Below are 72,089 nucleotides of genomic sequence, written 5' to 3' on the forward strand. Positions count from 1 at the left end.
GAACTTTTCTTTTGATAGAACAGTTTTCATACACTCTTTTTGTAGAATCTGCAAGTAGACATTTTGACGACTTTGAGGCCTGTGATGGAAAAGGAAACGTCTTCACATAAAAACTAGACAGAAGCATTCTCAGAAACTAGTCTGTGATGTTTGCATTCAACTCACAGAGTTGAACATTCCTTTTGTCAGAGTAGTTTTGAAACAATCTTTCTGTAGATTCTGAAAGTGGATATATGGACCGCTTAGGGGAATTCGATGCAAAAGGCAATATCGTTACATAAAATGTACATATAAGCATTCTCACAAACTTCTTTTTATGTGTGCATTCACCTCACAGAGAGGAATCTTTCTCCTGACAGAACCGTTCTGAAACTCTCTTCTTTTTGTAGAATCTGCTTGTGGATATTTGGAGCTCTTTGAGGCCTATGGTACAAAAGAAATATCTTCATATGAAAACTAGACAGAAACATTCTCAGAAACTACTTTGTGATGTGGGCGTTCAATGCACAGAGTTGAAACTTTCTTTTGATAGAGCAGGTTTGAAACACACTTTTTGTAGAATCTGAATGTGTCCATTTGGAGCGCTTTGAGGCCTGTTGTGGAAAGGAAATGTCTTCACCTAACAAATAGACAGAATTCTCTGAAACTTCTTTTTGGTGTGTGGATTCAAGTCACAGAGTTCAACATTCCTTTTGACAGAGAAGTTTTGAAACACTCTTTTTGTAGAATCTGCAAAGGGATATTTGGACCGTTTATAGGAATTCGTTGGAAACGGGACTCCCTCACCCAAAAATTAGGCAGAAGCATTCTCACAAACTCCTTTGTGATGTGTGCATTCAACTCACAGAGTTGCTCCATTTCATGGAGCAGTATTGAAACACTCGTTTTGTAGTTAATGCAAGTGGTCATTTGGAGAACTTTGAGGCCTGTGGTAGAAAAGGAAATATATTCACATATAACCTAGAAAAAAGCATTCTCAGACACTACTTTGTGTTGTTTGCATTCAACTCACAGAGTGGAACATTGCTTTTGTTATAGTAGCCATGAAAAACCCTTTATATTTAATCTGCAATTGGACATTTAGACAGCTCCTTGGCATGTGGTGGAAAACGAAATATCTTCACATAAAACCTAAAAAGAAGCATTCTCAGAAACTTCTGTGTGATGTATGCACTCAACTCACAGAGGTGAACATTCTTTTTGTCAGAGCAGTTCTGAAACACTCTTTTTGTAGAATCTGCAATTGGATATTTGGACTGCTTGTAAGAATTCGTTGGAAACGTTAAAACCTCAAATAAAAACTAGACAGAAGGATTCTCTGAAACTTCTTTGTGATTTGTGAATTCAACTCACAGAGCTGGACCTTTCTTTTGATAGAACAGTTTTCAAACTATCTTTTTTTAGAATCTGCAAGTGAACATTTGGAGTGCTTTGAGGCCTGTGGTGGAGAAAGAAATATCTTCACATAAAAATTAGACAGAAGCATTCTCTGAAACTTGTTTGTGGTGTGTGCATTCAACTCACAGAGTTGAACATTCCTTTTTACAGAGAAGTTTGAAACACTGTTTTTGTACAATCTGCAAGTGGATATTTGGATCGCTTTTAGGAATTCGTTGGAAAAGGGACACCCTTAAACAAAAAGTAGACAGAAGCATTCTCACAAACTTCTCTGTGATGTGTGCATTCAACTCACAGAGTTTAACCTTTCTTTTCATAGAGCAGTTCTGAAACTTTCTTTTTGTAGTACATGCACGTGGTCATTTGGAGAGCTTTGAGGCCTGTGGTAGAAAAGGAAATATCTTCACATATAACCTAGAAAAAAGCATTCTCAGAAACTACTTTGTGTTGTTTCCATTCAGCTCACAGAGTGGAAAATTCCTTTTGTTACAGCAGCCATGAAACACTCTTTTTGTATAATCTGCAATTGGACATTTGCAGAGCTGTGTCCTGTGGTTGGAAAGGAAGTATCTTCACATAAAACCTAGAAAGAACCATTCTGAGAAACTAATTTGTGTTGTTTGCATTCAACTCACAGAGTGGAACATTCCTTTTGTTAGAGCAACTGTGAAACACTCATTTTGTATAATCTTCAATTGGCCATTTGGAGAGTTCTGAGGCCTGTGGTGGAACATGAAATATCTTCACATAAAACCTAGAAAGAAGCATTCTCAGAAACTACTTTGTTATGTGTGCATTCAACTCACAGAGTTGAACATTCCTTTTGTTAGAGCAGTTTTGAAACACTCCTTTTGTAGAATCTGCAGCTGGATATTTTGACAGCTTATAGGAATTCGTTGGAAATGGGATATCTTCACACTAAAACTAGACAGAAGGATTCTCAGAAAGTTCTTTGTGATGTGTGCATTAAACTAACAGAATTGAACCTTTCTTTTGATAGAACAGTTTTCAAACACTCTTTTTGTAGGATCTGCAAGAGAACATTTGGATCGCTTAGAGGCCTATGGTTTAAAAGGAAAGATTTTAAATAAAAACTAGACAGAAGCATTCTCTGATACTTCTTTGTGGTGTGTGCATTGAACTTACAAGTTGAACATTCCTTTTACAGAGAAGTTTGAAATACTCTTTTTGCAGAATCTGCAGGTGGATATTTGGACCGCTTATAGGAATTCGTTGGAAACGGTATATCCTCACATACAAACTAAGCAGAAGCATTCTCACAAACTTCTGTGTGATGACTGCATTCAACTCTCAGAGTTAAGCCTTTCTTTTCATGGGCCAGTTTTGAAACACTCTTTTTGTTGAATCTGCAATTGAACATTTTGAGGGCTTTGAGGCCTGTGATGGAAAAGGAAATATCTTCTCATAAAACCTGGAAAGAAGCATTCTCAACAACTACTATGTGATGTTTGCATTCAGCTCACAGAGTTGAACATTCCTTTTGTTAGAGCAGATTTGAAACTCTCTTTGTCTAGAATCTGCAATTGGACATTCTGAGCACTTTGAGGCCTGTGGTGGAAAGGAAATATCTTCACATAAAAACTAGACAGAAGCATTCTCTGAATCTTCTTTGTGGTGTGTGCATTCAACTTACAGAGTTGAAAATTCCTTTTTTCAGAGAAGTTTTGAAACACTGTTTTTGTAGAATCTGCAAGTGAATATTTGGACTGCTTAGAGGAAATCGTTGGAAACGGGACACCCTTACACAAAAAGTAGACAGAAGCATTCTCACAAACTTCTGTGTGATGTGGGCATTCAACTCACAGAGTTTAACATTTCTTTTCAGGGAGCAGTTTTGAAACATTCTTTTTCCAGTATATGCAAGTGTTCATTTGGAGAGCTTTGAGGCCTGTGGGAGAAAAGGATGTATCTTCACATATAACTCAGAAAAATCATTCTCAGAAACTAATTTGTGTTGTTTGTATTCAACTCACGGAGTGGAACATTCCTTTTGTTAGGGGAGCAATGAATCACTCTTTTTGTATAATCTGCATTTGGACATTTGCAGAGCTCTGTGGCCTGTGGTGGAAAACGAAATATCATCACATAAAACCTAGAAAGAAGCATTCTGAGAAACTACTTTTTGTTGTTTGCATTCAAATCATACAGGTGAACATTCCTTTTGTTAGAGCAGTTTTGAAACACTCTTTTTGGAGAGTCTGCAAGTGGATATTTGGACAGCTTATAGGAATTCGTTGGAAACGTGATATCCTCACACAAAAACTAGACAGAAGGATTCTCAGAAACTTCTTTGTGAAGTGTGCGTTGAACTCACAGAGTGGAACCTTTCTTTTGATAGAACAGTTTTGAAACACTGTTTTCCTAGAATCCGCAAGTGGACATTTGTAGCGCTTTGAGGCCTTTGGTGGAAAAGGAAGTATCTTCACATGAAAACTAGACAGAAGCATTCTATTAAACTCCTTTGTGGTGTCTGCATTCAACTCACAGAGTTGAACATTCCTTTTGAAAGAGATGTTTGTAACAGTCTCTTGGTAGAATCTGCAAGTGGCTATTTGGACCGCTTATAGGAATTCATTGGAAACGGGACAACCTCACACAAAAAATAGACAGAAGTATTCTCACAAACTTCTGTGTGATGTGTGCATTAAATTCACCGAATTTAACCTTTTTTTCGTGGAGCAGTTTTGAAACACTCTTTTTGCAGTATATGCATGTGGTCATTTGGAGAGCTTTGAGGCCTGAGGTAGAAAGGGAAATATCTTCACATATAACCTAGAAAGAAGCATTCTAAGAAACTACTTAGTGTTGTTTGCATTCAACTCACAGAGTGGAAGATTCCTTTTGTTAGAGCAGCCATGAAACACTCTTTTTGTTTATTCTGCAATTGGACATTTGGAGAGCTCTGAGGCCCGTGGTGGAAAACGTAATATCTTCACATAAAATCTGGAAAGAAGCATTCTCAGAAACTACTCTGTGATGTGTGCATTCAACTCACAGAGGTGAACATTCCTTTTGTCAGAGCAGTTTTGAAACACTCTTTTTGTAGAATCTGCAAGGGGATATTTGGACAGCTTTTAGGAACTCACTGGAAACGGGAAAACCTCAAAGAAAAACTAGACAGAAGGATTCTCAGAAACTTCTTTGTGATGTGCACACTAAACTAACAGAATTGAACCTTTCTTTTGATAGAACAGATTTCAAGCACTCTTTTTGTAGCATCTGCAAGAGAACATTAGGATCGCTTTGAGGCCTGTGTTCAAAAAGGAAATATCTTCACATATAACCTAGAAAGAAGCTTTCTCAGAAACTGCTTTATGTTGTTTGCATTCAACTCACAGAGTGAAACATTCCTTTTGTTAAAGCAGCCATGAAACACTCTTTTTGTTTAATCTGCAATTGGATATTTGGAGGGCTCTGAGGCCTGTGGTGGAAAACGAAGTATCTTCAAATAAAACATAAAAAGAAGCATTCTCAGAAACTTCTGTGTGATGTATGCATTCAACTCACAGAGGTGAACATTCCTTTTGTTAGAGCAGTTTTGAAACACTCTTTTTGTAGAATCTGCATGTGGATATTTGGACCGCTTATGGGAATTCGTTGAAAACGGGATAACCTCAAATAAAAACTAGACAGAAGGATTCTCACGAAGTTCTTTGTGATTTGTGCATTCAACTCACAGTGTTGAATCTTTCTTTTGATAGAAAAGTTTTCAAACTCTCTTTTTCTAGAATCTGCAAGTGGACATTTGGAGTGCTTTGAGACCTGTGGTGGAAAACGAAATATCTTCACATAAAAACAAGTAAGAAGCATTCTATGAAACCCCTTTGTGGTGTGTGCATTCAACTCACAGAGTTGCACATTCCTTTGACAGAGAAGTTTTGAAACACTATTTTTGTAGAATCTGCAAGTGGATATTTGGACAGCTTATAGGAATTCTTTGGAAACGGGACAAACTCACACAAAAACCAGACAAAAGTATTCTCACAAACTTCTGTGTGATGTGTGCATTAAACTCACAGACTTTAACCTTTTTCATGGAGCAGTTTTGAAACACTCTTTTTGCAGTATATGCAAGGGGTCATTTGGAGAGCTTTGAGGCCTGTGGTAGAAAAGGAAATATCTTCACATATAAACTAGAAAGAAGCATTCTCAGGAACTACTTTGTGTTGTTTGCATTCAACTCACAGAGTGGAACGTTCCTTTTGTTAAAGCAGCCATGAATCACTCTTTTTGTTTACTCTGCAACTGCACATTTGGAGAGGTCTGAGGCCTGTGGTGGAAAATGAAATATCTTCACATAAAACCTAGAAAGAAGCATTCTCAGAAACTACTCTTTGATGTTTACATTCAACTCACAGAGTTGAACATTCCTTTTGTTAGAGCACTTTTGAAACAGTCTTTCTGTAGAATCTGAAAGTGGATATATGTACCACTTAGGGGAATTCGATGGAAAAGGGAATATCTTCACATATAATATACATACAAGCATTCTCACAAACTTCTTTGTGATGTGTGCGTTCACCTCACAGTGGAACTTTTCTTCTAATAGAGCCGTTTTGAAACACTCTTCTTTTTGTAGAATCTGGATGTGGATATTTGGAACGCTTTGAGGCCAATGGTACAAAAGGAAATTATCTTCATATAAAAACTAGATAGAAGCATTCTCAGAAACTGCTTTGTGATGTGTTCTTTCAACTCACAGAGTTGAACCTTTCTTTTGATAGAGCAGTTTTGAAACACTCTTTTTGTAGAATCCGAATGTGGCCATTTGGAGCGCTTTGAGGCCTGTGGTGGAAAAGGAAATATCTTCACATTACAAATAGACAGAAGCATTCTCTGAGACTTCTTTGTGGTGTGTGCATTCAACTCACAGAGTTGAACATTCCTTTTGAAAAAGAAATATTGAAACACTCTTTTTGTAGAATCTGCAAGTGGATATTTGAACCGCTTATAGGAATTTGTTGGAAACAGGGTATCCTCACGCAAAAACTACACAGAAGCATTCACACAAACTTCTGTGTGATGTGTGCATTCAACTCGGAGAGTTGAACCTTTCTTTTGATAGAGCCATTTTGAAACACTCTTTTTCTAGTATCTGCAAGAGGATATTTGGACCACTTTGAGGTCTGTGGTGGAAAAGGAAATATCTTCAAATAACAGCTAGACAGAAGCATTCTCTGAAACTTCTTTGTGGTGTGTGCATTCAGCTCACAGTGTTGAACGTTCCTTTTGCCAGAGAATTTGTAAAACACTGATTTTGGAGGATCTGCAAGTGAATATTTGGACCACTTTGAGGCCTGTGGTGGAAAAGGAAACATCTTCAAGTAACAGCTAGACAGAAGCATTTTCTGAAACTTCTTTGTGGTGTGTGCATTCAGCTCACAGTGTTGAACGTTCCTTTTGCCAGAGAATTTGTAAAACACTGATTTTGGAGGATCTGTAAGTGAATATTTGGACCGCTTTGAGGCCTGTGGTGGAAAAGGAAACATCTTCAAATAACAGCTAGACAGAAGCATTTTCTGAAACTTCTTTGTGGTGTGTGCATTCAGCTCACAGTGTTGAACATTCTTTTTGCCAGAGAAGTTGTGAAACACTCATTTTGGAGGATCTGCAAGTGGATATTTGGACCGCTTTTAGGAAGTCGTTGGAAACGGGACATCCTCACACAAAAAGTAGACAGAAGCATTCTCACAAACTTCTGTGTGATGGGAGCATTCATCTCAGAGAGCTGAACCTTTCTTTTGATAGAACAGTTTTGAAACACTCTTTTTCTAGTATCTGCAACTGGACATTTGGAGCGCTTTGAGGCCTGTGGTGGAAAGGATATATCTTCACATAAAAACTAGAAAGAAGCATTCTCTGAGACTTCTTTGTTGTGTATGCGTTCAACTCACAGATGTGAACATTCCTTTTGACACAGAAGTTTTGAAGCACTCTTTTTGTAGAATCTGCAAGTGGATATTTGGACCGCTTATAGGAATTTGTTGGAAACGGGATATCCTCACAAAAAGTAGACAGAAGTATTCTCACAAACTTCCGTGTGATGTGTGCATTCAACTAACAGAGTTGAACCTTTCTTATCATGGGCAAGTTTTAAAACACTCTTTTTGTGGAATCTACAAGTGGATATATGGACCGATTTGAGGCCTGTGGTGGAAAAGGAAGTATCTTCACATATAATCTAGAAAGAACCATTCTCAGAAACTACTCTGTGATGTTTTCATTCAACTCCCAGAGTTGAACATTCCTTTTGTTAGAACAGTTTTGAAACACTCTTTTTGTGGAATCTGCAATTGGACATTTGGAGAACTGTGAGGGCTGTGGTGGAAAAGAAAATATCTTCACATAAAACACAGAAAAGAGCATTCTGAGAAACTAGCCGTGGTGTTTGCATTCATCTAACAGAGTTGAACATTCCCTTTTGACAGAGAAGTTTTGAAACACTGTATTTGTACATTCGGCTGTTGGATATTAGGACTGCTTATAGGAATTCGTTGCAAATGGGATATCCTCACACAAAAAGTAGACAGAAGTATTCTCACAAACTTCTGTGTGATGTGTGCATTCAACTAACAGAGTTGAACCTTTCTTTTCATGGGCCAGTTTTGAAAAAATCTTTTTGTAGAATCTGCAAGTGGACAATTGGAAGGCTTTGAGGCCTGTGGTGGAAAAGGAAATATCTTCAGATAAAAACTAGGCAAAAGCATTCTCTGAAACTTCTTTGTGGTGTGTGCATTCACCTCACTGAGTTGAACATTTCTTTTAATGGAGCCGTTTTGAAACACACTTTTTGTAGTATACGCAAGTGGACATTTGGAGAGCTTTGAGGCCTGTGGTAGAAAAGCAAGTATCTTCACATATAATATAGAAAGAAGCCTTCTCAGAAACTGCATTTTGATGTTTTCATTCAGCTCAGAGAGTTGAACATTCCTTTTGTTAGAGCAGTTTTTAAACACTGTTTTGTAGAATCTGCAATTGGACATTTGTAGAGCAATTAGGCTTGTGGTGGAGAAGGAAACATCTTCACATAAAACCTTGAAAGAAGCATTCTCAGACACTGCTTTGTGATGTTTGCATTCCACTCACAGAGTTGAATATTCTTTTTGTTAGAGCAGATTTGAAACACTTTTTTGAAGAATCTACATGTGGATATTTCGACCACTTATATGAATCCTTTTGAAACGGGATATCCTCACATGAAAACTTGACAGAAGCACTCTCAAAAACCACTTTGTGATGTGTGCCAACAACTCACAGAGTTGAACCTTTCCTTTGATAGAGCAGTTTTGAAACACTCTTTCTAGAATCCGGAAGTGGACATTTGGAGCGCTTTGAGACCTATGGTGGAAAAGGAAACATCTTCACATAAAAACTAGACAGAAGCATTCTCTGAAGCTTCTCCGTGGTGTGTGCATTCAACTCACAGAGCTGAACATTCCTTTTGACAGAGAAGTTTTGAAACTCTCTTTTTGTAGAATCTGCAAGTGGATATTTGGACCGCTTATAGTTATTCGTTAGATACGGGACACCCTCACACAAAAAACTACATAGAAGCATTCTCAAAAACTTCCCTGTATTATGGGTATTCAATTCACAGAGTTGAACTTTTATTTTCATTTAGCAGTTTTGAAACACTCTTTTTTTAGTATATGCAAGTGGGCATTTGGAGAGATTTGAGATCTGTGGTAGAAAAGGCAATATCTTCACATATAACCTAAAAAGAAGCATTCTCAGAAACCACATTGTGATGTTCGCATTCAACTAACAGAGTTGAACATTCCTTTTGTTAGATCAGTTTTGAAACACTCTGTTTGTAAAATCTGCAACTGGACATTTTGAGAGCTCTGAGGCCTGTGGTGGAAAAGAAAATATATTCACATAAAACCTAGAAAGATGCATTCTCAGAAACCACTTTGTGATGTTTGCATTCAACTCACAGAGTTTAACATTCCTTTTGTTAGAGAAGTTTTGAAACGCTCTTTCTCTATAATCTGCAGGTGAATATTTAGACCTCCTATAGGAATTCATTTGAAACGGCGTATTCTCACATAAAAACTAGGCAGAAGCATTCCCACAAACTTCTGTGTGATGTGTGCATACAACTCACAGAGTTGAAACTTTCTTTTGATAGAGCAGTTTTGAAACACTCTTTGTCTAGAATCTGCAATTGGACATTTTGAGCACTTTGAGGCCTCTGGTGGAAATGGAAATATCTTCACATAAAAACTAGAAAGAAGAATTCTCTGAAACTTCTTTGTGGTGTGTGCATTCAACTCACAGAGTTGAACATTCCTTATGAGAGAGAAATTTTAAAACACTCTTTTTGTAGAATCTGCAAGTGGATATTTGGACCGCTTATAGGAATTCGTTGGTAATGGGATATTCTGACATAAAAAATAGACAGAAGCATTATCATAAATTTCTGTGTGATGTGTGCATTCAACTCACAGAGTTGAACCCTTCTTTTCATGGGCCAGTTTTGAAACACTCTTTTTGTAGAATCTGCAATTGGACATTTTGAGGGCTTTGAGACCTGTGGTTGAAAAGCAAATATCTTCACATAAAAACTAGGCTGAAGCATTCTCTGAAACTTCTTTGTGCTCTCTACATTCAACAAACAGAGTTGAACATTCCTTTTGACAGAGAAGTTTTGTAACACTCTCTTTTAGAATCTGCAAGTAGATATTTGAACCGCTTTCAGGCCTGCGCTGGAAAAGAAAATATTGTCACATAAAACCTATAAAGAAGCATTCTCAGAAACTACTCTGTGATGTTAGCATTCAATTCACAGAGTTGAACATTCCTTTTGTTAGAACAGTTTTGAAACACTCTTTTTCAGAATTCGAGGGAAACGGGAAATCTTCACATAAAATGTAGATAGAAGCATTCTAAGAAGCTTCTTTGTGATGTGTGCATTCAAATCACAAAGTTGAATCTTTCTTCTGATAGAATCGATTTGAAACACTCTTTTTGTAGAATCTGCATGTTGATATTTGGGGCGTTTTGAGGCATATGGTAGAAAAGGAAATATCTTCATATAAAAACTAGAAAGAAGCATTCTCAGAAACTACTTTGTGATATGAGCATTCAACTCACACAGTTGAACCTTTCCTTTCATAGAGCAGTTTTGAAACACTCTTTTTGTAGAATCTGAAAGTGTATATTTGCAGCACTTTGAGGCCTATGGTGGAAAAGGAAATATCTTCACAGAGAAACTACACAGAAGCATTATCAGAAACTTCTTTGTGACGTTTGCATTCAACTCACAGAGTTGAACATTCCTTTTGACAGAGTTGTTTTGGAACACTCTTTTTGTAGAATCTGCAAGTGAATATTGGGTCCGCTTATAGGAGTTCTTTCTAAACGGGATATCCTCACACAAAAACTAGACAGAAACATTCTCACAAACTTCTTTGTGATGCACGCATTCAACTCACATTGTTGAACATTAGGTTTCATGGAGCTGTTTTGAAACAATCTTGTTGTAGTATATGCAACTGGACATTTGGAGAGTTCTGAGGCCAGGGGTGGAAAAGGAAATATCTTCACATAAAACCTAGAAAGAAATATTCTCAGAAAATACTTTGTGTGGTGTTCATTCAAATCACAAAGTTGAACATTCTTTTTGTTAGAGCAGTTTTGAAACACTGTTTTTGTAGAATCTGCAAGTGGATATTTGGACTGCTTACAGGAATTCTTGGGAAACGGGACATCCTCACATAAAAACTGGATAGAAGCATTCTCACAAACTTCTTTGTGATGTGTCCATACGACTATCAGATTTGAACCTTTCTTTTGATAGAGCAGTTTTGAAAGACTCTTTTTCTAGAATCTGCAAGTGGACATTTGGAGCACTTTGAGGCCTGTGGTGGAAAAGGAAACACCTTCACATAAAAAATAGACAGAAGCATTTTCTGAGAATTCTTTGTGGTGTGTGCATTCAACTCACAGATTTGAAAACCCTTTTTGACAGAGAGGTTTTGAAACACACTTTTTGTAGAATCTGCAAGTTGATATTTGGACCGCTTACAGGAATTCATTGGAAACGTGATATAGTCACATTAAAAACAAGACAGAAGGATTCCTACAAACTTCTCTGTGATGTGTGCATTCAACTCACAGAGGTGAACCATTCTTCTCATGGGCCAGTTATGAAACACTCTTTTGTAGAATCGGCAATTGGACATTTGGAGGGCTTTTAGGCCTGTGGTTGAAAAGGAAATATCTTCACATAAAAACTAGGAAGAAGCATTCTCTGAAACTTTTTTGTGGTGCATTCATTGAACTCACAGAGTTCAAATTCCTTTTGAGAGAGAAGTTTTGAAACACTCTATTTGTAGAATCTGCAAGTGGATATTTGGACCTCTCTCAAGCCTGTGGTGGAAAAGAAAATATCTTCACATAAAACCTAGAAAGAAGCATTCTCATAAACTGCTTTGTGATGTTTGCATTCAACTCACAAAGTGAAACATTCCTTTTGTTAGAGCAGTTTTAAACACTCTTTTTGTAGAATGTCGAAGTGGATATTTGGACCGCTTATAGGAATTCGTTGGAAACGAGATATCCTCACATAAAAATTAGACAGAAAAATTCGCACAAACTTATTTGTGACGTGTGCATTTAACTCACATAGTTGAACCTTTCTTTTGATAGAGCAGTTATAAAACTCTCTTTTTCTAGGATCTGCAATTGGACATTTGGAACGCTTTGAGGCCTGTGGTGGAAAAGGAAATATCCTCACATAAAAACTAGGTAGAAGCATTCTTCAAAACTTCTTTTTGGTGTGTGCATTCAAGTCACAGAGTTGAACATTTCTTTTGACAGAGAAGTTTTGAGACACTCTTTTTGTAGAATCTGCAAGTGGATATTTGGACCGCACTCAAGCCTGCGGTGGAAAAGAAAATATCTTCACATAAAACCTATAAAGAAGCTTTCTCAGAAACTACTCTCTAATATTTGCATTCAACTCACAGAGTTGAACATTCCATTTATTAGAGCAGTTTAGAAACACTCTTTTCGTAGAATCTGCAATTGGACATTTGGAGAGCTCTGAGGCCTGAGGTGGAAAAGGAAATATCTTCACATAAAACCTAGAAAGAAGCATTCTCAGAAACTACTTTGTGATGTTTGCATTCAACGCACAGAGTTGAACATTAACTTGGCTAGAGCAGTTTTGAAACACTCTTTTACTAGAATCTACAAGAGGATATTTTGACAGCTTATAGGAATTCGTTGGAAACGGTATAACCTCACAAAAAAACTAGACAGAAGCATTCTCACAAACTTCTTTGTGACGTGGACATTCAACTCCCAGAGTTGAAACTGTTTTTTGATAGAGAAATTTTGAAGCACTGTTTTTCTAGAATCTACAAGGGGACATTTGGAGTGCTTTGAAGCCTGTGGTGGAAAAGGAAATATCTTCACATAAAAACTAGATGGAAGCATTCTTTGAAACTTCTTTTTGTTGTGTACATTCATCTCGCATAGTTGAATATTCCTTTTGGGAGAGAAATTTGGAAACACTATTTTGGTACAAACTGCAAGTGCATATTTTTACCACTTATAGGAATTCGTTGGAAATGGTATATCCTCACGTAAAAAATTATTCAGAAGCATTCTCACAAACTTCTTTGTCATGTGTGCATTCAACTCACAGAGTTGAACAGTTCTGTTGATAGAGCAGTTTAGAAATACTCTTTTTCTGGAATCTGCAAGTGGACATATGGAGTGCTTTGTGGCCTGTGGTGGAAAAGGAAACATCTTCACATAAAAACTAGACAGAAGCATTCTCTGGAGCTTCTTTGTGGTGTGTGCATTCAAATCACAGAGTTGAACATTCCTTCTGACAGAGAAGTTTTGAAACATTCTTTTTATAGAATCTGCAGGTGAATATTTGGACCGATTATAGGAATTCGTTGGAAACCGGACATCCTCACACAAAAATTAGACAGAAGCATTCTAAAAAACTTCTGTGTGATGTTTGCATTCAACTCACAGAGTTGAACATTAATTTGGTTAGAGCACTTTTGAAACACACTTTTTGTAGAATCTGCAAGTGGATATTTGGACAGCTTATAGGAATTCATTGGAAACGGGATATCCTTACAAAAAAACTAGACAGAAGCATTCTCACAAACTTTTTTGTGACGTCAGCATTCAACTCCCAGAGTTGAAATTTTTTTTGGATAGAGAAGTTTTGAAGCACTCTTTTTCTTGAATCTGCAAGGGGACATTTAGGGTGCTTTGAGGCCTGTGGTGAAATAGGAAATATCTTCACATAAAAACTAGACAGAAGCATTATCAGAAACTACTTTGTGATGTGTGCATTCAACTCACAGAATTGAACATTCCTTTTGACAGAAAAGCTTTGAAACACTCTTTCGGTACAATCTGCAAGTGCATATTTGTACCACTTATAGGAATTCTTTGGAAATGGGATATCCTCACATAAAAACTATTAAGAAGCATTCTCACAAACTTCTTTGTGATGTGTGAATTCAACTCACAGAGTTGAACATTTCTGTTGATAGAGCAGTTTTGAAACACTCTTTTTCTGGAATCTGCAAGTGGACATTTGGAGTGCTTTGAGGCCTGGGGTGGAAAAGGAAACATCTTCACATAAAAACTAGACAGAAGCATTCTCTGAATATTCGTTGTGGTGTGTGCATTCAACTCACAGAGTTGAACATTCCTTTTGAAAGAGAAATTTTGAAACACATTTTGTAGAATCAGCAATTGGACATTTGTAGAGCTCTGAGGCCTGAGAAGGAAAAGGAAATATCTTTACATAAAACCTAGAAAGAAGTATTCTCAGAAACTACTTTGTGGCGTTTGCATTCAACTCACAGAGTTGAACGTTAATTTGGTTAGAGCAATTTTGAAACACTGTTTTCGTGGAATCTACAAGAGGATATTTTGACAGCTTATAGGAATTCGTTGGAAACGGGATATCCTCACAAAAAACACTAGACAGAAGCATTCTCAAAAACTTCTTTGTGACGTGGACATTCAACTCCCAGAGTTGAAACTTTTTTTTGATAGAGAAGTTTTGAAGCACTCTTTTTCTAGAATCTACAAAGGGACATTAGGAGCGCTTTGAGGCCTGTGGTGGAAAGGAAATATCTTCACATAAAAACTAGACAGAAGCATTCTCTGAAACTTCTTTTTGTTGTGTGCATTCAACTCGCAGAGTTGAACATTCCTTTTGAGAGAGAAATTTTGAAACACTATTTTGGTAAAATCTGCACGTGCATATTTTTACCACTTATAGGAATTCGTTGGAAATGGTATATCCTCACGTAAAAACTATTCAGAAGCATTTTCACAAACTTTTTTTGTGATGTGTGCATTCAACCCACAGAGTTGAACAGTTGTGTTGTTAGAGCAATTTTGAAATACTCTTTCTCTGGAATCTACAAGTGGACACATGGAGTGCTTTGTGGCCTGTGGTGGAAAAGGAAACATCTTCACATAAAAACTGGACAGAAGCATTCTCTGGAACTTCTTTGTGGTCTGTGCATTCAACTGACAGAGTTGAACATTCCTTCTGACCGAGAAGTTTTGAAACACTCTTTTTGTAGAATCTTCAAGTGAATATTTGTACCGATTATAGGAATTCATTGGAAACAGGACATCCTTACATAAAAACTAGACAGAAGCATTCTCAAAAACTTCTATGTGATGTTTGCATTCAACTCACAGAGTTGAACATTAACTTGGTTAGAGCAGTTTTGAAACACACTTTTCGTAGAATCTGCAAGTGGATATTTGGACAGCTTATAGGAATTTCTTATAAACGGGATATCCTCACAGAAAAACTAGATAGCAGGATTCTCAGAAACTTCTCTGTGATGTGTTCATTCAACTCACAGAGTTGAACCTTCCTTTTGATAGAACAGTTTTGAAATACTCTTTTTCTAGAATCTGCAAGTGAACATTTGGAGCGCTTTGAGGCCTGTGGTGGAAAAGGCATTATCTTCACATAAAAAGTCGACAGAAGTATTCTATGAAACTCCTCTGTGTTGTGTGCATTCAACTCACAGAGTTGAACATTCCTTTTGAGAGAGAAGTTTTGAAACACTCATTTTTTACAATCTGCATGTGGATATTTGGACTGCTTATAGTAATTCTTTGGAAAAGGTACATCCTCACATACAAAATAGACAGAAGCATTCTCACAAACTTCTGTGTGATGTGTGCATTCAACTCTCAGAGTTGAACATTTCTTTTCATCGGCCAGTTTTGAAACAATCTTTTTGTTGAATCTGCAATTGGACATTTGGGGGCTTTGAGGCCTGTGATGGAAAACGAAGTATCTTCACATAAAACATGGAAAAAAGCATTCTCAGCAACTACTCTGTGATGTTCCCATTCAACTTACAGAGTTGAACATTCCTTTTGACAGAGAACTTTTGAAACACTGTTTTTGTAGAATCTGCAAGTGGATATTTGGATTGCTTATAGGAATTCTTTGGAAACGGGACATCCTCACACAAAAACTAGAAAGAAGCATTCTCAGAAACTTCTTTGCGATGTGTGCATACATCTCATAGAGGTGAACTTTTCTTTTGATAGAGCAGTTTTGAAACACTCTCTGTCTAGAATCTGCAAGAGGGCATTTGTACTGCTTTGAGGCCTGTGGTGGAAAAGGAAATATCTTCACAAAAAAACTAGACAGAAGCATTCTCTGATACTATTTGTGGTGTGTGCATTCAACTCATAGAGTTGAACATTCCTTTTGACAGAGAAGTTTTGAAACACTCTTTTTGTAGCATCTGCAAGTGGATATTTGGACCGCTTATAGGAATTCATAGGAAGCGAGATATCCTCCCACAAAAACGAGACAGAAGCATTCTCACAAACTTCTATGTGTTGTGTGCATTCAACTCACAGAGTCTAATCTTCCTCTTTATGGAGCAGTTTTGAAACACTCTTTTTGCAGTATATGATAGTGGTCATTTGGAGACCTTTGAGACCTGTGGTAGAAAAGGAAATATCTTCGCATATAACCTAGAGAGAAGCATTCTCAGAAACTACATTGTGTTGTTTTCGTTCAACTCACAGAGTGGAACGTTCCTTTTGATAGAGCAGCCATGAAACCCTCTTTTTGTATGATCTGCAATTGGACATTTAGAGAGCTCTGTGGCCTGTGGTGGAAAAAGAAATACCTTCACATAAAACCTAGAAAGAAGCATTCTCAGAAACTACATTGTGATGTGTGCATAAAACTCACAGAGGTGAACATTCCTTTTGTCAGAGCAGTTTTGAAACACTCTTTTTGTAGAATCTGCAAGCGGATATTTGGACAGATTATAGGAATTCGTTGGAAACGGGATATCCTCACATAAAAACTAGACGGAAGGATTCTCAGAAACTTCTTTGTCATGCGTGCATTCAACTCACGGAGTTGAACCTTTCTTTTGATAGAACAGTTTTGAAACACTCTTTTTCTAGAATCTGCAAGTGGACATTTGGAGCGCTTTGAGGACTGTGATGGAAAAGGAATTACGTTAATATAACAATTAGAAGCATTCTATGAAACTACTTTGTGGTGTGTGCATTCAACTCACAGAGTTGAACATTCCTTTTGACAGAGACGTTTTGAAACAAACTTTTTGCACAACCTGCAACTGCATATTTGGACCAACTATAGGAATTCGTTGGAAACGGTATATCCTCATATACAAACAAGATTGAAGCATTCTCACAAATTCTCTGTTTTATGTACATTCAGCTCTCAGAGGTGAACTTTTCTTTTCATGGGCCAGTTTTGAAACACTTTTTTTGTAGAATCTGCAAGTGGACATTTTGAGGGCTTTGTGGTCCGTGATTGAAAACGAAATATCTTCACGTAAAACCTGGAAGAAATCATTCTCAGAAACTACTCTGTGATGTTTGCATTCAACTCACAGAGTGGAACATTCTTTTGAGAGAGAAGTTTTGAAACACTCTTTTTGTCGAATCTGAATGTGGCTAGTTAGAGGGCTTTGAGGCCTGTGGTTGAAAAGGAAATAACTTCACATAACAACTAGACAGAAGCATTCTCTGAAACATCTTTGTGGTGTGTGCATTCAACTCACAGAGTTGAAAATTCCTTATGACAGAGGATTTGAAACTCTTTTCTTGTAGAATCTGCAAGTGGATATTTGGACGGTTTATAGCAATTCGATGGAAACGGGATATCCTCACACTAAAGCTACATAGAAGCATTCTCTCAAACGTCATTGTAATGTGCGTATTCAACCCACAGAGTTAAACCATTCTTTTAATGAGCCAGTTTTAAACACTCTTTTCGTAGAATCTTCAAGTGCACATTTGGAGGGCTTTGAGGCCAGTGGTGGAAAAGGAAATATCTTCCATAAAAATTAGACAGAAGCTTTCTCTGAAACTTCTTTGTGGTGTGTGCATTCAAGTCACAGAGTTGAACATTGCTTTTGACAGAGACGTTTTGAAACCGTCTTTTTGTAGACTCTGCAAATGGATATTTGGACCACTTATAGGAATTCATTGGAAACGGGACATCCTCTCACAAAAACTACACAGAAAAATTCTCACAAACTTCTATGTGATGTGTGCATTCAACTCAAAGAGTTGAGTCTTTCTTTTGATAGAGCAGTTTTGAAACACTCTTTTTCTAGAGTCTGCAAGTGGACATTTGGAGCGCTTTGAGGCCTGTGGTGGAAAAGGAAATATCTTTACACAAAAACTAGACAGAAGCATTCTCTGAAACTTCTTTGTGGTGTGTACATTGAACTCACAGATGTGAACATTCGTTTTGACAGAGAAGTTTTGAAACTCTCTTTTTGTAGAATCTGCAAGTGTATATTTGGACTGCATGTAGGAATTCGCTTTAAATGGGACACCCTTACCCAAAAATAGACAGAAGCATTCTCACAAATTTCTGTGTGATGTGTGCATTCAACTCATAGAGTTTAACCTTTCTTTTCATGGAGCACATTTGAAACACTCTTTTTCTAGAATCTGCAAGTGGACATTTGGAGCGCTTTAAGGCTTGTAGTGGAAAAAGAAATATCTTCACATAAAAACTATACAGAAGCATTCTATGAAACTTACTTGTGGTGTGTGCATGCACCTCACAGATTTGAACATTGCTTTTGACAGAGAAGTTTTGAAACACTTTTTTTGTAGAATCTGCAAGTGGATATTTGGACCGCTTATAGCAATTTGTTGGAAACAGGACATCCTCACACAAAAACTACATAGAATGATTCTCACAAACTTCTGTGTGATGTGTGAATTCCACGCAGATAATTGAATCTTTGTTTTGATAGAGCAGTTTTTAAAAACGCTTTTTCTAGAATCTGCAAGTGGACATTGGGAGCGCTTTGAGGCCTGTGGTGTAAAAGGAAATATCTTCACAGAAAAACTAGACCGAAGCATTCTCTGGAACTTCTTTGTGGTGTGTGCATTCATCTCACGGAGTTGAACATTTCTTTTGACAGAGAAGTTTTGAAACACTCTTTTTCTAGAAACTGCAAGTGGATATTTGGGCGGCTTGTAGGAATTCGGTGGAAATGAGACACCCTCACACAAAAACTAGACAGAAGCATTTTCACAAACTTCTGTGTGATGTATGCATTCACCTCACAGAGTTTAACGTTTCTTTTCATGGAGCACTTTTGAAACACTCTTTTTGCAGTATATGCAAGTGGTCATTTGGAGAGCTGTGAGGCCTGTGGCTGAAAAGGAAATATGTGCACATATAACCTAGAAAGAAGCATTCTCAGAAACTACATTGTGTTGTTTGCATTCAACACACAATGGAACATTCCTTTTGTTAAAGCAGCCATGAAACACTCTTTTTGTACAGTCTGCTAATGGACATTTGGAGAGTTCTGAGGCCTATGGTGGAAAAGGAAATATCTTCACAGGAAACCTAGAAAGAAGCATTCTCGGAAACTATTTTGTGATGTGTGCATTCAACTCACGGAGGCGAACATTCCCTTTGTTAGAGCAGTTTTGAAACACCCTTTTTGTAGAATCTGCAAGAGGATATTTGGACAGCTTATAGGAATTCGTTGGAAACGGGATAACCTCAAATAAAAACTAGACAGTAGGATTATCAGAAACTTCATTTTGATGTGTGCATTCAACTCACAGAGTTGAACTTTTCTTTTGATAGAACAGTTTTCATACACTCTTTTTGTAGAATCTGCAAGTAGACATTTTGACGACTTTGAGGCCTGTGATGGAAAAGGAAACGTCTTCACATAAAAACTAGACAGAAGCATTCTCAGAAACTAGTCTGTGATGTTTGCATTCAACTCACAGAGTTGAACATTCCTTTTGTCAGAGTAGTTTTGAAACAATCTTTCTGTAGATTCTGAAAGTGGATATATGGACCGCTTAGGGGAATTCGATGCAAAAGGCAATATCGTTACATAAAATGTACATATAAGCATTCTCACAAACTTCTTTTTATGTGTGCATTCACCTCACAGAGAGGAATCTTTCTCCTGACAGAACCGTTCTGAAACTCTCTTCTTTTTGTAGAATCTGCTTGTGGATATTTGGAGCTCTTTGAGGCCTATGGTACAAAAGAAATATCTTCATATGAAAACTAGACAGAAACATTCTCAGAAACTACTTTGTGATGTGGGCGTTCAATGCACAGAGTTGAAACTTTCTTTTGATAGAGCAGGTTTGAAACACACTTTTTGTAGAATCTGAATGTGTCCATTTGGAGCGCTTTGAGGCCTGTTGTGGAAAGGAAATGTCTTCACCTAACAAATAGACAGAATTCTCTGAAACTTCTTTTTGGTGTGTGGATTCAAGTCACAGAGTTCAACATTCCTTTTGACAGAGAAGTTTTGAAACACTCTTTTTGTAGAATCTGCAAAGGGATATTTGGACCGTTTATAGGAATTCGTTGGAAACGGGACTCCCTCACCCAAAAATTAGGCAGAAGCATTCTCACAAACTCCTTTGTGATGTGTGCATTCAACTCACAGAGTTGCTCCATTTCATGGAGCAGTATTGAAACACTCGTTTTGTAGTTAATGCAAGTGGTCATTTGGAGAACTTTGAGGCCTGTGGTAGAAAAGGAAATATATTCACATATAACCTAGAAAAAAGCATTCTCAGACACTACTTTGTGTTGTTTGCATTCAACTCACAGAGTGGAACATTGCTTTTGTTATAGTAGCCATGAAAAACCCTTTATATTTAATCTGCAATTGGACATTTAGACAGCTCCTTGGCATGTGGTGGAAAACGAAATATCTTCACATAAAACCTAAAAAGAAGCATTCTCAGAAACTTCTGTGTGATGTATGCACTCAACTCACAGAGGTGAACATTCTTTTTGTCAGAGCAGTTCTGAAACACTCTTTTTGTAGAATCTGCAATTGGATATTTGGACTGCTTGTAAGAATTCGTTGGAAACGTTAAAACCTCAAATAAAAACTAGACAGAAGGATTCTCTGAAACTTCTTTGTGATTTGTGAATTCAACTCACAGAGCTGGACCTTTCTTTTGATAGAACAGTTTTCAAACTATCTTTTTTTAGAATCTGCAAGTGAACATTTGGAGTGCTTTGAGGCCTGTGGTGGAGAAAGAAATATCTTCACATAAAAATTAGACAGAAGCATTCTCTGAAACTTGTTTGTGGTGTGTGCATTCAACTCACAGAGTTGAACATTCCTTTTTACAGAGAAGTTTGAAACACTGTTTTTGTACAATCTGCAAGTGGATATTTGGATCGCTTTTAGGAATTCGTTGGAAAAGGGACACCCTTAAACAAAAAGTAGACAGAAGCATTCTCACAAACTTCTCTGTGATGTGTGCATTCAACTCACAGAGTTTAACCTTTCTTTTCATAGAGCAGTTCTGAAACTTTCTTTTTGTAGTACATGCACGTGGTCATTTGGAGAGCTTTGAGGCCTGTGGTAGAAAAGGAAATATCTTCACATATAACCTAGAAAAAAGCATTCTCAGAAACTACTTTGTGTTGTTTCCATTCAGCTCACAGAGTGGAAAATTCCTTTTGTTACAGCAGCCATGAAACACTCTTTTTGTATAATCTGCAATTGGACATTTGCAGAGCTGTGTCCTGTGGTTGGAAAGGAAGTATCTTCACATAAAACCTAGAAAGAACCATTCTGAGAAACTAATTTGTGTTGTTTGCATTCAACTCACAGAGTGGAACATTCCTTTTGTTAGAGCAACTGTGAAACACTCATTTTGTATAATCTTCAATTGGCCATTTGGAGAGTTCTGAGGCCTGTGGTGGAACATGAAATATCTTCACATAAAACCTAGAAAGAAGCATTCTCAGAAACTACTTTGTTATGTGTGCATTCAACTCACAGAGTTGAACATTCCTTTTGTTAGAGCAGTTTTGAAACACTCCTTTTGTAGAATCTGCAGCTGGATATTTTGACAGCTTATAGGAATTCGTTGGAAATGGGATATCTTCACACTAAAACTAGACAGAAGGATTCTCAGAAAGTTCTTTGTGATGTGTGCATTAAACTAACAGAATTGAACCTTTCTTTTGATAGAACAGTTTTCAAACACTCTTTTTGTAGGATCTGCAAGAGAACATTTGGATCGCTTAGAGGCCTATGGTTTAAAAGGAAAGATTTTAAATAAAAACTAGACAGAAGCATTCTCTGATACTTCTTTGTGGTGTGTGCATTGAACTTACAAGTTGAACATTCCTTTTACAGAGAAGTTTGAAATACTCTTTTTGCAGAATCTGCAGGTGGATATTTGGACCGCTTATAGGAATTCGTTGGAAACGGTATATCCTCACATACAAACTAAGCAGAAGCATTCTCACAAACTTCTGTGTGATGACTGCATTCAACTCTCAGAGTTAAGCCTTTCTTTTCATGGGCCAGTTTTGAAACACTCTTTTTGTTGAATCTGCAATTGAACATTTTGAGGGCTTTGAGGCCTGTGATGGAAAAGGAAATATCTTCTCATAAAACCTGGAAAGAAGCATTCTCAACAACTACTATGTGATGTTTGCATTCAGCTCACAGAGTTGAACATTCCTTTTGTTAGAGCAGATTTGAAACTCTCTTTGTCTAGAATCTGCAATTGGACATTCTGAGCACTTTGAGGCCTGTGGTGGAAAGGAAATATCTTCACATAAAAACTAGACAGAAGCATTCTCTGAATCTTCTTTGTGGTGTGTGCATTCAACTTACAGAGTTGAAAATTCCTTTTTTCAGAGAAGTTTTGAAACACTGTTTTTGTAGAATCTGCAAGTGAATATTTGGACTGCTTAGAGGAAATCGTTGGAAACGGGACACCCTTACACAAAAAGTAGACAGAAGCATTCTCACAAACTTCTGTGTGATGTGGGCATTCAACTCACAGAGTTTAACATTTCTTTTCAGGGAGCAGTTTTGAAACATTCTTTTTCCAGTATATGCAAGTGTTCATTTGGAGAGCTTTGAGGCCTGTGGGAGAAAAGGATGTATCTTCACATATAACTCAGAAAAATCATTCTCAGAAACTAATTTGTGTTGTTTGTATTCAACTCACGGAGTGGAACATTCCTTTTGTTAGGGGAGCAATGAATCACTCTTTTTGTATAATCTGCATTTGGACATTTGCAGAGCTCTGTGGCCTGTGGTGGAAAACGAAATATCATCACATAAAACCTAGAAAGAAGCATTCTGAGAAACTACTTTTTGTTGTTTGCATTCAAATCATACAGGTGAACATTCCTTTTGTTAGAGCAGTTTTGAAACACTCTTTTTGGAGAGTCTGCAAGTGGATATTTGGACAGCTTATAGGAATTCGTTGGAAACGTGATATCCTCACACAAAAACTAGACAGAAGGATTCTCAGAAACTTCTTTGTGAAGTGTGCGTTGAACTCACAGAGTGGAACCTTTCTTTTGATAGAACAGTTTTGAAACACTGTTTTCCTAGAATCCGCAAGTGGACATTTGTAGCGCTTTGAGGCCTTTGGTGGAAAAGGAAGTATCTTCACATGAAAACTAGACAGAAGCATTCTATTAAACTCCTTTGTGGTGTCTGCATTCAACTCACAGAGTTGAACATTCCTTTTGAAAGAGATGTTTGTAACAGTCTCTTGGTAGAATCTGCAAGTGGATATTTGGACCGCTTATAGGAATTCATTGGAAACGGGACAACCTCACACAAAAAATAGACAGAAGTATTCTCACAAACTTCTGTGTGATGTGTGCATTAAATTCACCGAATTTAACCTTTTTTTCGTGGAGCAGTTTTGAAACACTCTTTTTGCAGTATATGCATGTGGTCATTTGGAGAGCTTTGAGGCCTGAGGTAGAAAGGGAAATATCTTCACATATAACCTAGAAAGAAGCATTCTAAGAAACTACTTAGTGTTGTTTGCATTCAACTCACAGAGTGGAAGATTCCTTTTGTTAGAGCAGCCATGAAACACTCTTTTTGTTTATTCTGCAATTGGACATTTGGAGAGCTCTGAGGCCCGTGGTGGAAAACGTAATATCTTCACATAAAATCTGGAAAGAAGCATTCTCAGAAACTACTCTGTGATGTGTGCATTCAACTCACAGAGGTGAACATTCCTTTTGTCAGAGCAGTTTTGAAACACTCTTTTTGTAGAATCTGCAAGGGGATATTTGGACAGCTTTTAGGAACTCACTGGAAACGGGAAAACCTCAAAGAAAAACTAGACAGAAGGATTCTCAGAAACTTCTTTGTGATGTGCACACTAAACTAACAGAATTGAACCTTTCTTTTGATAGAACAGATTTCAAGCACTCTTTTTGTAGCATCTGCAAGAGAACATTAGGATCGCTTTGAGGCCTGTGTTCAAAAAGGAAATATCTTCACATATAACCTAGAAAGAAGCTTTCTCAGAAACTGCTTTATGTTGTTTGCATTCAACTCACAGAGTGAAACATTCCTTTTGTTAAAGCAGCCATGAAACACTCTTTTTGTTTAATCTGCAATTGGATATTTGGAGGGCTCTGAGGCCTGTGGTGGAAAACGAAGTATCTTCAAATAAAACATAAAAAGAAGCATTCTCAGAAACTTCTGTGTGATGTATGCATTCAACTCACAGAGGTGAACATTCCTTTTGTTAGAGCAGTTTTGAAACACTCTTTTTGTAGAATCTGCATGTGGATATTTGGACCGCTTATGGGAATTCGTTGAAAACGGGATAACCTCAAATAAAAACTAGACAGAAGGATTCTCACGAAGTTCTTTGTGATTTGTGCATTCAACTCACAGTGTTGAATCTTTCTTTTGATAGAAAAGTTTTCAAACTCTCTTTTTCTAGAATCTGCAAGTGGACATTTGGAGTGCTTTGAGACCTGTGGTGGAAAACGAAATATCTTCACATAAAAACAAGTAAGAAGCATTCTATGAAACCCCTTTGTGGTGTGTGCATTCAACTCACAGAGTTGCACATTCCTTTGACAGAGAAGTTTTGAAACACTATTTTTGTAGAATCTGCAAGTGGATATTTGGACAGCTTATAGGAATTCTTTGGAAACGGGACAAACTCACACAAAAACCAGACAAAAGTATTCTCACAAACTTCTGTGTGATGTGTGCATTAAACTCACAGACTTTAACCTTTTTCATGGAGCAGTTTTGAAACACTCTTTTTGCAGTATATGCAAGGGGTCATTTGGAGAGCTTTGAGGCCTGTGGTAGAAAAGGAAATATCTTCACATATAAACTAGAAAGAAGCATTCTCAGGAACTACTTTGTGTTGTTTGCATTCAACTCACAGAGTGGAACGTTCCTTTTGTTAAAGCAGCCATGAATCACTCTTTTTGTTTACTCTGCAACTGCACATTTGGAGAGGTCTGAGGCCTGTGGTGGAAAATGAAATATCTTCACATAAAACCTAGAAAGAAGCATTCTCAGAAACTACTCTTTGATGTTTACATTCAACTCACAGAGTTGAACATTCCTTTTGTTAGAGCACTTTTGAAACAGTCTTTCTGTAGAATCTGAAAGTGGATATATGTACCACTTAGGGGAATTCGATGGAAAAGGGAATATCTTCACATATAATATACATACAAGCATTCTCACAAACTTCTTTGTGATGTGTGCGTTCACCTCACAGTGGAACTTTTCTTCTAATAGAGCCGTTTTGAAACACTCTTCTTTTTGTAGAATCTGGATGTGGATATTTGGAACGCTTTGAGGCCAATGGTACAAAAGGAAATTATCTTCATATAAAAACTAGATAGAAGCATTCTCAGAAACTGCTTTGTGATGTGTTCTTTCAACTCACAGAGTTGAACCTTTCTTTTGATAGAGCAGTTTTGAAACACTCTTTTTGTAGAATCCGAATGTGGCCATTTGGAGCGCTTTGAGGCCTGTGGTGGAAAAGGAAATATCTTCACATTACAAATAGACAGAAGCATTCTCTGAGACTTCTTTGTGGTGTGTGCATTCAACTCACAGAGTTGAACATTCCTTTTGAAAAAGAAATATTGAAACACTCTTTTTGTAGAATCTGCAAGTGGATATTTGAACCGCTTATAGGAATTTGTTGGAAACAGGGTATCCTCACGCAAAAACTACACAGAAGCATTCACACAAACTTCTGTGTGATGTGTGCATTCAACTCGGAGAGTTGAACCTTTCTTTTGATAGAGCCATTTTGAAACACTCTTTTTCTAGTATCTGCAAGAGGATATTTGGACCACTTTGAGGTCTGTGGTGGAAAAGGAAATATCTTCAAATAACAGCTAGACAGAAGCATTCTCTGAAACTTCTTTGTGGTGTGTGCATTCAGCTCACAGTGTTGAACGTTCCTTTTGCCAGAGAATTTGTAAAACACTGATTTTGGAGGATCTGCAAGTGAATATTTGGACCACTTTGAGGCCTGTGGTGGAAAAGGAAACATCTTCAAGTAACAGCTAGACAGAAGCATTTTCTGAAACTTCTTTGTGGTGTGTGCATTCAGCTCACAGTGTTGAACGTTCCTTTTGCCAGAGAATTTGTAAAACACTGATTTTGGAGGATCTGTAAGTGAATATTTGGACCGCTTTGAGGCCTGTGGTGGAAAAGGAAACATCTTCAAATAACAGCTAGACAGAAGCATTTTCTGAAACTTCTTTGTGGTGTGTGCATTCAGCTCACAGTGTTGAACATTCTTTTTGCCAGAGAAGTTGTGAAACACTCATTTTGGAGGATCTGCAAGTGGATATTTGGACCGCTTTTAGGAAGTCGTTGGAAACGGGACATCCTCACACAAAAAGTAGACAGAAGCATTCTCACAAACTTCTGTGTGATGGGAGCATTCATCTCAGAGAGCTGAACCTTTCTTTTGATAGAACAGTTTTGAAACACTCTTTTTCTAGTATCTGCAACTGGACATTTGGAGCGCTTTGAGGCCTGTGGTGGAAAGGATATATCTTCACATAAAAACTAGAAAGAAGCATTCTCTGAGACTTCTTTGTTGTGTATGCGTTCAACTCACAGATGTGAACATTCCTTTTGACACAGAAGTTTTGAAGCACTCTTTTTGTGGAATCTGCAAGTGGATATTTGGACCGCTTATAGGAATTTGTTGGAAACGGGATATCCTCACAAAAAGTAGACAGAAGTATTCTCACAAACTTCCGTGTGATGTGTGCATTCAACTAACAGAGTTGAACCTTTCTTATCATGGGCAAGTTTTAAAACACTCTTTTTGTGGAATCTACAAGTGGATATATGGACCGATTTGAGGCCTGTGGTGGAAAAGGAAGTATCTTCACATATAATCTAGAAAGAACCATTCTCAGAAACTACTCTGTGATGTTTTCATTCAACTCCCAGAGTTGAACATTCCTTTTGTTAGAACAGTTTTGAAACACTCTTTTTGTGGAATCTGCAATTGGACATTTGGAGAACTGTGAGGGCTGTGGTGGAAAAGAAAATATCTTCACATAAAACACAGAAAAGAGCATTCTGAGAAACTAGCCGTGGTGTTTGCATTCATCTAACAGAGTTGAACATTCCCTTTTGACAGAGAAGTTTTGAAACACTGTATTTGTACATTCGGCTGTTGGATATTAGGACTGCTTATAGGAATTCGTTGCAAATGGGATATCCTCACACAAAAAGTAGACAGAAGTATTCTCACAAACTTCTGTGTGATGTGTGCATTCAACTAACAGAGTTGAACCTTTCTTTTCATGGGCCAGTTTTGAAAAAATCTTTTTGTAGAATCTGCAAGTGGACAATTGGAAGGCTTTGAGGCCTGTGGTGGAAAAGGAAATATCTTCAGATAAAAACTAGGCAAAAGCATTCTCTGAAACTTCTTTGTGGTGTGTGCATTCACCTCACTGAGTTGAACATTTCTTTTAATGGAGCCGTTTTGAAACACACTTTTTGTAGTATACGCAAGTGGACATTTGGAGAGCTTTGAGGCCTGTGGTAGAAAAGCAAGTATCTTCACATATAATATAGAAAGAAGCCTTCTCAGAAACTGCATTTTGATGTTTTCATTCAGCTCAGAGAGTTGAACATTCCTTTTGTTAGAGCAGTTTTTAAACACTGTTTTGTAGAATCTGCAATTGGACATTTGTAGAGCAATTAGGCTTGTGGTGGAGAAGGAAACATCTTCACATAAAACCTTGAAAGAAGCATTCTCAGACACTGCTTTGTGATGTTTGCATTCCACTCACAGAGTTGAATATTCTTTTTGTTAGAGCAGATTTGAAACACTTTTTTGAAGAATCTACATGTGGATATTTCGACCACTTATATGAATCCTTTTGAAACGGGATATCCTCACATGAAAACTTGACAGAAGCACTCTCAAAAACCACTTTGTGATGTGTGCCAACAACTCACAGAGTTGAACCTTTCCTTTGATAGAGCAGTTTTGAAACACTCTTTCTAGAATCCGGAAGTGGACATTTGGAGCGCTTTGAGACCTATGGTGGAAAAGGAAACATCTTCACATAAAAACTAGACAGAAGCATTCTCTGAAGCTTCTCCGTGGTGTGTGCATTCAACTCACAGAGCTGAACATTCCTTTTGACAGAGAAGTTTTGAAACTCTCTTTTTGTAGAATCTGCAAGTGGATATTTGGACCGCTTATAGTTATTCGTTAGATACGGGACACCCTCACACAAAAAACTACATAGAAGCATTCTCAAAAACTTCCCTGTATTATGGGTATTCAATTCACAGAGTTGAACTTTTATTTTCATTTAGCAGTTTTGAAACACTCTTTTTTTAGTATATGCAAGTGGGCATTTGGAGAGATTTGAGATCTGTGGTAGAAAAGGCAATATCTTCACATATAACCTAAAAAGAAGCATTCTCAGAAACCACATTGTGATGTTCGCATTCAACTAACAGAGTTGAACATTCCTTTTGTTAGATCAGTTTTGAAACACTCTGTTTGTAAAATCTGCAACTGGACATTTTGAGAGCTCTGAGGCCTGTGGTGGAAAAGAAAATATATTCACATAAAACCTAGAAAGATGCATTCTCAGAAACCACTTTGTGATGTTTGCATTCAACTCACAGAGTTTAACATTCCTTTTGTTAGAGAAGTTTTGAAACGCTCTTTCTCTATAATCTGCAGGTGAATATTTAGACCTCCTATAGGAATTCATTTGAAACGGCGTATTCTCACATAAAAACTAGGCAGAAGCATTCCCACAAACTTCTGTGTGATGTGTGCATACAACTCACAGAGTTGAAACTTTCTTTTGATAGAGCAGTTTTGAAACACTCTTTGTCTAGAATCTGCAATTGGACATTTTGAGCACTTTGAGGCCTCTGGTGGAAATGGAAATATCTTCACATAAAAACTAGAAAGAAGAATTCTCTGAAACTTCTTTGTGGTGTGTGCATTCAACTCACAGAGTTGAACATTCCTTATGAGAGAGAAATTTTAAAACACTCTTTTTGTAGAATCTGCAAGTGGATATTTGGACCGCTTATAGGAATTCGTTGGTAATGGGATATTCTGACATAAAAAATAGACAGAAGCATTATCATAAATTTCTGTGTGATGTGTGCATTCAACTCACAGAGTTGAACCCTTCTTTTCATGGGCCAGTTTTGAAACACTCTTTTTGTAGAATCTGCAATTGGACATTTTGAGGGCTTTGAGACCTGTGGTTGAAAAGCAAATATCTTCACATAAAAACTAGGCTGAAGCATTCTCTGAAACTTCTTTGTGCTCTCTACATTCAACAAACAGAGTTGAACATTCCTTTTGACAGAGAAGTTTTGTAACACTCTCTTTTAGAATCTGCAAGTAGATATTTGAACCGCTTTCAGGCCTGCGCTGGAAAAGAAAATATTGTCACATAAAACCTATAAAGAAGCATTCTCAGAAACTACTCTGTGATGTTAGCATTCAATTCACAGAGTTGAACATTCCTTTTGTTAGAACAGTTTTGAAACACTCTTTTTCAGAATTCGAGGGAAACGGGAAATCTTCACATAAAATGTAGATAGAAGCATTCTAAGAAGCTTCTTTGTGATGTGTGCATTCAAATCACAAAGTTGAATCTTTCTTCTGATAGAATCGATTTGAAACACTCTTTTTGTAGAATCTGCATGTTGATATTTGGGGCGTTTTGAGGCATATGGTAGAAAAGGAAATATCTTCATATAAAAACTAGAAAGAAGCATTCTCAGAAACTACTTTGTGATATGAGCATTCAACTCACACAGTTGAACCTTTCCTTTCATAGAGCAGTTTTGAAACACTCTTTTTGTAGAATCTGAAAGTGTATATTTGCAGCACTTTGAGGCCTATGGTGGAAAAGGAAATATCTTCACAGAGAAACTACACAGAAGCATTATCAGAAACTTCTTTGTGACGTTTGCATTCAACTCACAGAGTTGAACATTCCTTTTGACAGAGTTGTTTTGGAACACTCTTTTTGTAGAATCTGCAAGTGAATATTGGGTCCGCTTATAGGAGTTCTTTCTAAACGGGATATCCTCACACAAAAACTAGACAGAAACATTCTCACAAACTTCTTTGTGATGCACGCATTCAACTCACATTGTTGAACATTAGGTTTCATGGAGCTGTTTTGAAACAATCTTGTTGTAGTATATGCAACTGGACATTTGGAGAGTTCTGAGGCCAGGGGTGGAAAAGGAAATATCTTCACATAAAACCTAGAAAGAAATATTCTCAGAAAATACTTTGTGTGGTGTTCATTCAAATCACAAAGTTGAACATTCTTTTTGTTAGAGCAGTTTTGAAACACTGTTTTTGTAGAATCTGCAAGTGGATATTTGGACTGCTTACAGGAATTCTTGGGAAACGGGACATCCTCACATAAAAACTGGATAGAAGCATTCTCACAAACTTCTTTGTGATGTGTCCATACGACTATCAGATTTGAACCTTTCTTTTGATAGAGCAGTTTTGAAAGACTCTTTTTCTAGAATCTGCAAGTGGACATTTGGAGCACTTTGAGGCCTGTGGTGGAAAAGGAAACACCTTCACATAAAAAATAGACAGAAGCATTTTCTGAGAATTCTTTGTGGTGTGTGCATTCAACTCACAGATTTGAAAACCCTTTTTGACAGAGAGGTTTTGAAACACACTTTTTGTAGAATCTGCAAGTTGATATTTGGACCGCTTACAGGAATTCATTGGAAACGTGATATAGTCACATTAAAAACAAGACAGAAGGATTCCTACAAACTTCTCTGTGATGTGTGCATTCAACTCACAGAGGTGAACCATTCTTCTCATGGGCCAGTTATGAAACACTCTTTTGTAGAATCGGCAATTGGACATTTGGAGGGCTTTTAGGCCTGTGGTTGAAAAGGAAATATCTTCACATAAAAACTAGGAAGAAGCATTCTCTGAAACTTTTTTGTGGTGCATTCATTGAACTCACAGAGTTCAAATTCCTTTTGAGAGAGAAGTTTTGAAACACTCTATTTGTAGAATCTGCAAGTGGATATTTGGACCTCTCTCAAGCCTGTGGTGGAAAAGAAAATATCTTCACATAAAACCTAGAAAGAAGCATTCTCATAAACTGCTTTGTGATGTTTGCATTCAACTCACAAAGTGAAACATTCCTTTTGTTAGAGCAGTTTTAAACACTCTTTTTGTAGAATGTCGAAGTGGATATTTGGACCGCTTATAGGAATTCGTTGGAAACGAGATATCCTCACATAAAAATTAGACAGAAAAATTCGCACAAACTTATTTGTGACGTGTGCATTTAACTCACATAGTTGAACCTTTCTTTTGATAGAGCAGTTATAAAACTCTCTTTTTCTAGGATCTGCAATTGGACATTTGGAACGCTTTGAGGCCTGTGGTGGAAAAGGAAATATCCTCACATAAAAACTAGGTAGAAGCATTCTTCAAAACTTCTTTTTGGTGTGTGCATTCAAGTCACAGAGTTGAACATTTCTTTTGACAGAGAAGTTTTGAGACACTCTTTTTGTAGAATCTGCAAGTGGATATTTGGACCGCACTCAAGCCTGCGGTGGAAAAGAAAATATCTTCACATAAAACCTATAAAGAAGCTTTCTCAGAAACTACTCTCTAATATTTGCATTCAACTCACAGAGTTGAACATTCCATTTATTAGAGCAGTTTAGAAACACTCTTTTCGTAGAATCTGCAATTGGACATTTGGAGAGCTCTGAGGCCTGAGGTGGAAAAGGAAATATCTTCACATAAAACCTAGAAAGAAGCATTCTCAGAAACTACTTTGTGATGTTTGCATTCAACGCACAGAGTTGAACATTAACTTGGCTAGAGCAGTTTTGAAACACTCTTTTACTAGAATCTACAAGAGGATATTTTGACAGCTTATAGGAATTCGTTGGAAACGGTATAACCTCACAAAAAAACTAGACAGAAGCATTCTCACAAACTTCTTTGTGACGTGGACATTCAACTCCCAGAGTTGAAACTGTTTTTTGATAGAGAAATTTTGAAGCACTGTTTTTCTAGAATCTACAAGGGGACATTTGGAGTGCTTTGAAGCCTGTGGTGGAAAAGGAAATATCTTCACATAAAAACTAGATGGAAGCATTCTTTGAAACTTCTTTTTGTTGTGTACATTCATCTCGCATAGTTGAATATTCCTTTTGGGAGAGAAATTTGGAAACACTATTTTGGTACAAACTGCAAGTGCATATTTTTACCACTTATAGGAATTCGTTGGAAATGGTATATCCTCACGTAAAAAATTATTCAGAAGCATTCTCACAAACTTCTTTGTCATGTGTGCATTCAACTCACAGAGTTGAACAGTTCTGTTGATAGAGCAGTTTAGAAATACTCTTTTTCTGGAATCTGCAAGTGGACATATGGAGTGCTTTGTGGCCTGTGGTGGAAAAGGAAACATCTTCACATAAAAACTAGACAGAAGCATTCTCTGGAGCTTCTTTGTGGTGTGTGCATTCAAATCACAGAGTTGAACATTCCTTCTGACAGAGAAGTTTTGAAACATTCTTTTTATAGAATCTGCAGGTGAATATTTGGACCGATTATAGGAATTCGTTGGAAACCGGACATCCTCACACAAAAATTAGACAGAAGCATTCTAAAAAACTTCTGTGTGATGTTTGCATTCAACTCACAGAGTTGAACATTAATTTGGTTAGAGCACTTTTGAAACACACTTTTTGTAGAATCTGCAAGTGGATATTTGGACAGCTTATAGGAATTCATTGGAAACGGGATATCCTTACAAAAAAACTAGACAGAAGCATTCTCACAAACTTTTTTGTGACGTCAGCATTCAACTCCCAGAGTTGAAATTTTTTTTGGATAGAGAAGTTTTGAAGCACTCTTTTTCTTGAATCTGCAAGGGGACATTTAGGGTGCTTTGAGGCCTGTGGTGAAATAGGAAATATCTTCACATAAAAACTAGACAGAAGCATTATCAGAAACTACTTTGTGATGTGTGCATTCAACTCACAGAATTGAACATTCCTTTTGACAGAAAAGCTTTGAAACACTCTTTCGGTACAATCTGCAAGTGCATATTTGTACCACTTATAGGAATTCTTTGGAAATGGGATATCCTCACATAAAAACTATTAAGAAGCATTCTCACAAACTTCTTTGTGATGTGTGAATTCAACTCACAGAGTTGAACATTTCTGTTGATAGAGCAGTTTTGAAACACTCTTTTTCTGGAATCTGCAAGTGGACATTTGGAGTGCTTTGAGGCCTGGGGTGGAAAAGGAAACATCTTCACATAAAAACTAGACAGAAGCATTCTCTGAATATTCGTTGTGGTGTGTGCATTCAACTCACAGAGTTGAACATTCCTTTTGAAAGAGAAATTTTGAAACACATTTTGTAGAATCAGCAATTGGACATTTGTAGAGCTCTGAGGCCTGAGAAGGAAAAGGAAATATCTTTACATAAAACCTAGAAAGAAGTATTCTCAGAAACTACTTTGTGGTGTTTGCATTCAACTCACAGAGTTGAACGTTAATTTGGTTAGAGCAATTTTGAAACACTGTTTTCGTGGAATCTACAAGAGGATATTTTGACAGCTTATAGGAATTCGTTGGAAACGGGATATCCTCACAAAAAACACTAGACAGAAGCATTCTCAAAAACTTCTTTGTGACGTGGACATTCAACTCCCAGAGTTGAAACTTTTTTTTGATAGAGAAGTTTTGAAGCACTCTTTTTCTAGAATCTACAAAGGGACATTAGGAGCGCTTTGAGGCCTGTGGTGGAAAGGAAATATCTTCACATAAAAACTAGACAGAAGCATTCTCTGAAACTTCTTTTTGTTGTGTGCATTCAACTCGCAGAGTTGAACATTCCTTTTGAGAGAGAAATTTTGAAACACTATTTTGGTAAAATCTGCACGTGCATATTTTTACCACTTATAGGAATTCGTTGGAAATGGTATATCCTCACGTAAAAACTATTCAGAAGCATTTTCACAAACTTTTTTTGTGATGTGTGCATTCAACTCACAGAGTTGAACAGTTGTGTTGTTAGAGCAATTTTGAAATACTCTTTCTCTGGAATCTACAAGTGGACACATGGAGTGCTTTGTGGCCTGTGGTGGAAAAGGAAACATCTTCACATAAAAACTGGACAGAAGCATTCTCTGGAACTTCTTTGTGGTCTGTGCATTCAACTGACAGAGTTGAACATTCCTTCTGACCGAGAAGTTTTGAAACACTCTTTTTGTAGAATCTTCAAGTGAATATTTGTACCGATTATAGGAATTCATTGGAAACAGGACATCCTTACATAAAAACTAGACAGAAGCATTCTCAAAAACTTCTATGTGATGTTTGCATTCAACTCACAGAGTTGAACATTAACTTGGTTAGAGCAGTTTTGAAACACACTTTTCGTAGAATCTGCAAGTGGATATTTGGACAGCTTATAGGAATTTCTTATAAACGGGATATCCTCACAGAAAAACTAGATAGCAGGATTCTCAGAAACTTCTCTGTGATGTGTTCATTCAACTCACAGAGTTGAACCTTCCTTTTGATAGAACAGTTTTGAAATACTCTTTTTCTAGAATCTGCAAGTGAACATTTGGAGCGCTTTGAGGCCTGTGGTGGAAAAGGCATTATCTTCACATAAAAAGTCGACAGAAGTATTCTATGAAACTCCTCTGTGTTGTGTGCATTCAACTCACAGAGTTGAACATTCCTTTTGAGAGAGAAGTTTTGAAACACTCATTTTTTACAATCTGCATGTGGATATTTGGACTGCTTATAGTAATTCTTTGGAAAAGGTACATCCTCACATACAAAATAGACAGAAGCATTCTCACAAACTTCTGTGTGATGTGTGCATTCAACTCTCAGAGTTGAACATTTCTTTTCATCGGCCAGTTTTGAAACAATCTTTTTGTTGAATCTGCAATTGGACATTTGGGGGCTTTGAGGCCTGTGATGGAAAACGAAGTATCTTCACATAAAACATGGAAAAAAGCATTCTCAGCAACTACTCTGTGATGTTCCCATTCAACTTACAGAGTTGAACATTCCTTTTGACAGAGAACTTTTGAAACACTGTTTTTGTAGAATCTGCAAGTGGATATTTGGATTGCTTATAGGAATTCTTTGGAAACGGGACATCCTCACACAAAAACTAGAAAGAAGCATTCTCAGAAACTTCTTTGCGATGTGTGCATACATCTCATAGAGGTGAACTTTTCTTTTGATAGAGCAGTTTTGAAACACTCTCTGTCTAGAATCTGCAAGAGGGCATTTGTACTGCTTTGAGGCCTGTGGTGGAAAAGGAAATATCTTCACAAAAAAACTAGACAGAAGCATTCTCTGATACTATTTGTGGTGTGTGCATTCAACTCATAGAGTTGAACATTCCTTTTGACAGAGAAGTTTTGAAACACTCTTTTTGTAGCATCTGCAAGTGGATATTTGGACCGCTTATAGGAATTCATAGGAAGCGAGATATCCTCCCACAAAAACGAGACAGAAGCATTCTCACAAACTTCTATGTGTTGTGTGCATTCAACTCACAGAGTCTAATCTTCCTCTTTATGGAGCAGTTTTGAAACACTCTTTTTGCAGTATATGATAGTGGTCATTTGGAGACCTTTGAGACCTGTGGTAGAAAAGGAAATATCTTCGCATATAACCTAGAGAGAAGCATTCTCAGAAACTACATTGTGTTGTTTTCGTTCAACTCACAGAGTGGAACGTTCCTTTTGATAGAGCAGCCATGAAACCCTCTTTTTGTATGATCTGCAATTGGACATTTAGAGAGCTCTGTGGCCTGTGGTGGAAAAAGAAATACCTTCACATAAAACCTAGAAAGAAGCATTCTCAGAAACTACATTGTGATGTGTGCATAAAACTCACAGAGGTGAACATTCCTTTTGTCAGAGCAGTTTTGAAACACTCTTTTTGTAGAATCTGCAAGCGGATATTTGGACAGATTATAGGAATTCGTTGGAAACGGGATATCCTCACATAAAAACTAGACGGAAGGATTCTCAGAAACTTCTTTGTCATGCGTGCATTCAACTCACGGAGTTGAACCTTTCTTTTGATAGAACAGTTTTGAAACACTCTTTTTCTAGAATCTGCAAGTGGACATTTGGAGCGCTTTGAGGACTGTGATGGAAAAGGAATTACGTTAATATAACAATTAGAAGCATTCTATGAAACTACTTTGTGGTGTGTGCATTCAACTCACAGAGTTGAACATTCCTTTTGACAGAGACGTTTTGAAACAAACTTTTTGCACAACCTGCAACTGCATATTTGGACCAACTATAGGAATTCGTTGGAAACGGTATATCCTCATATACAAACAAGATTGAAGCATTCTCACAAATTCTCTGTTTTATGTACATTCAGCTCTCAGAGGTGAACTTTTCTTTTCATGGGCCAGTTTTGAAACACTTTTTTTGTAGAATCTGCAAGTGGACATTTTGAGGGCTTTGTGGTCCGTGATTGAAAACGAAATATCTTCACGTAAAACCTGGAAGAAATCATTCTCAGAAACTACTCTGTGATGTTTGCATTCAACTCACAGAGTGGAACATTCTTTTGAGAGAGAAGTTTTGAAACACTCTTTTTGTCGAATCTGAATGTGGCTAGTTAGAGGGCTTTGAGGCCTGTGGTTGAAAAGGAAATAACTTCACATAACAACTAGACAGAAGCATTCTCTGAAACATCTTTGTGGTGTGTGCATTCAACTCACAGAGTTGAAAATTCCTTATGACAGAGGATTTGAAACTCTTTTCTTGTAGAATCTGCAAGTGGATATTTGGACGGTTTATAGCAATTCGATGGAAACGGGATATCCTCACACTAAAGCTACATAGAAGCATTCTCTCAAACGTCATTGTAATGTGCGTATTCAACCCACAGAGTTAAACCATTCTTTTAATGAGCCAGTTTTAAACACTCTTTTCGTAGAATCTTCAAGTGCACATTTGGAGGGCTTTGAGGCCAGTGGTGGAAAAGGAAATATCTTCCATAAAAATTAGACAGAAGCTTTCTCTGAAACTTCTTTGTGGTGTGTGCATTCAAGTCACAGAGTTGAACATTGCTTTTGACAGAGACGTTTTGAAACCGTCTTTTTGTAGACTCTGCAAATGGATATTTGGACCACTTATAGGAATTCATTGGAAACGGGACATCCTCTCACAAAAACTACACAGAAAAATTCTCACAAACTTCTATGTGATGTGTGCATTCAACTCAAAGAGTTGAGTCTTTCTTTTGATAGAGCAGTTTTGAAACACTCTTTTTCTAGAGTCTGCAAGTGGACATTTGGAGCGCTTTGAGGCCTGTGGTGGAAAAGGAAATATCTTTACACAAAAACTAGACAGAAGCATTCTCTGAAACTTCTTTGTGGTGTGTACATTGAACTCACAGATGTGAACATTCGTTTTGACAGAGAAGTTTTGAAACTCTCTTTTTGTAGAATCTGCAAGTGTATATTTGGACTGCATGTAGGAATTCGCTTTAAATGGGACACCCTTACCCAAAAATAGACAGAAGCATTCTCACAAATTTCTGTGTGATGTGTGCATTCAACTCATAGAGTTTAACCTTTCTTTTCATGGAGCACATTTGAAACACTCTTTTTCTAGAATCTGCAAGTGGACATTTGGAGCGCTTTAAGGCTTGTAGTGGAAAAAGAAATATCTTCACATAAAAACTATACAGAAGCATTCTATGAAACTTACTTGTGGTGTGTGCATGCACCTCACAGATTTGAACATTGCTTTTGACAGAGAAGTTTTGAAACACTTTTTTTGTAGAATCTGCAAGTGGATATTTGGACCGCTTATAGCAATTTGTTGGAAACAGGACATCCTCACACAAAAACTACATAGAATGATTCTCACAAACTTCTGTGTGATGTGTGAATTCCACGCAGATAATTGAATCTTTGTTTTGATAGAGCAGTTTTTAAAAACGCTTTTTCTAGAATCTGCAAGTGGACATTGGGAGCGCTTTGAGGCCTGTGGTGTAAAAGGAAATATCTTCACAGAAAAACTAGACCGAAGCATTCTCTGGAACTTCTTTGTGGTGTGTGCATTCATCTCACGGAGTTGAACATTTCTTTTGACAGAGAAGTTTTGAAACACTCTTTTTCTAGAAACTGCAAGTGGATATTTGGGCGGCTTGTAGGAATTCGGTGGAAATGAGACACCCTCACACAAAAACTAGACAGAAGCATTTTCACAAACTTCTGTGTGATGTATGCATTCACCTCACAGAGTTTAACGTTTCTTTTCATGGAGCACTTTTGAAACACTCTTTTTGCAGTATATGCAAGTGGTCATTTGGAGAGCTGTGAGGCCTGTGGCTGAAAAGGAAATATGTGCACATATAACCTAGAAAGAAGCATTCTCAGAAACTACATTGTGTTGTTTGCATTCAACACACAATGGAACATTCCTTTTGTTAAAGCAGCCATGAAACACTCTTTTTGTACAGTCTGCTAATGGACATTTGGAGAGTTCTGAGGCCTATGGTGGAAAAGGAAATATCTTCACAGGAAACCTAGAAAGAAGCATTCTCGGAAACTATTTTGTGATGTGTGCATTCAACTCACGGAGGCGAACATTCCCTTTGTTAGAGCAGTTTTGAAACACCCTTTTTGTAGAATCTGCAAGAGGATATTTGGACAGCTTATAGGAATTCGTTGGAAACGGGATAACCTCAAATAAAAACTAGACAGTAGGATTATCAGAAACTTCATTTTGATGTGTGCATTCAACTCACAGAGTTGAACTTTTCTTTTGATAGAACAGTTTTCATACACTCTTTTTGTAGAATCTGCAAGTAGACATTTTGACGACTTTGAGGCCTGTGATGGAAAAGGAAACGTCTTCACATAAAAACTAGACAGAAGCATTCTCAGAAACTAGTCTGTGATGTTTGCATTCAACTCACAGAGTTGAACATTCCTTTTGTCAGAGTAGTTTTGAAACAATCTTTCTGTAGATTCTGAAAGTGGATATATGGACCGCTTAGGGGAATTCGATGCAAAAGGCAATATCGTTACATAAAATGTACATATAAGCATTCTCACAAACTTCTTTTTATGTGTGCATTCACCTCACAGAGAGGAATCTTTCTCCTGACAGAACCGTTCTGAAACTCTCTTCTTTTTGTAGAATCTGCTTGTGGATATTTGGAGCTCTTTGAGGCCTATGGTACAAAAGAAATATCTTCATATGAAAACTAGACAGAAACATTCTCAGAAACTACTTTGTGATGTGGGCGTTCAATGCACAGAGTTGAAACTTTCTTTTGATAGAGCAGGTTTGAAACACACTTTTTGTAGAATCTGAATGTGTCCATTTGGAGCGCTTTGAGGCCTGTTGTGGAAAGGAAATGTCTTCACCTAACAAATAGACAGAATTCTCTGAAACTTCTTTTTGGTGTGTGGATTCAAGTCACAGAGTTCAACATTCCTTTTGACAGAGAAGTTTTGAAACACTCTTTTTGTAGAATCTGCAAAGGGATATTTGGACCGTTTATAGGAATTCGTTGGAAACGGGACTCCCTCACCCAAAAATTAGGCAGAAGCATTCTCACAAACTCCTTTGTGATGTGTGCATTCAACTCACAGAGTTGCTCCATTTCATGGAGCAGTATTGAAACACTCGTTTTGTAGTTAATGCAAGTGGTCATTTGGAGAACTTTGAGGCCTGTGGTAGAAAAGGAAATATATTCACATATAACCTAGAAAAAAGCATTCTCAGACACTACTTTGTGTTGTTTGCATTCAACTCACAGAGTGGAACATTGCTTTTGTTATAGTAGCCATGAAAAACCCTTTATATTTAATCTGCAATTGGACATTTAGACAGCTCCTTGGCATGTGGTGGAAAACGAAATATCTTCACATAAAACCTAAAAAGAAGCATTCTCAGAAACTTCTGTGTGATGTATGCACTCAACTCACAGAGGTGAACATTCTTTTTGTCAGAGCAGTTCTGAAACACTCTTTTTGTAGAATCTGCAATTGGATATTTGGACTGCTTGTAAGAATTCGTTGGAAACGTTAAAACCTCAAATAAAAACTAGACAGAAGGATTCTCTGAAACTTCTTTGTGATTTGTGAATTCAACTCACAGAGCTGGACCTTTCTTTTGATAGAACAGTTTTCAAACTATCTTTTTTTAGAATCTGCAAGTGAACATTTGGAGTGCTTTGAGGCCTGTGGTGGAGAAAGAAATATCTTCACATAAAAATTAGACAGAAGCATTCTCTGAAACTTGTTTGTGGTGTGTGCATTCAACTCACAGAGTTGAACATTCCTTTTTACAGAGAAGTTTGAAACACTGTTTTTGTACAATCTGCAAGTGGATATTTGGATCGCTTTTAGGAATTCGTTGGAAAAGGGACACCCTTAAACAAAAAGTAGACAGAAGCATTCTCACAAACTTCTCTGTGATGTGTGCATTCAACTCACAGAGTTTAACCTTTCTTTTCATAGAGCAGTTCTGAAACTTTCTTTTTGTAGTACATGCACGTGGTCATTTGGAGAGCTTTGAGGCCTGTGGTAGAAAAGGAAATATCTTCACATATAACCTAGAAAAAAGCATTCTCAGAAACTACTTTGTGTTGTTTCCATTCAGCTCACAGAGTGGAAAATTCCTTTTGTTACAGCAGCCATGAAACACTCTTTTTGTATAATCTGCAATTGGACATTTGCAGAGCTGTGTCCTGTGGTTGAAAAGGAAGTATCTTCACATAAAACCTAGAAAGAACCATTCTGAGAAACTAATTTGTGTTGTTTGCATTCAACTCACAGAGTGGAACATTCCTTTTGTTAGAGCAACTGTGAAACACTCATTTTGTATAATCTTCAATTGGCCATTTGGAGAGTTCTGAGGCCTGTGGTGGAACATGAAATATCTTCACATAAAACCTAGAAAGAAGCATTCTCAGAAACTACTTTGTTATGTGTGCATTCAACTCACAGAGTTGAACATTCCTTTTGTTAGAGCAGTTTTGAAACACTCCTTTTGTAGAATCTGCAGCTGGATATTTTGACAGCTTATAGGAATTCGTTGGAAATGGGATATCTTCACACTAAAACTAGACAGAAGGATTCTCAGAAAGTTCTTTGTGATGTGTGCATTAAACTAACAGAATTGAACCTTTCTTTTGATAGAACAGTTTTCAAACACTCTTTTTGTAGGATCTGCAAGAGAACATTTGGATCGCTTAGAGGCCTATGGTTTAAAAGGAAAGATTTTAAATAAAAACTAGACAGAAGCATTCTCTGATACTTCTTTGTGGTGTGTGCATTGAACTTACAAGTTGAACATTCCTTTTACAGAGAAGTTTGAAATACTCTTTTTGCAGAATCTGCAGGTGGATATTTGGACCGCTTATAGGAATTCGTTGGAAACGGTATATCCTCACATACAAACTAAGCAGAAGCATTCTCACAAACTTCTGTGTGATGACTGCATTCAACTCTCAGAGTTAAGCCTTTCTTTTCATGGGCCAGTTTTGAAACACTCTTTTTGTTGAATCTGCAATTGAACATTTTGAGGGCTTTGAGGCCTGTGATGGAAAAGGAAATATCTTCTCATAAAACCTGGAAAGAAGCATTCTCAACAACTACTATGTGATGTTTGCATTCAGCTCACAGAGTTGAACATTCCTTTTGTTAGAGCAGATTTGAAACTCTCTTTGTCTAGAATCTGCAATTGGACATTCTGAGCACTTTGAGGCCTGTGGTGGAAAGGAAATATCTTCACATAAAAACTAGACAGAAGCATTCTCTGAATCTTCTTTGTGGTGTGTGCATTCAACTTACAGAGTTGAAAATTCCTTTTTTCAGAGAAGTTTTGAAACACTGTTTTTGTAGAATCTGCAAGTGAATATTTGGACTGCTTAGAGGAAATCGTTGGAAACGGGACACCCTTACACAAAAAGTAGACAGAAGCATTCTCACAAACTTCTGTGTGATGTGGGCATTCAACTCACAGAGTTTAACATTTCTTTTCAGGGAGCAGTTTTGAAACATTCTTTTTCCAGTATATGCAAGTGTTCATTTGGAGAGCTTTGAGGCCTGTGGGAGAAAAGGATGTATCTTCACATATAACTCAGAAAAATCATTCTCAGAAACTAATTTGTGTTGTTTGTATTCAACTCACGGAGTGGAACATTCCTTTTGTTAGGGGAGCAATGAATCACTCTTTTTGTATAATCTGCATTTGGACATTTGCAGAGCTCTGTGGCCTGTGGTGGAAAACGAAATATCATCACATAAAACCTAGAAAGAAGCATTCTGAGAAACTACTTTTTGTTGTTTGCATTCAAATCATACAGGTGAACATTCCTTTTGTTAGAGCAGTTTTGAAACACTCTTTTTGGAGAGTCTGCAAGTGGATATTTGGACAGCTTATAGGAATTCGTTGGAAACGTGATATCCTCACACAAAAACTAGACAGAAGGATTCTCAGAAACTTCTTTGTGAAGTGTGCGTTGAACTCACAGAGTGGAACCTTTCTTTTGATAGAACAGTTTTGAAACACTGTTTTCCTAGAATCCGCAAGTGGACATTTGTAGCGCTTTGAGGCCTTTGGTGGAAAAGGAAGTATCTTCACATGAAAACTAGACAGAAGCATTCTATTAAACTCCTTTGTGGTGTCTGCATTCAACTCACAGAGTTGAACATTCCTTTTGAAAGAGATGTTTGTAACAGTCTCTTGGTAGAATCTGCAAGTGGATATTTGGACCGCTTATAGGAATTCATTGGAAACGGGACAACCTCACACAAAAAATAGACAGAAGTATTCTCACAAACTTCTGTGTGATGTGTGCATTAAATTCACCGAATTTATCCTTTTTTTCGTGGAGCAGTTTTGAAACACTCTTTTTGCAGTATATGCATGTGGTCATTTGGAGAGCTTTGAGGCCTGAGGTAGAAAGGGAAATATCTTCACATATAACCTAGAAAGAAGCATTCTAAGAAACTACTTAGTGTTGTTTGCATTCAACTCACAGAGTGGAAGATTCCTTTTGTTAGAGCAGCCATGAAACACTCTTTTTGTTTATTCTGCAATTGGACATTTGGAGAGCTCTGAGGCCCGTGGTGGAAAACGTAATATCTTCACATAAAATCTGGAAAGAAGCATTCTCAGAAACTACTCTGTGATGTGTGCATTCAACTCACAGAGGTGAACATTCCTTTTGTCAGAGCAGTTTTGAAACACTCTTTTTGTAGAATCTGCAAGGGGATATTTGGACAGCTTTTAGGAACTCACTGGAAACGGGAAAACCTCAAAGAAAAACTAGACAGAAGGATTCTCAGAAACTTCTTTGTGATGTGCACACTAAACTAACAGAATTGAACCTTTCTTTTGATAGAACAGATTTCAAGCACTCTTTTTGTAGCATCTGCAAGAGAACATTAGGATCGCTTTGAGGCCTGTGTTCAAAAAGGAAATATCTTCACATATAACCTAGAAAGAAGCTTTCTCAGAAACTGCTTTATGTTGTTTGCATTCAACTCACAGAGTGAAACATTCCTTTTGTTAAAGCAGCCATGAAACACTCTTTTTGTTTAATCTGCAATTGGATATTTGGAGGGCTCTGAGGCCTGTGGTGGAAAACGAAGTATCTTCAAATAAAACATAAAAAGAAGCATTCTCAGAAACTTCTGTGTGATGTATGCATTCAACTCACAGAGGTGAACATTCCTTTTGTTAGAGCAGTTTTGAAACACTCTTTTTGTAGAATCTGCATGTGGATATTTGGACCGCTTATGGGAATTCGTTGAAAACGGGATAACCTCAAATAAAAACTAGACAGAAGGATTCTCACGAAGTTCTTTGTGATTTGTGCATTCAACTCACAGTGTTGAATCTTTCTTTTGATAGAAAAGTTTTCAAACTCTCTTTTTCTAGAATCTGCAAGTGGACATTTGGAGTGCTTTGAGACCTGTGGTGGAAAACGAAATATCTTCACATAAAAACAAGTAAGAAGCATTCTATGAAACCCCTTTGTGGTGTGTGCATTCAACTCACAGAGTTGCACATTCCTTTGACAGAGAAGTTTTGAAACACTATTTTTGTAGAATCTGCAAGTGGATATTTGGACAGCTTATAGGAATTCTTTGGAAACGGGACAAACTCACACAAAAACCAGACAAAAGTATTCTCACAAACTTCTGTGTGATGTGTGCATTAAACTCACAGACTTTAACCTTTTTCATGGAGCAGTTTTGAAACACTCTTTTTGCAGTATATGCAAGGGGTCATTTGGAGAGCTTTGAGGCCTGTGGTAGAAAAGGAAATATCTTCACATATAAACTAGAAAGAAGCATTCTCAGGAACTACTTTGTGTTGTTTGCATTCAACTCACAGAGTGGAACGTTCCTTTTGTTAAAGCAGCCATGAATCACTCTTTTTGTTTACTCTGCAACTGCACATTTGGAGAGGTCTGAGGCCTGTGGTGGAAAATGAAATATCTTCACATAAAACCTAGAAAGAAGCATTCTCAGAAACTACTCTTTGATGTTTACATTCAACTCACAGAGTTGAACATTCCTTTTGTTAGAGCACTTTTGAAACAGTCTTTCTGTAGAATCTGAAAGTGGATATATGTACCACTTAGGGGAATTCGATGGAAAAGGGAATATCTTCACATATAATATACATACAAGCATTCTCACAAACTTCTTTGTGATGTGTGCGTTCACCTCACAGTGGAACTTTTCTTCTAATAGAGCCGTTTTGAAACACTCTTCTTTTTGTAGAATCTGGATGTGGATATTTGGAACGCTTTGAGGCCAATGGTACAAAAGGAAATTATCTTCATATAAAAACTAGATAGAAGCATTCTCAGAAACTGCTTTGTGATGTGTTCTTTCAACTCACAGAGTTGAACCTTTCTTTTGATAGAGCAGTTTTGAAACACTCTTTTTGTAGAATCCGAATGTGGCCATTTGGAGCGCTTTGAGGCCTGTGGTGGAAAAGGAAATATCTTCACATTACAAATAGACAGAAGCATTCTCTGAGACTTCTTTGTGGTGTGTGCATTCAACTCACAGAGTTGAACATTCCTTTTGAAAAAGAAATATTGAAACACTCTTTTTGTAGAATCTGCAAGTGGATATTTGAACCGCTTATAGGAATTTGTTGGAAACAGGGTATCCTCACGCAAAAACTACACAGAAGCATTCACACAAACTTCTGTGTGATGTGTGCATTCAACTCGGAGAGTTGAACCTTTCTTTTGATAGAGCCATTTTGAAACACTCTTTTTCTAGTATCTGCAAGAGGATATTTGGACCACTTTGAGGTCTGTGGTGGAAAAGGAAATATCTTCAAATAACAGCTAGACAGAAGCATTCTCTGAAACTTCTTTGTGGTGTGTGCATTCAGCTCACAGTGTTGAACGTTCCTTTTGCCAGAGAATTTGTAAAACACTGATTTTGGAGGATCTGCAAGTGAATATTTGGACCACTTTGAGGCCTGTGGTGGAAAAGGAAACATCTTCAAGTAACAGCTAGACAGAAGCATTTTCTGAAACTTCTTTGTGGTGTGTGCATTCAGCTCACAGTGTTGAACGTTCCTTTTGCCAGAGAATTTGTAAAACACTGATTTTGGAGGATCTGTAAGTGAATATTTGGACCGCTTTGAGGCCTGTGGTGGAAAAGGAAACATCTTCAAATAACAGCTAGACAGAAGCATTTTCTGAAACTTCTTTGTGGTGTGTGCATTCAGCTCACAGTGTTGAACATTCTTTTTGCCAGAGAAGTTGTGAAACACTCATTTTGGAGGATCTGCAAGTGGATATTTGGACCGCTTTTAGGAAGTCGTTGGAAACGGGACATCCTCACACAAAAAGTAGACAGAAGCATTCTCACAAACTTCTGTGTGATGGGAGCATTCATCTCAGAGAGCTGAACCTTTCTTTTGATAGAACAGTTTTGAAACACTCTTTTTCTAGTATCTGCAACTGGACATTTGGAGCGCTTTGAGGCCTGTGGTGGAAAGGATATATCTTCACATAAAAACTAGAAAGAAGCATTCTCTGAGACTTCTTTGTTGTGTATGCGTTCAACTCACAGATGTGAACATTCCTTTTGACACAGAAGTTTTGAAGCACTCTTTTTGTAGAATCTGCAAGTGGATATTTGGACCGCTTATAGGAATTTGTTGGAAACGGGATATCCTCACAAAAAGTAGACAGAAGTATTCTCACAAACTTCCGTGTGATGTGTGCATTCAACTAACAGAGTTGAACCTTTCTTATCATGGGCAAGTTTTAAAACACTCTTTTTGTGGAATCTACAAGTGGATATATGGACCGATTTGAGGCCTGTGGTGGAAAAGGAAGTATCTTCACATATAATCTAGAAAGAACCATTCTCAGAAACTACTCTGTGATGTTTTCATTCAACTCCCAGAGTTGAACATTCCTTTTGTTAGAACAGTTTTGAAACACTCTTTTTGTGGAATCTGCAATTGGACATTTGGAGAACTGTGAGGGCTGTGGTGGAAAAGAAAATATCTTCACATAAAACACAGAAAAGAGCATTCTGAGAAACTAGCCGTGGTGTTTGCATTCATCTAACAGAGTTGAACATTCCCTTTTGACAGAGAAGTTTTGAAACACTGTATTTGTACATTCGGCTGTTGGATATTAGGACTGCTTATAGGAATTCGTTGCAAATGGGATATCCTCACACAAAAAGTAGACAGAAGTATTCTCACAAACTTCTGTGTGATGTGTGCATTCAACTAACAGAGTTGAACCTTTCTTTTCATGGGCCAGTTTTGAAAAAATCTTTTTGTAGAATCTGCAAGTGGACAATTGGAAGGCTTTGAGGCCTGTGGTGGAAAAGGAAATATCTTCAGATAAAAACTAGGCAAAAGCATTCTCTGAAACTTCTTTGTGGTGTGTGCATTCACCTCACTGAGTTGAACATTTCTTTTAATGGAGCCGTTTTGAAACACACTTTTTGTAGTATACGCAAGTGGACATTTGGAGAGCTTTGAGGCCTGTGGTAGAAAAGCAAGTATCTTCACATATAATATAGAAAGAAGCCTTCTCAGAAACTGCATTTTGATGTTTTCATTCAGCTCAGAGAGTTGAACATTCCTTTTGTTAGAGCAGTTTTTAAACACTGTTTTGTAGAATCTGCAATTGGACATTTGTAGAGCAATTAGGCTTGTGGTGGAGAAGGAAACATCTTCACATAAAACCTTGAAAGAAGCATTCTCAGACACTGCTTTGTGATGTTTGCATTCCACTCACAGAGTTGAATATTCTTTTTGTTAGAGCAGATTTGAAACACTTTTTTGAAGAATCTACATGTGGATATTTCGACCACTTATATGAATCCTTTTGAAACGGGATATCCTCACATGAAAACTTGACAGAAGCACTCTCAAAAACCACTTTGTGATGTGTGCCAACAACTCACAGAGTTGAACCTTTCCTTTGATAGAGCAGTTTTGAAACACTCTTTCTAGAATCCGGAAGTGGACATTTGGAGCGCTTTGAGACCTATGGTGGAAAAGGAAACATCTTCACATAAAAACTAGACAGAAGCATTCTCTGAAGCTTCTCCGTGGTGTGTGCATTCAACTCACAGAGCTGAACATTCCTTTTGACAGAGAAGTTTTGAAACTCTCTTTTTGTAGAATCTGCAAGTGGATATTTGGACCGCTTATAGTTATTCGTTAGATACGGGACACCCTCACACAAAAAACTACATAGAAGCATTCTCAAAAACTTCCCTGTATTATGGGTATTCAATTCACAGAGTTGAACTTTTATTTTCATTTAGCAGTTTTGAAACACTCTTTTTTTAGTATATGCAAGTGGGCATTTGGAGAGATTTGAGATCTGTGGTAGAAAAGGCAATATCTTCACATATAACCTAAAAAGAAGCATTCTCAGAAACCACATTGTGATGTTCGCATTCAACTAACAGAGTTGAACATTCCTTTTGTTAGATCAGTTTTGAAACACTCTGTTTGTAAAATCTGCAACTGGACATTTTGAGAGCTCTGAGGCCTGTGGTGGAAAAGAAAATATATTCACATAAAACCTAGAAAGATGCATTCTCAGAAACCACTTTGTGATGTTTGCATTCAACTCACAGAGTTTAACATTCCTTTTGTTAGAGAAGTTTTGAAACGCTCTTTCTCTATAATCTGCAGGTGAATATTTAGACCTCCTATAGGAATTCATTTGAAACGGCGTATTCTCACATAAAAACTAGGCAGAAGCATTCCCACAAACTTCTGTGTGATGTGTGCATACAACTCACAGAGTTGAAACTTTCTTTTGATAGAGCAGTTTTGAAACACTCTTTGTCTAGAATCTGCAATTGGACATTTTGAGCACTTTGAGGCCTCTGGTGGAAATGGAAATATCTTCACATAAAAACTAGAAAGAAGAATTCTCTGAAACTTCTTTGTGGTGTGTGCATTCAACTCACAGAGTTGAACATTCCTTATGAGAGAGAAATTTTAAAACACTCTTTTTGTAGAATCTGCAAGTGGATATTTGGACCGCTTATAGGAATTCGTTGGTAATGGGATATTCTGACATAAAAAATAGACAGAAGCATTATCATAAATTTCTGTGTGATGTGTGCATTCAACTCACAGAGTTGAACCCTTCTTTTCATGGGCCAGTTTTGAAACACTCTTTTTGTAGAATCTGCAATTGGACATTTTGAGGGCTTTGAGACCTGTGGTTGAAAAGCAAATATCTTCACATAAAAACTAGGCTGAAGCATTCTCTGAAACTTCTTTGTGCTCTCTACATTCAACAAACAGAGTTGAACATTCCTTTTGACAGAGAAGTTTTGTAACACTCTCTTTTAGAATCTGCAAGTAGATATTTGAACCGCTTTCAGGCCTGCGCTGGAAAAGAAAATATTGTCACATAAAACCTATAAAGAAGCATTCTCAGAAACTACTCTGTGATGTTAGCATTCAATTCACAGAGTTGAACATTCCTTTTGTTAGAACAGTTTTGAAACACTCTTTTTCAGAATTCGAGGGAAACGGGAAATCTTCACATAAAATGTAGATAGAAGCATTCTAAGAAGCTTCTTTGTGATGTGTGCATTCAAATCACAAAGTTGAATCTTTCTTCTGATAGAATCGATTTGAAACACTCTTTTTGTAGAATCTGCATGTTGATATTTGGGGCGTTTTGAGGCATATGGTAGAAAAGGAAATATCTTCATATAAAAACTAGAAAGAAGCATTCTCAGAAACTACTTTGTGATATGAGCATTCAACTCACACAGTTGAACCTTTCCTTTCATAGAGCAGTTTTGAAACACTCTTTTTGTAGAATCTGAAAGTGTATATTTGCAGCACTTTGAGGCCTATGGTGGAAAAGGAAATATCTTCACAGAGAAACTACACAGAAGCATTATCAGAAACTTCTTTGTGACGTTTGCATTCAACTCACAGAGTTGAACATTCCTTTTGACAGAGTTGTTTTGGAACACTCTTTTTGTAGAATCTGCAAGTGAATATTGGGTCCGCTTATAGGAGTTCTTTCTAAACGGGATATCCTCACACAAAAACTAGACAGAAACATTCTCACAAACTTCTTTGTGATGCACGCATTCAACTCACATTGTTGAACATTAGGTTTCATGGAGCTGTTTTGAAACAATCTTGTTGTAGTATATGCAACTGGACATTTGGAGAGTTCTGAGGCCAGGGGTGGAAAAGGAAATATCTTCACATAAAACCTAGAAAGAAATATTCTCAGAAAATACTTTGTGTGGTGTTCATTCAAATCACAAAGTTGAACATTCTTTTTGTTAGAGCAGTTTTGAAACACTGTTTTTGTAGAATCTGCAAGTGGATATTTGGACTGCTTACAGGAATTCTTGGGAAACGGGACATCCTCACATAAAAACTGGATAGAAGCATTCTCACAAACTTCTTTGTGATGTGTCCATACGACTATCAGATTTGAACCTTTCTTTTGATAGAGCAGTTTTGAAAGACTCTTTTTCTAGAATCTGCAAGTGGACATTTGGAGCACTTTGAGGCCTGTGGTGGAAAAGGAAACACCTTCACATAAAAAATAGACAGAAGCATTTTCTGAGAATTCTTTGTGGTGTGTGCATTCAACTCACAGATTTGAAAACCCTTTTTGACAGAGAGGTTTTGAAACACACTTTTTGTAGAATCTGCAAGTTGATATTTGGACCGCTTACAGGAATTCATTGGAAACGTGATATAGTCACATTAAAAACAAGACAGAAGGATTCCTACAAACTTCTCTGTGATGTGTGCATTCAACTCACAGAGGTGAACCATTCTTCTCATGGGCCAGTTATGAAACACTCTTTTGTAGAATCGGCAATTGGACATTTGGAGGGCTTTTAGGCCTGTGGTTGAAAAGGAAATATCTTCACATAAAAACTAGGAAGAAGCATTCTCTGAAACTTTTTTGTGGTGCATTCATTGAACTCACAGAGTTCAAATTCCTTTTGAGAGAGAAGTTTTGAAACACTCTATTTGTAGAATCTGCAAGTGGATATTTGGACCTCTCTCAAGCCTGTGGTGGAAAAGAAAATATCTTCACATAAAACCTAGAAAGAAGCATTCTCATAAACTGCTTTGTGATGTTTGCATTCAACTCACAAAGTGAAACATTCCTTTTGTTAGAGCAGTTTTAAACACTCTTTTTGTAGAATGTCGAAGTGGATATTTGGACCGCTTATAGGAATTCGTTGGAAACGAGATATCCTCACATAAAAATTAGACAGAAAAATTCGCACAAACTTATTTGTGACGTGTGCATTTAACTCACATAGTTGAACCTTTCTTTTGATAGAGCAGTTATAAAACTCTCTTTTTCTAGGATCTGCAATTGGACATTTGGAACGCTTTGAGGCCTGTGGTGGAAAAGGAAATATCCTCACATAAAAACTAGGTAGAAGCATTCTTCAAAACTTCTTTTTGGTGTGTGCATTCAAGTCACAGAGTTGAACATTTCTTTTGACAGAGAAGTTTTGAGACACTCTTTTTGTAGAATCTGCAAGTGGATATTTGGACCGCACTCAAGCCTGCGGTGGAAAAGAAAATATCTTCACATAAAACCTATAAAGAAGCTTTCTCAGAAACTACTCTCTAATATTTGCATTCAACTCACAGAGTTGAACATTCCATTTATTAGAGCAGTTTAGAAACACTCTTTTCGTAGAATCTGCAATTGGACATTTGGAGAGCTCTGAGGCCTGAGGTGGAAAAGGAAATATCTTCACATAAAACCTAGAAAGAAGCATTCTCAGAAACTACTTTGTGATGTTTGCATTCAACGCACAGAGTTGAACATTAACTTGGCTAGAGCAGTTTTGAAACACTCTTTTACTAGAATCTACAAGAGGATATTTTGACAGCTTATAGGAATTCGTTGGAAACGGTATAACCTCACAAAAAAACTAGACAGAAGCATTCTCACAAACTTCTTTGTGACGTGGACATTCAACTCCCAGAGTTGAAACTGTTTTTTGATAGAGAAATTTTGAAGCACTGTTTTTCTAGAATCTACAAGGGGACATTTGGAGTGCTTTGAAGCCTGTGGTGGAAAAGGAAATATCTTCACATAAAAACTAGATGGAAGCATTCTTTGAAACTTCTTTTTGTTGTGTACATTCATCTCGCATAGTTGAATATTCCTTTTGGGAGAGAAATTTGGAAACACTATTTTGGTACAAACTGCAAGTGCATATTTTTACCACTTATAGGAATTCGTTGGAAATGGTATATCCTCACGTAAAAAATTATTCAGAAGCATTCTCACAAACTTCTTTGTCATGTGTGCATTCAACTCACAGAGTTGAACAGTTCTGTTGATAGAGCAGTTTAGAAATACTCTTTTTCTGGAATCTGCAAGTGGACATATGGAGTGCTTTGTGGCCTGTGGTGGAAAAGGAAACATCTTCACATAAAAACTAGACAGAAGCATTCTCTGGAGCTTCTTTGTGGTGTGTGCATTCAAATCACAGAGTTGAACATTCCTTCTGACAGAGAAGTTTTGAAACATTCTTTTTATAGAATCTGCAGGTGAATATTTGGACCGATTATAGGAATTCGTTGGAAACCGGACATCCTCACACAAAAATTAGACAGAAGCATTCTAAAAAACTTCTGTGTGATGTTTGCATTCAACTCACAGAGTTGAACATTAATTTGGTTAGAGCACTTTTGAAACACACTTTTTGTAGAATCTGCAAGTGGATATTTGGACAGCTTATAGGAATTCATTGGAAACGGGATATCCTTACAAAAAAACTAGACAGAAGCATTCTCACAAACTTTTTTGTGACGTCAGCATTCAACTCCCAGAGTTGAAATTTTTTTTGGATAGAGAAGTTTTGAAGCACTCTTTTTCTTGAATCTGCAAGGGGACATTTAGGGTGCTTTGAGGCCTGTGGTGAAATAGGAAATATCTTCACATAAAAACTAGACAGAAGCATTATCAGAAACTACTTTGTGATGTGTGCATTCAACTCACAGAATTGAACATTCCTTTTGACAGAAAAGCTTTGAAACACTCTTTCGGTACAATCTGCAAGTGCATATTTGTACCACTTATAGGAATTCTTTGGAAATGGGATATCCTCACATAAAAACTATTAAGAAGCATTCTCACAAACTTCTTTGTGATGTGTGAATTCAACTCACAGAGTTGAACATTTCTGTTGATAGAGCAGTTTTGAAACACTCTTTTTCTGGAATCTGCAAGTGGACATTTGGAGTGCTTTGAGGCCTGGGGTGGAAAAGGAAACATCTTCACATAAAAACTAGACAGAAGCATTCTCTGAATATTCGTTGTGGTGTGTGCATTCAACTCACAGAGTTGAACATTCCTTTTGAAAGAGAAATTTTGAAACACATTTTGTAGAATCAGCAATTGGACATTTGTAGAGCTCTGAGGCCTGAGAAGGAAAAGGAAATATCTTTACATAAAACCTAGAAAGAAGTATTCTCAGAAACTACTTTGTGGTGTTTGCATTCAACTCACAGAGTTGAACGTTAATTTGGTTAGAGCAATTTTGAAACACTGTTTTCGTGGAATCTACAAGAGGATATTTTGACAGCTTATAGGAATTCGTTGGAAACGGGATATCCTCACAAAAAACACTAGACAGAAGCATTCTCAAAAACTTCTTTGTGACGTGGACATTCAACTCCCAGAGTTGAAACTTTTTTTTGATAGAGAAGTTTTGAAGCACTCTTTTTCTAGAATCTACAAAGGGACATTAGGAGCGCTTTGAGGCCTGTGGTGGAAAGGAAATATCTTCACATAAAAACTAGACAGAAGCATTCTCTGAAACTTCTTTTTGTTGTGTGCATTCAACTCGCAGAGTTGAACATTCCTTTTGAGAGAGAAATTTTGAAACACTATTTTGGTAAAATCTGCACGTGCATATTTTTACCACTTATAGGAATTCGTTGGAAATGGTATATCCTCACGTAAAAACTATTCAGAAGCATTTTCACAAACTTTTTTTGTGATGTGTGCATTCAACTCACAGAGTTGAACAGTTGTGTTGTTAGAGCAATTTTGAAATACTCTTTCTCTGGAATCTACAAGTGGACACATGGAGTGCTTTGTGGCCTGTGGTGGAAAAGGAAACATCTTCACATAAAAACTGGACAGAAGCATTCTCTGGAACTTCTTTGTGGTCTGTGCATTCAACTGACAGAGTTGAACATTCCTTCTGACCGAGAAGTTTTGAAACACTCTTTTTGTAGAATCTTCAAGTGAATATTTGTACCGATTATAGGAATTCATTGGAAACAGGACATCCTTACATAAAAACTAGACAGAAGCATTCTCAAAAACTTCTATGTGATGTTTGCATTCAACTCACAGAGTTGAACATTAACTTGGTTAGAGCAGTTTTGAAACACACTTTTCGTAGAATCTGCAAGTGGATATTTGGACAGCTTATAGGAATTTCTTATAAACGGGATATCCTCACAGAAAAACTAGATAGCAGGATTCTCAGAAACTTCTCTGTGATGTGTTCATTCAACTCACAGAGTTGAACCTTCCTTTTGATAGAACAGTTTTGAAATACTCTTTTTCTAGAATCTGCAAGTGAACATTTGGAGCGCTTTGAGGCCTGTGGTGGAAAAGGCATTATCTTCACATAAAAAGTCGACAGAAGTATTCTATGAAACTCCTCTGTGTTGTGTGCATTCAACTCACAGAGTTGAACATTCCTTTTGAGAGAGAAGTTTTGAAACACTCATTTTTTACAATCTGCATGTGGATATTTGGACTGCTTATAGTAATTCTTTGGAAAAGGTACATCCTCACATACAAAATAGACAGAAGCATTCTCACAAACTTCTGTGTGATGTGTGCATTCAACTCTCAGAGTTGAACATTTCTTTTCATCGGCCAGTTTTGAAACAATCTTTTTGTTGAATCTGCAATTGGACATTTGGGGGCTTTGAGGCCTGTGATGGAAAACGAAGTATCTTCACATAAAACATGGAAAAAAGCATTCTCAGCAACTACTCTGTGATGTTCCCATTCAACTTACAGAGTTGAACATTCCTTTTGACAGAGAACTTTTGAAACACTGTTTTTGTAGAATCTGCAAGTGGATATTTGGATTGCTTATAGGAATTCTTTGGAAACGGGACATCCTCACACAAAAACTAGAAAGAAGCATTCTCAGAAACTTCTTTGCGATGTGTGCATACATCTCATAGAGGTGAACTTTTCTTTTGATAGAGCAGTTTTGAAACACTCTCTGTCTAGAATCTGCAAGAGGGCATTTGTACTGCTTTGAGGCCTGTGGTGGAAAAGGAAATATCTTCACAAAAAAACTAGACAGAAGCATTCTCTGATACTATTTGTGGTGTGTGCATTCAACTCATAGAGTTGAACATTCCTTTTGACAGAGAAGTTTTGAAACACTCTTTTTGTAGCATCTGCAAGTGGATATTTGGACCGCTTATAGGAATTCATAGGAAGCGAGATATCCTCCCACAAAAACGAGACAGAAGCATTCTCACAAACTTCTATGTGTTGTGTGCATTCAACTCACAGAGTCTAATCTTCTTCTTTATGGAGCAGTTTTGAAACACTCTTTTTGCAGTATATGATAGTGGTCATTTGGAGACCTTTGAGACCTGTGGTAGAAAAGGAAATATCTTCGCATATAACCTAGAGAGAAGCATTCTCAGAAACTACATTGTGTTGTTTTCGTTCAACTCACAGAGTGGAACGTTCCTTTTGATAGAGCAGCCATGAAACCCTCTTTTTGTATGATCTGCAATTGGACATTTAGAGAGCTCTGTGGCCTGTGGTGGAAAAAGAAATACCTTCACATAAAACCTAGAAAGAAGCATTCTCAGAAACTACATTGTGATGTGTGCATAAAACTCACAGAGGTGAACATTCCTTTTGTCAGAGCAGTTTTGAAACACTCTTTTTGTAGAATCTGCAAGCGGATATTTGGACAGATTATAGGAATTCGTTGGAAACGGGATATCCTCACATAAAAACTAGACGGAAGGATTCTCAGAAACTTCTTTGTCATGCGTGCATTCAACTCACGGAGTTGAACCTTTCTTTTGATAGAACAGTTTTGAAACACTCTTTTTCTAGAATCTGCAAGTGGACATTTGGAGCGCTTTGAGGACTGTGATGGAAAAGGAATTACGTTAATATAACAATTAGAAGCATTCTATGAAACTACTTTGTGGTGTGTGCATTCAACTCACAGAGTTGAACATTCCTTTTGACAGAGACGTTTTGAAACAAACTTTTTGCACAACCTGCAACTGCATATTTGGACCAACTATAGGAATTCGTTGGAAACGGTATATCCTCATATACAAACAAGATTGAAGCATTCTCACAAATTCTCTGTTTTATGTACATTCAGCTCTCAGAGGTGAACTTTTCTTTTCATGGGCCAGTTTTGAAACACTTTTTTTGTAGAATCTGCAAGTGGACATTTTGAGGGCTTTGTGGTCCGTGATTGAAAACGAAATATCTTCACGTAAAACCTGGAAGAAATCATTCTCAGAAACTACTCTGTGATGTTTGCATTCAACTCACAGAGTGGAACATTCTTTTGAGAGAGAAGTTTTGAAACACTCTTTTTGTCGAATCTGAATGTGGCTAGTTAGAGGGCTTTGAGGCCTGTGGTTGAAAAGGAAATAACTTCACATAACAACTAGACAGAAGCATTCTCTGAAACATCTTTGTGGTGTGTGCATTCAACTCACAGAGTTGAAAATTCCTTATGACAGAGGATTTGAAACTCTTTTCTTGTAGAATCTGCAAGTGGATATTTGGACGGTTTATAGCAATTCGATGGAAACGGGATATCCTCACACTAAAGCTACATAGAAGCATTCTCTCAAACGTCATTGTAATGTGCGTATTCAACCCACAGAGTTAAACCATTCTTTTAATGAGCCAGTTTTAAACACTCTTTTCGTAGAATCTTCAAGTGCACATTTGGAGGGCTTTGAGGCCAGTGGTGGAAAAGGAAATATCTTCCATAAAAATTAGACAGAAGCTTTCTCTGAAACTTCTTTGTGGTGTGTGCATTCAAGTCACAGAGTTGAACATTGCTTTTGACAGAGACGTTTTGAAACCGTCTTTTTGTAGACTCTGCAAATGGATATTTGGACCACTTATAGGAATTCATTGGAAACGGGACATCCTCTCACAAAAACTACACAGAAAAATTCTCACAAACTTCTATGTGATGTGTGCATTCAACTCAAAGAGTTGAGTCTTTCTTTTGATAGAGCAGTTTTGAAACACTCTTTTTCTAGAGTCTGCAAGTGGACATTTGGAGCGCTTTGAGGCCTGTGGTGGAAAAGGAAATATCTTTACACAAAAACTAGACAGAAGCATTCTCTGAAACTTCTTTGTGGTGTGTACATTGAACTCACAGATGTGAACATTCGTTTTGACAGAGAAGTTTTGAAACTCTCTTTTTGTAGAATCTGCAAGTGTATATTTGGACTGCATGTAGGAATTCGCTTTAAATGGGACACCCTTACCCAAAAATAGACAGAAGCATTCTCACAAATTTCTGTGTGATGTGTGCATTCAACTCATAGAGTTTAACCTTTCTTTTCATGGAGCACATTTGAAACACTCTTTTTCTAGAATCTGCAAGTGGACATTTGGAGCGCTTTAAGGCTTGTAGTGGAAAAAGAAATATCTTCACATAAAAACTATACAGAAGCATTCTATGAAACTTACTTGTGGTGTGTGCATGCACCTCACAGATTTGAACATTGCTTTTGACAGAGAAGTTTTGAAACACTTTTTTTGTAGAATCTGCAAGTGGATATTTGGACCGCTTATAGCAATTTGTTGGAAACAGGACATCCTCACACAAAAACTACATAGAATGATTCTCACAAACTTCTGTGTGATGTGTGAATTCCACGCAGATAATTGAATCTTTGTTTTGATAGAGCAGTTTTTAAAAACGCTTTTTCTAGAATCTGCAAGTGGACATTGGGAGCGCTTTGAGGCCTGTGGTGTAAAAGGAAATATCTTCACAGAAAAACTAGACCGAAGCATTCTCTGGAACTTCTTTGTGGTGTGTGCATTCATCTCACGGAGTTGAACATTTCTTTTGACAGAGAAGTTTTGAAACACTCTTTTTCTAGAAACTGCAAGTGGATATTTGGGCGGCTTGTAGGAATTCGGTGGAAATGAGACACCCTCACACAAAAACTAGACAGAAGCATTTTCACAAACTTCTGTGTGATGTATGCATTCACCTCACAGAGTTTAACGTTTCTTTTCATGGAGCACTTTTGAAACACTCTTTTTGCAGTATATGCAAGTGGTCATTTGGAGAGCTGTGAGGCCTGTGGCTGAAAAGGAAATATGTGCACATATAACCTAGAAAGAAGCATTCTCAGAAACTACATTGTGTTGTTTGCATTCAACACACAATGGAACATTCCTTTTGTTAAAGCAGCCATGAAACACTCTTTTTGTACAGTCTGCTAATGGACATTTGGAGAGTTCTGAGGCCTATGGTGGAAAAGGAAATATCTTCACAGGAAACCTAGAAAGAAGCATTCTCGGAAACTATTTTGTGATGTGTGCATTCAACTCACGGAGGCGAACATTCCCTTTGTTAGAGCAGTTTTGAAACACCCTTTTTGTAGAATCTGCAAGAGGATATTTGGACAGCTTATAGGAATTCGTTGGAAACGGGATAACCTCAAATAAAAACTAGACAGTAGGATTATCAGAAACTTCATTTTGATGTGTGCATTCAACTCACAGAGTTGAACTTTTCTTTTGATAGAACAGTTTTCATACACTCTTTTTGTAGAATCTGCAAGTAGACATTTTGACGACTTTGAGGCCTGTGATGGAAAAGGAAACGTCTTCACATAAAAACTAGACAGAAGCATTCTCAGAAACTAGTCTGTGATGTTTGCATTCAACTCACAGAGTTGAACATTCCTTTTGTCAGAGTAGTTTTGAAACAATCTTTCTGTAGATTCTGAAAGTGGATATATGGACCGCTTAGGGGAATTCGATGCAAAAGGCAATATCGTTACATAAAATGTACATATAAGCATTCTCACAAACTTCTTTTTATGTGTGCATTCACCTCACAGAGAGGAATCTTTCTCCTGACAGAACCGTTCTGAAACTCTCTTCTTTTTGTAGAATCTGCTTGTGGATATTTGGAGCTCTTTGAGGCCTATGGTACAAAAGAAATATCTTCATATGAAAACTAGACAGAAACATTCTCAGAAACTACTTTGTGATGTGGGCGTTCAATGCACAGAGTTGAAACTTTCTTTTGATAGAGCAGGTTTGAAACACACTTTTTGTAGAATCTGAATGTGTCCATTTGGAGCGCTTTGAGGCCTGTTGTGGAAAGGAAATGTCTTCACCTAACAAATAGACAGAATTCTCTGAAACTTCTTTTTGGTGTGTGGATTCAAGTCACAGAGTTCAACATTCCTTTTGACAGAGAAGTTTTGAAACACTCTTTTTGTAGAATCTGCAAAGGGATATTTGGACCGTTTATAGGAATTCGTTGGAAACGGGACTCCCTCACCCAAAAATTAGGCAGAAGCATTCTCACAAACTCCTTTGTGATGTGTGCATTCAACTCACAGAGTTGCTCCATTTCATGGAGCAGTATTGAAACACTCGTTTTGTAGTTAATGCAAGTGGTCATTTGGAGAACTTTGAGGCCTGTGGTAGAAAAGGAAATATATTCACATATAACCTAGAAAAAAGCATTCTCAGACACTACTTTGTGTTGTTTGCATTCAACTCACAGAGTGGAACATTGCTTTTGTTATAGTAGCCATGAAAAACCCTTTATATTTAATCTGCAATTGGACATTTAGACAGCTCCTTGGCATGTGGTGGAAAACGAAATATCTTCACATAAAACCTAAAAAGAAGCATTCTCAGAAACTTCTGTGTGATGTATGCACTCAACTCACAGAGGTGAACATTCTTTTTGTCAGAGCAGTTCTGAAACACTCTTTTTGTAGAATCTGCAATTGGATATTTGGACTGCTTGTAAGAATTCGTTGGAAACGTTAAAACCTCAAATAAAAACTAGACAGAAGGATTCTCTGAAACTTCTTTGTGATTTGTGAATTCAACTCACAGAGCTGGACCTTTCTTTTGATAGAACAGTTTTCAAACTATCTTTTTTTAGAATCTGCAAGTGAACATTTGGAGTGCTTTGAGGCCTGTGGTGGAGAAAGAAATATCTTCACATAAAAATTAGACAGAAGCATTCTCTGAAACTTGTTTGTGGTGTGTGCATTCAACTCACAGAGTTGAACATTCCTTTTTACAGAGAAGTTTGAAACACTGTTTTTGTACAATCTGCAAGTGGATATTTGGATCGCTTTTAGGAATTCGTTGGAAAAGGGACACCCTTAAACAAAAAGTAGACAGAAGCATTCTCACAAACTTCTCTGTGATGTGTGCATTCAACTCACAGAGTTTAACCTTTCTTTTCATAGAGCAGTTCTGAAACTTTCTTTTTGTAGTACATGCACGTGGTCATTTGGAGAGCTTTGAGGCCTGTGGTAGAAAAGGAAATATCTTCACATATAACCTAGAAAAAAGCATTCTCAGAAACTACTTTGTGTTGTTTCCATTCAGCTCACAGAGTGGAAAATTCCTTTTGTTACAGCAGCCATGAAACACTCTTTTTGTATAATCTGCAATTGGACATTTGCAGAGCTGTGTCCTGTGGTTGGAAAGGAAGTATCTTCACATAAAACCTAGAAAGAACCATTCTGAGAAACTAATTTGTGTTGTTTGCATTCAACTCACAGAGTGGAACATTCCTTTTGTTAGAGCAACTGTGAAACACTCATTTTGTATAATCTTCAATTGGCCATTTGGAGAGTTCTGAGGCCTGTGGTGGAACATGAAATATCTTCACATAAAACCTAGAAAGAAGCATTCTCAGAAACTACTTTGTTATGTGTGCATTCAACTCACAGAGTTGAACATTCCTTTTGTTAGAGCAGTTTTGAAACACTCCTTTTGTAGAATCTGCAGCTGGATATTTTGACAGCTTATAGGAATTCGTTGGAAATGGGATATCTTCACACTAAAACTAGACAGAAGGATTCTCAGAAAGTTCTTTGTGATGTGTGCATTAAACTAACAGAATTGAACCTTTCTTTTGATAGAACAGTTTTCAAACACTCTTTTTGTAGGATCTGCAAGAGAACATTTGGATCGCTTAGAGGCCTATGGTTTAAAAGGAAAGATTTTAAATAAAAACTAGACAGAAGCATTCTCTGATACTTCTTTGTGGTGTGTGCATTGAACTTACAAGTTGAACATTCCTTTTACAGAGAAGTTTGAAATACTCTTTTTGCAGAATCTGCAGGTGGATATTTGGACCGCTTATAGGAATTCGTTGGAAACGGTATATCCTCACATACAAACTAAGCAGAAGCATTCTCACAAACTTCTGTGTGATGACTGCATTCAACTCTCAGAGTTAAGCCTTTCTTTTCATGGGCCAGTTTTGAAACACTCTTTTTGTTGAATCTGCAATTGAACATTTTGAGGGCTTTGAGGCCTGTGATGGAAAAGGAAATATCTTCTCATAAAACCTGGAAAGAAGCATTCTCAACAACTACTATGTGATGTTTGCATTCAGCTCACAGAGTTGAACATTCCTTTTGTTAGAGCAGATTTGAAACTCTCTTTGTCTAGAATCTGCAATTGGACATTCTGAGCACTTTGAGGCCTGTGGTGGAAAGGAAATATCTTCACATAAAAACTAGACAGAAGCATTCCCTGAATCTTCTTTGTGGTGTGTGCATTCAACTTACAGAGTTGAAAATTCCTTTTTTCAGAGAAGTTTTGAAACACTGTTTTTGTAGAATCTGCAAGTGAATATTTGGACTGCTTAGAGGAAATCGTTGGAAACGGGACACCCTTACACAAAAAGTAGACAGAAGCATTCTCACAAACTTCTGTGTGATGTGGGCATTCAACTCACAGAGTTTAACATTTCTTTTCAGGGAGCAGTTTTGAAACATTCTTTTTCCAGTATATGCAAGTGTTCATTTGGAGAGCTTTGAGGCCTGTGGGAGAAAAGGATGTATCTTCACATATAACTCAGAAAAATCATTCTCAGAAACTAATTTGTGTTGTTTGTATTCAACTCACGGAGTGGAACATTCCTTTTGTTAGGGGAGCAATGAATCACTCTTTTTGTATAATCTGCATTTGGACATTTGCAGAGCTCTGTGGCCTGTGGTGGAAAACGAAATATCATCACATAAAACCTAGAAAGAAGCATTCTGAGAAACTACTTTTTGTTGTTTGCATTCAAATCATACAGGTGAACATTCCTTTTGTTAGAGCAGTTTTGAAACACTCTTTTTGGAGAGTCTGCAAGTGGATATTTGGACAGCTTATAGGAATTCGTTGGAAACGTGATATCCTCACACAAAAACTAGACAGAAGGATTCTCAGAAACTTCTTTGTGAAGTGTGCGTTGAACTCACAGAGTGGAACCTTTCTTTTGATAGAACAGTTTTGAAACACTGTTTTCCTAGAATCCGCAAGTGGACATTTGTAGCGCTTTGAGGCCTTTGGTGGAAAAGGAAGTATCTTCACATGAAAACTAGACAGAAGCATTCTATTAAACTCCTTTGTGGTGTCTGCATTCAACTCACAGAGTTGAACATTCCTTTTGAAAGAGATGTTTGTAACAGTCTCTTGGTAGAATCTGCAAGTGGATATTTGGACCGCTTATAGGAATTCATTGGAAACGGGACAACCTCACACAAAAAATAGACAGAAGTATTCTCACAAACTTCTGTGTGATGTGTGCATTAAATTCACCGAATTTAACCTTTTTTTCGTGGAGCAGTTTTGAAACACTCTTTTTGCAGTATATGCATGTGGTCATTTGGAGAGCTTTGAGGCCTGAGGTAGAAAGGGAAATATCTTCACATATAACCTAGAAAGAAGCATTCTAAGAAACTACTTAGTGTTGTTTGCATTCAACTCACAGAGTGGAAGATTCCTTTTGTTAGAGCAGCCATGAAACACTCTTTTTGTTTATTCTGCAATTGGACATTTGGAGAGCTCTGAGGCCCGTGGTGGAAAACGTAATATCTTCACATAAAATCTGGAAAGAAGCATTCTCAGAAACTACTCTGTGATGTGTGCATTCAACTCACAGAGGTGAACATTCCTTTTGTCAGAGCAGTTTTGAAACACTCTTTTTGTAGAATCTGCAAGGGGATATTTGGACAGCTTTTAGGAACTCACTGGAAACGGGAAAACCTCAAAGAAAAACTAGACAGAAGGATTCTCAGAAACTTCTTTGTGATGTGCACACTAAACTAACAGAATTGAACCTTTCTTTTGATAGAACAGATTTCAAGCACTCTTTTTGTAGCATCTGCAAGAGAACATTAGGATCGCTTTGAGGCCTGTGTTCAAAAAGGAAATATCTTCACATATAACCTAGAAAGAAGCTTTCTCAGAAACTGCTTTATGTTGTTTGCATTCAACTCACAGAGTGAAACATTCCTTTTGTTAAAGCAGCCATGAAACACTCTTTTTGTTTAATCTGCAATTGGATATTTGGAGGGCTCTGAGGCCTGTGGTGGAAAACGAAGTATCTTCAAATAAAACATAAAAAGAAGCATTCTCAGAAACTTCTGTGTGATGTATGCATTCAACTCACAGAGGTGAACATTCCTTTTGTTAGAGCAGTTTTGAAACACTCTTTTTGTAGAATCTGCATGTGGATATTTGGACCGCTTATGGGAATTCGTTGAAAACGGGATAACCTCAAATAAAAACTAGACAGAAGGATTCTCACGAAGTTCTTTGTGATTTGTGCATTCAACTCACAGTGTTGAATCTTTCTTTTGATAGAAAAGTTTTCAAACTCTCTTTTTCTAGAATCTGCAAGTGGACATTTGGAGTGCTTTGAGACCTGTGGTGGAAAACGAAATATCTTCACATAAAAACAAGTAAGAAGCATTCTATGAAACCCCTTTGTGGTGTGTGCATTCAACTCACAGAGTTGCACATTCCTTTGACAGAGAAGTTTTGAAACACTATTTTTGTAGAATCTGCAAGTGGATATTTGGACAGCTTATAGGAATTCTTTGGAAACGGGACAAACTCACACAAAAACCAGACAAAAGTATTCTCACAAACTTCTGTGTGATGTGTGCATTAAACTCACAGACTTTAACCTTTTTCATGGAGCAGTTTTGAAACACTCTTTTTGCAGTATATGCAAGGGGTCATTTGGAGAGCTTTGAGGCCTGTGGTAGAAAAGGAAATATCTTCACATATAAACTAGAAAGAAGCATTCTCAGGAACTACTTTGTGTTGTTTGCATTCAACTCACAGAGTGGAACGTTCCTTTTGTTAAAGCAGCCATGAATCACTCTTTTTGTTTACTCTGCAACTGCACATTTGGAGAGGTCTGAGGCCTGTGGTGGAAAATGAAATATCTTCACATAAAACCTAGAAAGAAGCATTCTCAGAAACTACTCTTTGATGTTTACATTCAACTCACAGAGTTGAACATTCCTTTTGTTAGAGCACTTTTGAAACAGTCTTTCTGTAGAATCTGAAAGTGGATATATGTACCACTTAGGGGAATTCGATGGAAAAGGGAATATCTTCACATATAATATACATACAAGCATTCTCACAAACTTCTTTGTGATGTGTGCGTTCACCTCACAGTGGAACTTTTCTTCTAATAGAGCCGTTTTGAAACACTCTTCTTTTTGTAGAATCTGGATGTGGATATTTGGAACGCTTTGAGGCCAATGGTACAAAAGGAAATTATCTTCATATAAAAACTAGATAGAAGCATTCTCAGAAACTGCTTTGTGATGTGTTCTTTCAACTCACAGAGTTGAACCTTTTTTTTGATAGAGCAGTTTTGAAACACTCTTTTTGTAGAATCCGAATGTGGCCATTTGGAGCGCTTTGAGGCCTGTGGTGGAAAAGGAAATATCTTCACATTACAAATAGACAGAAGCATTCTCTGAGACTTCTTTGTGGTGTGTGCATTCAACTCACAGAGTTGAACATTCCTTTTGAAAAAGAAATATTGAAACACTCTTTTTGTAGAATCTGCAAGTGGATATTTGAACCGCTTATAGGAATTTGTTGGAAACAGGGTATCCTCACGCAAAAACTACACAGAAGCATTCACACAAACTTCTGTGTGATGTGTGCATTCAACTCGGAGAGTTGAACCTTTCTTTTGATAGAGCCATTTTGAAACACTCTTTTTCTAGTATCTGCAAGAGGATATTTGGACCACTTTGAGGTCTGTGGTGGAAAAGGAAATATCTTCAAATAACAGCTAGACAGAAGCATTCTCTGAAACTTCTTTGTGGTGTGTGCATTCAGCTCACAGTGTTGAACGTTCCTTTTGCCAGAGAATTTGTAAAACACTGATTTTGGAGGATCTGCAAGTGAATATTTGGACCACTTTGAGGCCTGTGGTGGAAAAGGAAACATCTTCAAGTAACAGCTAGACAGAAGCATTTTCTGAAACTTCTTTGTGGTGTGTGCATTCAGCTCACAGTGTTGAACGTTCCTTTTGCCAGAGAATTTGTAAAACACTGATTTTGGAGGATCTGTAAGTGAATATTTGGACCGCTTTGAGGCCTGTGGTGGAAAAGGAAACATCTTCAAATAACAGCTAGACAGAAGCATTTTCTGAAACTTCTTTGTGGTGTGTGCATTCAGCTCACAGTGTTGAACATTCTTTTTGCCAGAGAAGTTGTGAAACACTCATTTTGGAGGATCTGCAAGTGGATATTTGGACCGCTTTTAGGAAGTCGTTGGAAACGGGACATCCTCACACAAAAAGTAGACAGAAGCATTCTCACAAACTTCTGTGTGATGGGAGCATTCATCTCAGAGAGCTGAACCTTTCTTTTGATAGAACAGTTTTGAAACACTCTTTTTCTAGTATCTGCAACTGGACATTTGGAGCGCTTTGAGGCCTGTGGTGGAAAGGATATATCTTCACATAAAAACTAGAAAGAAGCATTCTCTGAGACTTCTTTGTTGTGTATGCGTTCAACTCACAGATGTGAACATTCCTTTTGACACAGAAGTTTTGAAGCACTCTTTTTGTAGAATCTGCAAGTGGATATTTGGACCGCTTATAGGAATTTGTTGGAAACGGGATATCCTCACAAAAAGTAGACAGAAGTATTCTCACAAACTTCCGTGTGATGTGTGCATTCAACTAACAGAGTTGAACCTTTCTTATCATGGGCAAGTTTTAAAACACTCTTTTTGTGGAATCTACAAGTGGATATATGGACCGATTTGAGGCCTGTGGTGGAAAAGGAAGTATCTTCACATATAATCTAGAAAGAACCATTCTCAGAAACTACTCTGTGATGTTTTCATTCAACTCCCAGAGTTGAACATTCCTTTTGTTAGAACAGTTTTGAAACACTCTTTTTGTGGAATCTGCAATTGGACATTTGGAGAACTGTGAGGGCTGTGGTGGAAAAGAAAATATCTTCACATAAAACACAGAAAAGAGCATTCTGAGAAACTAGCCGTGGTGTTTGCATTCATCTAACAGAGTTGAACATTCCCTTTTGACAGAGAAGTTTTGAAACACTGTATTTGTACATTCGGCTGTTGGATATTAGGACTGCTTATAGGAATTCGTTGCAAATGGGATATCCTCACACAAAAAGTAGACAGAAGTATTCTCACAAACTTCTGTGTGATGTGTGCATTCAACTAACAGAGTTGAACCTTTCTTTTCATGGGCCAGTTTTGAAAAAATCTTTTTGTAGAATCTGCAAGTGGACAATTGGAAGGCTTTGAGGCCTGTGGTGGAAAAGGAAATATCTTCAGATAAAAACTAGGCAAAAGCATTCTCTGAAACTTCTTTGTGGTGTGTGCATTCACCTCACTGAGTTGAACATTTCTTTTAATGGAGCCGTTTTGAAACACACTTTTTGTAGTATACGCAAGTGGACATTTGGAGAGCTTTGAGGCCTGTGGTAGAAAAGCAAGTATCTTCACATATAATATAGAAAGAAGCCTTCTCAGAAACTGCATTTTGATGTTTTCATTCAGCTCAGAGAGTTGAACATTCCTTTTGTTAGAGCAGTTTTTAAACACTGTTTTGTAGAATCTGCAATTGGACATTTGTAGAGCAATTAGGCTTGTGGTGGAGAAGGAAACATCTTCACATAAAACCTTGAAAGAAGCATTCTCAGACACTGCTTTGTGATGTTTGCATTCCACTCACAGAGTTGAATATTCTTTTTGTTAGAGCAGATTTGAAACACTTTTTTGAAGAATCTACATGTGGATATTTCGACCACTTATATGAATCCTTTTGAAACGGGATATCCTCACATGAAAACTTGACAGAAGCACTCTCAAAAACCACTTTGTGATGTGTGCCAACAACTCACAGAGTTGAACCTTTCCTTTGATAGAGCAGTTTTGAAACACTCTTTCTAGAATCCGGAAGTGGACATTTGGAGCGCTTTGAGACCTATGGTGGAAAAGGAAACATCTTCACATAAAAACTAGACAGAAGCATTCTCTGAAGCTTCTCCGTGGTGTGTGCATTCAACTCACAGAGCTGAACATTCCTTTTGACAGAGAAGTTTTGAAACTCTCTTTTTGTAGAATCTGCAAGTGGATATTTGGACCGCTTATAGTTATTCGTTAGATACGGGACACCCTCACACAAAAAACTACATAGAAGCATTCTCAAAAACTTCCCTGTATTATGGGTATTCAATTCACAGAGTTGAACTTTTATTTTCATTTAGCAGTTTTGAAACACTCTTTTTTTAGTATATGCAAGTGGGCATTTGGAGAGATTTGAGATCTGTGGTAGAAAAGGCAATATCTTCACATATAACCTAAAAAGAAGCATTCTCAGAAACCACATTGTGATGTTCGCATTCAACTAACAGAGTTGAACATTCCTTTTGTTAGATCAGTTTTGAAACACTCTGTTTGTAAAATCTGCAACTGGACATTTTGAGAGCTCTGAGGCCTGTGGTGGAAAAGAAAATATATTCACATAAAACCTAGAAAGATGCATTCTCAGAAACCACTTTGTGATGTTTGCATTCAACTCACAGAGTTTAACATTCCTTTTGTTAGAGAAGTTTTGAAACGCTCTTTCTCTATAATCTGCAGGTGAATATTTAGACCTCCTATAGGAATTCATTTGAAACGGCGTATTCTCACATAAAAACTAGGCAGAAGCATTCCCACAAACTTCTGTGTGATGTGTGCATACAACTCACAGAGTTGAAACTTTCTTTTGATAGAGCAGTTTTGAAACACTCTTTGTCTAGAATCTGCAATTGGACATTTTGAGCACTTTGAGGCCTCTGGTGGAAATGGAAATATCTTCACATAAAAACTAGAAAGAAGAATTCTCTGAAACTTCTTTGTGGTGTGTGCATTCAACTCACAGAGTTGAACATTCCTTATGAGAGAGAAATTTTAAAACACTCTTTTTGTAGAATCTGCAAGTGGATATTTGGACCGCTTATAGGAATTCGTTGGTAATGGGATATTCTGACATAAAAAATAGACAGAAGCATTATCATAAATTTCTGTGTGATGTGTGCATTCAACTCACAGAGTTGAACCCTTCTTTTCATGGGCCAGTTTTGAAACACTCTTTTTGTAGAATCTGCAATTGGACATTTTGAGGGCTTTGAGACCTGTGGTTGAAAAGCAAATATCTTCACATAAAAACTAGGCTGAAGCATTCTCTGAAACTTCTTTGTGCTCTCTACATTCAACAAACAGAGTTGAACATTCCTTTTGACAGAGAAGTTTTGTAACACTCTCTTTTAGAATCTGCAAGTAGATATTTGAACCGCTTTCAGGCCTGCGCTGGAAAAGAAAATATTGTCACATAAAACCTATAAAGAAGCATTCTCAGAAACTACTCTGTGATGTTAGCATTCAATTCACAGAGTTGAACATTCCTTTTGTTAGAACAGTTTTGAAACACTCTTTTTCAGAATTCGAGGGAAACGGGAAATCTTCACATAAAATGTAGATAGAAGCATTCTAAGAAGCTTCTTTGTGATGTGTGCATTCAAATCACAAAGTTGAATCTTTCTTCTGATAGAATCGATTTGAAACACTCTTTTTGTAGAATCTGCATGTTGATATTTGGGGCGTTTTGAGGCATATGGTAGAAAAGGAAATATCTTCATATAAAAACTAGAAAGAAGCATTCTCAGAAACTACTTTGTGATATGAGCATTCAACTCACACAGTTGAACCTTTCCTTTCATAGAGCAGTTTTGAAACACTCTTTTTGTAGAATCTGAAAGTGTATATTTGCAGCACTTTGAGGCCTATGGTGGAAAAGGAAATATCTTCACAGAGAAACTACACAGAAGCATTATCAGAAACTTCTTTGTGACGTTTGCATTCAACTCACAGAGTTGAACATTCCTTTTGACAGAGTTGTTTTGGAACACTCTTTTTGTAGAATCTGCAAGTGAATATTGGGTCCGCTTATAGGAGTTCTTTCTAAACGGGATATCCTCACACAAAAACTAGACAGAAACATTCTCACAAACTTCTTTGTGATGCACGCATTCAACTCACATTGTTGAACATTAGGTTTCATGGAGCTGTTTTGAAACAATCTTGTTGTAGTATATGCAACTGGACATTTGGAGAGTTCTGAGGCCAGGGGTGGAAAAGGAAATATCTTCACATAAAACCTAGAAAGAAATATTCTCAGAAAATACTTTGTGTGGTGTTCATTCAAATCACAAAGTTGAACATTCTTTTTGTTAGAGCAGTTTTGAAACACTGTTTTTGTAGAATCTGCAAGTGGATATTTGGACTGCTTACAGGAATTCTTGGGAAACGGGACATCCTCACATAAAAACTGGATAGAAGCATTCTCACAAACTTCTTTGTGATGTGTCCATACGACTATCAGATTTGAACCTTTCTTTTGATAGAGCAGTTTTGAAAGACTCTTTTTCTAGAATCTGCAAGTGGACATTTGGAGCACTTTGAGGCCTGTGGTGGAAAAGGAAACACCTTCACATAAAAAATAGACAGAAGCATTTTCTGAGAATTCTTTGTGGTGTGTGCATTCAACTCACAGATTTGAAAACCCTTTTTGACAGAGAGGTTTTGAAACACACTTTTTGTAGAATCTGCAAGTTGATATTTGGACCGCTTACAGGAATTCATTGGAAACGTGATATAGTCACATTAAAAACAAGACAGAAGGATTCCTACAAACTTCTCTGTGATGTGTGCATTCAACTCACAGAGGTGAACCATTCTTCTCATGGGCCAGTTATGAAACACTCTTTTGTAGAATCGGCAATTGGACATTTGGAGGGCTTTTAGGCCTGTGGTTGAAAAGGAAATATCTTCACATAAAAACTAGGAAGAAGCATTCTCTGAAACTTTTTTGTGGTGCATTCATTGAACTCACAGAGTTCAAATTCCTTTTGAGAGAGAAGTTTTGAAACACTCTATTTGTAGAATCTGCAAGTGGATATTTGGACCTCTCTCAAGCCTGTGGTGGAAAAGAAAATATCTTCACATAAAACCTAGAAAGAAGCATTCTCATAAACTGCTTTGTGATGTTTGCATTCAACTCACAAAGTGAAACATTCCTTTTGTTAGAGCAGTTTTAAACACTCTTTTTGTAGAATGTCGAAGTGGATATTTGGACCGCTTATAGGAATTCGTTGGAAACGAGATATCCTCACATAAAAATTAGACAGAAAAATTCGCACAAACTTATTTGTGACGTGTGCATTTAACTCACATAGTTGAACCTTTCTTTTGATAGAGCAGTTATAAAACTCTCTTTTTCTAGGATCTGCAATTGGACATTTGGAACGCTTTGAGGCCTGTGGTGGAAAAGGAAATATCCTCACATAAAAACTAGGTAGAAGCATTCTTCAAAACTTCTTTTTGGTGTGTGCATTCAAGTCACAGAGTTGAACATTTCTTTTGACAGAGAAGTTTTGAGACACTCTTTTTGTAGAATCTGCAAGTGGATATTTGGACCGCACTCAAGCCTGCGGTGGAAAAGAAAATATCTTCACATAAAACCTATAAAGAAGCTTTCTCAGAAACTACTCTCTAATATTTGCATTCAACTCACAGAGTTGAACATTCCATTTATTAGAGCAGTTTAGAAACACTCTTTTCGTAGAATCTGCAATTGGACATTTGGAGAGCTCTGAGGCCTGAGGTGGAAAAGGAAATATCTTCACATAAAACCTAGAAAGAAGCATTCTCAGAAACTACTTTGTGATGTTTGCATTCAACGCACAGAGTTGAACATTAACTTGGCTAGAGCAGTTTTGAAACACTCTTTTACTAGAATCTACAAGAGGATATTTTGACAGCTTATAGGAATTCGTTGGAAACGGTATAACCTCACAAAAAAACTAGACAGAAGCATTCTCACAAACTTCTTTGTGACGTGGACATTCAACTCCCAGAGTTGAAACTGTTTTTTGATAGAGAAATTTTGAAGCACTGTTTTTCTAGAATCTACAAGGGGACATTTGGAGTGCTTTGAAGCCTGTGGTGGAAAAGGAAATATCTTCACATAAAAACTAGATGGAAGCATTCTTTGAAACTTCTTTTTGTTGTGTACATTCATCTCGCATAGTTGAATATTCCTTTTGGGAGAGAAATTTGGAAACACTATTTTGGTACAAACTGCAAGTGCATATTTTTACCACTTATAGGAATTCGTTGGAAATGGTATATCCTCACGTAAAAAATTATTCAGAAGCATTCTCACAAACTTCTTTGTCATGTGTGCATTCAACTCACAGAGTTGAACAGTTCTGTTGATAGAGCAGTTTAGAAATACTCTTTTTCTGGAATCTGCAAGTGGACATATGGAGTGCTTTGTGGCCTGTGGTGGAAAAGGAAACATCTTCACATAAAAACTAGACAGAAGCATTCTCTGGAGCTTCTTTGTGGTGTGTGCATTCAAATCACAGAGTTGAACATTCCTTCTGACAGAGAAGTTTTGAAACATTCTTTTTATAGAATCTGCAGGTGAATATTTGGACCGATTATAGGAATTCGTTGGAAACCGGACATCCTCACACAAAAATTAGACAGAAGCATTCTAAAAAACTTCTGTGTGATGTTTGCATTCAACTCACAGAGTTGAACATTAATTTGGTTAGAGCACTTTTGAAACACACTTTT

Source organism: Pongo pygmaeus, chromosome 8 (genome assembly GCF_028885625.2).
Source record: "Pongo pygmaeus isolate AG05252 chromosome 8, NHGRI_mPonPyg2-v2.0_pri, whole genome shotgun sequence".
Lineage (NCBI taxonomy): Eukaryota > Metazoa > Chordata > Mammalia > Primates > Hominidae > Pongo > Pongo pygmaeus.